Source organism: Panthera onca, chromosome B3, assembly GCF_046562875.1.
Source record: "Panthera onca isolate mPanOnc1 chromosome B3, mPanOnc1 haplotype 2, whole genome shotgun sequence".
Classification (NCBI taxonomy): Eukaryota; Metazoa; Chordata; class Mammalia; order Carnivora; family Felidae; genus Panthera; species Panthera onca.
In genome coordinates this window covers 21,586,437-21,657,805 of record NC_138344.1, presented here as the reverse complement: position 1 = coordinate 21,657,805, position 71,369 = coordinate 21,586,437, and the positions used below count along the sequence as shown (strand labels likewise).

The window sequence follows — 71,369 nt, the reverse complement described above, 5'->3', positions numbered from 1 at the left end:
AGTACTGTTTTATAAATCTAATACATTAAACTATAGAGACTCACATTCTCTGAGTATTCCAATATTGTATAAGAACTTAGATTTCTAGTTAAAAATCTCAAGTCTAAATTAATTACTCAATTATGGCTTTAAATTCTAATTAGAAAGTTGGTCTTATGAGTCTAATCGCCCAGATTATCTTAAACATGACGAATGCTGGAAAGACCAAAAGCATCTGTTTAAACAATGTTAAAATTGTGGGTTTCCTTCTCTTAGACATTTGGATTGACAATTCTACAGTTTTGTCATCCAAAATAATATCAGAGTTACCTTTCTAAGAAATGTCGGGCTGTGTTCTTGGCTGGCAGAACATTTACTGTTGGGAGAGGTCCTGCCTCGTGCCTGTCTGCCCGGCAGGCTGGGCCTGACCTACAATTGCTCTTCCAAACCCTTCTCAATTTAACAGAGAGCCAGTCTTCCCAGTCAAGTCTCTAGACACGAGTCACCTGTCATCTAATTCCTGTCTCTATTCATAGATGTTTGCAGTCCCCACACTCCTGACTTTACACTTTTCTCCAACTGGCCTATGTACTGCTTCATTCAGTTCTGGATTCTTTTCCAGGTCTTCCTATCTGTTAGGAGGCATTTAAATGGCATCTGGCTGACTGTCCCCCAGCCTGGTGACACCTGACTGCTGCTGCTCGATAATGTTGTCCTCTGTGTTCTGGCCGTCTTTCCCTAACCAGTCAAGTAGACTGTGCTGTTTGGTGGCCCCAGCCCACCCCAGACAGATGTCCAGTAGCACAGACAGGACGACAGGGTGTCCCAAACCCCTCCATGGATCTGGAGTACCAGTCTGTGTGAGGAGAAAGCCCCAGCCATGGGCGTCCCCTAGAACCAGCCTCCTAGCAACAACCCCACTCACCCACTCACCCAGCCTGGTATATTCAGAGATGGACAATAACAAGTGTGAGAACATGGAGGAATTGGAAATCTCATTCATACACTGCTGGTTGAAATGTGAAATGGTACAAGATGGAACACAGACTGGCAATTCCTCAAATGGTTAAACATAGGGTCACCACATGACCCAGCAATTCCACTCCTAGGTATAGACCCGAAAGAAATGGGCATATGCCCACATAAAAACTTGTGCATGAATGCTCAAAGAAGCATCATTCATGAGCGTCATAAAGTACAAACAACCCAAATGTCCATCAACTGATGAATGGATTAAAAAAAAGTGGTATATCCATTCAATGGATAGTTATTCAGCCATAAAAAGGAATGAAGTACAGGGGCACCTGGGTGGCTCAGTCAGGTAAGCGTCCAACTTCAGCTCATGTCATGATCTTGCAGTTCCTGGGTTCGAGCCCCGTGTTGGGCTCTGTGCTGACAGCTCAGAGTCTGGAGCCTTCTTCAGATTCTGTGTCTCCCTCTCTCTCTGCCCCTCTCCTACTTGCAGTCTGTCTCTCTCTGTCTCTCAAAAATGATTAAACGTTATTTATTTATTTATTTTTTAATTGGGGCGCCTAGGTGGCTCAGTCGGTTAAGTGCCTGAATTCATTCAGGTCATGATCTCATTGTTCATGAATTCAAGCCCCGTGTTGGGTTCTCTGCTGACAGCTCAAGACTGGAGCCTGCTTCATTTTCTGTCTCCCTCTCTCTCTGCCCCTCACCCACTCATGCTATGTCTCTCTCTCTCTCTCAAAAACAAATAAACATTAAAATTTTTTTTAATTAAAAAAAAAGGAATGAAGTACTGATATGCCCTATAATATGGATGAACCTTGAAAATATTATGATAAGTGAAAAGAAGCCAGACAAAAATGCCATATATTAAATGGTTCCAATTCACATGAAATAGTCAGAATAATAAATGACTGTGGGGGGGGGAAGGGGAATAGTGGGGGTGAGAGATAAAGGGTATGTTTTAAGGTGATGAAAATGTTCTAAAATTGTCTGTGGGGATGGTTGCACTTATCTCCAAATATACCAAAATCCATTGAATTGTATCCATGAAGTGGGTGAATTGTATGATATATGAATTATACCTCAATGAAACTGTTGTATCAAAAAATGTGTGCCCAGAGAAATCTTGTTTCCACTCCTACTCCCTCTGCCTGTATCCACAGGACTTCTTTTTGCAAAATAGGTGAAGTGTATATATATATACATATTTTTTTAATGTCCCCTACTTTCTTATAAAAGTAGTGGTGTCTTATGTGAACAATTTGGCACCTTACTTTTTTTTTTAATTTTTTTTTTTTTTTTTAACTTAACAGTGTATCCTAACGCCAGCTGTTTCCATGTCTCTCCGTCTTTTCGATGGGTACCCAGGACCTCCTGGTGGGGGGTGTCATGCACCACTAGGAACACCCATGCCTACCTGTCGCTTCATCTCTGTCCTGGTGGTTCACTGGGGGAAGCTCCTGAATCCAGGCACACTTGAGCGCTCTTTGGTGGCTATTGCGCACTGCCGTACCCTCCAGCTCCGTAGCTGGTCCCTGCCACCTCCAACTTCTCACCTGCAAACCGGCTGTTGTGGGAGTCAAGCAAGTTGATACTGGTCGAAGACGTAGAACAGTGTCTGGGACATAATGACCATGATTTAAGTGGGAACTCCTATTATCATTACCCTCACCTTCAAGGCCAAGCAAGCCAATGTCTGGCTGGGAAGATCCGCCTGCCACCTGGCCCAGTGCCTCCTCTTTGTGCTTTGAGGGCAGAGGCAGCCGACGCCTCACCGCAGAGTACAGTGGGGCTGAGTACAGTAAAAGGGGGAGACAAGTAAGGGCATGAGCAGGGGCCTTCAAATGGAAGAACAAAGGGTGGGACAGCCTAAGTGCATCCTACTTCGGTCAGAGTGATTCTGGGAGGGGCCGAGAGTGATGGGGCAGGTGTGCTCCCCTCATGAGGAGCATTTGTACAGAGGCCTGCACAGAGTGAGGAGCAAACCTTGCTATCTGGGTCAGAAATTTCAGAGGCCCCAGGCAGGGTTTACTTGCTGTATGCCAGACTCTGCAGGGAAGCCCGTGTGGTTCCAGCAGGGTAGGGGCTGGCAAGAAGGTAGAGGTGAGGCAAAGCTCTGGGAGAGGCACATGCCAAGTCAAGTAGGGTCTGGCTCTGTGTGAGTGGGAAGGGAAGCCACCTTCAGGTTCTCATCAGAAAAGGATCCACCCATCTGCCTCTAGAGTTGTAAGGCTCCTGGGGGGGTCTGGGTTGGACATAAGTTGCATGTAGCTTGTCAGTGGTGGCTGCTCTCTTAATCCAGGGAGGAGAAGACAGGGTCTGGAGCCAGAGTGGCCTCTGGGGAGGTGTGGTAAAGCCTTCAGAGAAGGATCTACTTTGATGATAGGGCCAACAGAATTTGCATCTGTCCATCTCCATATGCAGCAGGGCCTAGCTGAGCCCTGGGCATGTATCCAGAGTTGTTAGCACAAGCCTATGTCTGCTGCAGAGACCTCCCGGAAGCTTCCAGAGATAAGAGGGTAAGAGTGTCAATAGAGGAAATGCGTGTGGATCCCCAGATGGGGCTCTAGGCCCAGTTCCCCCATGTGACCCATGTCTGAGGTCCATCCAGAGCCCACATTGTTAAAATAACATGAACAGACTCTACTGAATTTCCAAAATGACACCTGTCCAAGCTACTCTGGTCCTCCCCAAGATATCCTTGGGGGTCCTCTGGACATTATGGCCCCAAGGGCTCCAGAACATGGAGGAAGGAGCCCCATGGGATGAAGCAGAGCAGCAGTGGCCCCAAAGGATAGGCATGAGGGAGCAGAAGAGTCACTGGGATGCGCCTGCAGACCTCTCTAGTAGGTGGAGGACAAAGGACATGTAATCGTGGACCAGAGAAACCTGGGGATTCTGGTCTGGTAGGGGAGGACCCTGGGGCCACTGTCCTCACAGATGGAGCATGGCAAGACCTTGAGAGGGCTCCAGGCTCAGCCCCTCGCTGTGGCCACAGCCAGGTATGTGGCCTGCGGAGCCTCAGTGTGCCTTCTGTAAATGAGGGTGGAGTCTCCACTCCCTGTCTCCGGGAGGATCATCATCAGCATTAAATGAACTCATGTGAGTAAAAGCACCTTAAAATTGCAAAGTGCATAGAAGTATGCAAGTTACGATTATCGTCACTGTTCCCTGAAACTATGGCATCCTCTTTCTATCACATAAGTAGTGTGTGTGTGTCCCAGAGTGGATTATATTCTCAGAACCAGAGGGTTGAAAGACATTTGGGGGTTAGAAATACAAACTGCAGCAGCAAGGGCAGCATCTAGGAGTCCTTGGGCCCGACCTTGGGCGGAAGCTGAACGCGGAAGCCGAAGGGCGCTTCCTGGGGGGCAAAGGGCAAAGCCAGAAATCCACCCCGCTCTGGTATGGAAGTGGGTAGATAGTGCGAGGGTGGACTGGGGCACTCCTGGGGACACGGGATGCAACGGGAGGATTCAGATGTAGGTGGAGACGCTGTGGGTGCCTGCATGAATGTCTGGTGTGGGAGGGCCCACGGGTGTGGCGGGAGCCTGAGACAACACGGAATGTCATCTCACATGGAACTAAGTGGAGCTGTGAAGGAAAGCAGAGCTTTGGGAGGGGTGAACCGTGACGAGCGGGGTCTGGTTTAGAGGGAGAGGCTGGATGTGAGCACCCAGCCTCGGTGAAGAAGCCCCCTGCCTCTAGCCCTGTTGTTACATGAGCTGACTCTTTGACAACTACCTGTCAGCCCACACAGGAATCCTGACCCTTCCTGGTTTCTACAGAAAACCCTCTCGCTGGGAGCAGTTGATGAATTTCAGGAATTTACTGGAGCCTTGGGAAGCAAGGCTGGCTTGCCTGGCCCCTCTCGCCTTCCTCCTTCCCACACCTCTTATCCCCTCTCCCTGAAAGTTTCGAGGAGCCCCTGAAGGCCTGGACGGTGCAGTGTCCCATAGCCTCAACCCACAGCCCCACCCACGGCCCCGCCCACAGCCCCGAAATCACCGCCCACCGTCCCGAAAGCCCCGCCCAAAGCTTCACACATAGCCCCGCCAACAGCACTAGGAGCTCCGCCCACAGTCCCCAAAGCCCTCACAGCCTCCACAGTCCTGCCCACAGCCCGGCCCACAATCCCCGCAGCCCTGCCCACAGACTCGCCCACAACTCCGCCCACAGTCCCCCACCTCCCCGCCTATAACTCCACCCTACAGTCTCCCAAACTCCCCCACAGTACCCCCTACAGACCCACCCCACAGTCTCCCACAGCCCTCCACCTGGTAGAGGAGGCTCAGGCGGTGAGAATCCCGCATCCTTTCCCGCTTTGGTAGCCTAGTTAAGAGTCAGGACAAGGTGCTTCCAGCCGAGGCGGCCTGGGCACTGGCTGAGGACAGGGATGCCAGGGAGGGCTGGAAAAGAACAGGAGTGTGGTCTGGGTCTTAGAGGATATGTGAGATTTGAGTAAAGAAGCCCATTCCAACTCAGCGAGCAGACCAGGAGGTAAGAGGGAAGATAAATGAGAGGATAATCCAGGACAGAAAAAGTGAAAGCAGAGACAAGAGATACAGAAGGCTGACTCTGTAAATCTACCTTCAACTACTATGAAACAAAAAAGGAGAGAACATGAAGTGAGGAAAATTTGCAACAAAATATCAGAAGAAAACATTTCCAGGTCTAAAGAGACACATGGGACAAAGAATGAAGGAAAAATGACCTGCCCTTAGAAATATCTGCATGAAAGCACAAAACAACAGGGAGGAAGAAAAGGTTGAAAGGTTGCAAAAAGGGTAAAAGTAAACGGTTTGCTGCAAAGGAGAATCACAGTGGTTCAGACTTCCCATCAGTAGCAATGGATGTAAGAAGACACTCGGGAAGTAATTTTGAACCTAGTTTTCTATACTTGACCAAATTACCACTCAGAGTATGAGACAGAATAAATATATCTTCACACCTCCAAGGATTCAAAAATACATATACACCTCACAAATATCCTTCCTTGGACAGTTACTTGAGGACATGCTGCAGAAAAGTGAGAAAGAAAACCAAAAAAAAAGACACGGCATCTGGAGTATAGAGTATAGAGTGACCCTCTCTGGGGCAGTAGAGGGAGTCCCAGGTAACAGCTGTGCAGAGTCAGGGAGCAAGCAGCCAGATTGGGGCAGGAGCAGGGGCCATGCTAGGGAGGAGGCCTTGGGAACAAAACAGTGGTAAAATTGACGCTATGGCAGAGGCACCTTATAGTTTGTTAATAAGAAGGAAGAAAGGTAATTAAAAACTACAGAAGAGGGGCACTTGGGTAGCTCAGTCAGTTAAGTGTCTGACTACAGCTCAGGTCATGATCTCACAGTTTTGCAGTTCGAGCCCCATATTGGGCTCTCTGCTGTCAGTACAGAGCCTGCTTAGGATCCTCTGTTCCCTTCTCTCTCTGCCCCTAACCCACTTGGCACTCTCTCTCTCTCTCTCTCTCGAAAATAAATAAGCATTTTTTAAAAAGCTACAGAGGGAAAAATGTATATAATGAAATTAAGTCTCAAATATAAAGCAAACTAAAAGAAGATATGATTTTAAGCTATTGATGGAATGAAGGAATGAAATGTGTTCACCCAACTTCCCTGGATGCTAAGAATATCCTTCTGTAGGCTCACAAAGAAGGAAATGTCCCCTAGTCCAGGGACTGGCTGTGCAGTGAGGGACATGTAACACGTAAATGCTCTCAGCCCTGGCAGGTAGAGGCTCCCACTGCTGTGCCACCTGAATCCACCTTTATTGTACAGTTTGCAGGAGTACATGATGGGGGGGGGGGCAGAGAGGGGCAAGAAGGGTGGATGGTAAGGGCCCTGGGACCCTCACCTTCCAGAAAGGGAAGTAGAGACATGGGCCAAAGGTAGGGTCACATCTATGAGAGAGAAACAGCATTTTGTAACGCTTCAAAGGGAACCTACAGAGTTCAAACATTCCTTGTCATGTAAGCACAGGGTGGATAGATGGAATTAATCAATCTTCTTTCATATCAGGAAGCCAGTCTATTTCGTCAAATGCTCATAAATCACAAAGCAGGAGGACAGACAAGCATTTCATTGAGGCATAGGGAATAACTAACAAGATATTTAAAAAGAGAAATGATTAAAAAAAAAAAAAAAAAGGGTTAGCCCTGGGGTGGTGGAATGTTCGGTGACTGGGGGCTGGGGGTGGGTGGGGAGCAGGAGGAGAGAGATTATTTTATCACTAGGTTTACTGGTATTTGTTTTTTTAACCTTGTATTGCTTTGATTAAAATTCGTAAATGTTAAAAGTGAAACCAATGACTGAATTACTTCCAAAGTCCTTGAACACCATGACTCAACACCCCATAAAGCAAAGTAAACATATTTTGCTGTTTTACTGGAAATTTCTCAATCAGTTTTGCAACCATCACCAAATGTATACAAAGCATGCCTTCCTTACTCTACTGTATACAAGAAAAAAAAAAAAAAAAAGCAGTTCCAAACATTTACTAAGGGTACAGTGCCAGCTGGGATGAGGAATAATGAGCCCCAACCTCCACCCCCAGATGGCGCCTCCAGGTACCACAGCAGGTAACCAGGACCCTACCCTGCACTCAGGGCCTGCATCCTTCCCTAGTCTCAGATCAATGAACACTTCTCTCCTTGCAGAAACTTCCCATCCAGGAGCTCACCTCCTCCCCACCCCCCAGCCCCCGCCCTGCCGCTTCCCTCTGACTGGAGCAGTTCTATTTTTATTTCTTGTGTTGTACAGCTTCTGTCCCAGCCAGCAGCCATGCTCCTGGTGCCAGGCTTTGCCCAGCTTGGGGGGTAGCCCAAAGCCATCTCAGCACACTTCAGGCTGCACATTGCAGGGATGGCCCTCAAGCCTGCCTGGACAAGCTCAGATGCGGGAACCAAATCCTTGGACCATATATAAAATCGTCAAACATTTTACATCTAGAGCAAATATGGAGAAAGAAAAAAAAACCCTTAACTCCCACCACCTAGCAGGTACAGGTGAAGCCCTCTGAGCCATCTGCCATGACTTCCCCAACATGTTCTGCACACTTGGCTTATGGGTATGGATGCACGAAGAACGCATGTCATTGCCCTGTGTTTCCAGCACTCACAAGCATGTCACTCTATGACAGTGCTTCATTTTTGCAGTTTGCTTTCTTTATGCAGCACTGCTTTTGGATAAGTTTGATGCACTTGCTTCTGCATTGTGCCTTTGCACAGTTGTGCAGACAGCCACTGGGCACATTCCTCCTTGCATGTATGCATGTTTAGGAGCCCTTGGGGTGTGTTTTGCTCTCCATAAGGTCACAGTCATGGACGCCAGTGGACATCTCCTGAGGGGTGGGAGGTGAGCTTCCCAGCTTACCTTTGACAAGCTCTTAGCTTCATAAAAGTGCTCTGGTAGTTTTTAATTACAAAAGTTATACCTGAGTGGGTGTGAAAACTTAAAAAAGAAATAAAAATAAGTAAAGAAAAATAATTTGTAATTTCTACTAAATATAAAACTGCTTGAGCTTTGTCTCTTACCAGTAATCTTTCTATGCATATATATATATACACACACTATATATATATACATATATATATTATTATATTTTTAAATAACAGATGAGAAAAATTTTTAAATAACAGGTGATTGTAGTTTACAAACTGTTTTTTTTTAATTTTTTTTAACGTTTATTTTTGAGACAGAGAGAGACACAGCATGAACGGGGGAGGGGCAGAGAGAGAGGGAAACACAGAATCGGAAGCAGGCTCCAGGCTCTGAGCCATCAGCCCAGAGCCCGACGCGGGGCTCGAACTCGCGGGGCTCGAACTCGCAGACCGCGAGATGGTGACCTGAGCTGAAGTCGGCCGCTTAACTGACTGAGCCACCCAGGCGCCCCACAAACTGTTTTATAACCTGCCTTTTTTTTACTTAATATATTGGATACTGGAGATAGTAGATGTCACATAGTTAAGTCAATCCCCTATTCATATTTATGCTATTTTAAACATTTTGGTATTTTTAACAGATAGTTTTCTTTTAAGTGTTTTATTATTTAATATTTGCTGCATTCACAAGTGTGAATGGAAGTGTAATGGAAGTGTGAGTTTTGACACCCCCCCCCCCCACCCGGCACCCACCCAGGCACAAGCCGGTCACCACTGACATTGACCCTGGGCACCTCACAGGGTCCTGTGCTCCCCACGGTAGAGGTACCCACTCTCCTCGATGTGGGCTTTGTGCTTCCATTATGCAAAAAGCTCAAGCACTAGCCGCAGCTGCTCTCCCCAAGGTGAAAGATTCACATAAGCGATTCCCTGGACCATGGTTGGGAGAGAGCTGCAGAACCCTGGATGGAGCCACCCTCCCTGCTCTGGGTGTCCTGCCCTTGCAGGCCTGCGATCAGTCTCAGCTAACCTTCCAGAATGGGCTTATAGTTAGAAAGGGCAGGAGACAGGCAAAAGACAGGGCATAGCTTACGTTCATCAGAGCCAGCATTCAGTAACCATTTTCCAAAAGCAATAATAAATCAATAAGCAGACCTCATGGGGTGCTCTGCATGCTGAGGACTCCTCTGAGGAGGAAGCCTATTGATTATGCAAATCATATTGATATTTATTGTTGATACTCACTCAGTGCTCCTGGGGAATTAATAAATAACTCACTGCCCTGCTGTGAGAATGGGAATAGAAAACACTATGACAGAGTGACAGGGACGGGGGCAGAGAAGCAGACTAAATCCCTGAGTGCAGCTTCCCCAGGCCTCACGCTGTCATGGAACCCGTTTGTCACTGAGGGTAATGACTGCAGGGCCATCTGTCTCCGGTGTGGGGAGCAGGTAGTCATGGCTGCATAGGAGCCTTTGTGGGAAAAGGGATCTGCTTGGCTGCGGGGGCCCTAACAAGAGGCCCGAGCCTCATAACTGCTGGTGACTTGGAGGTTGCAAGTGGGAGTGGAGGCCAGGCCGGAGGGAGCCTGGGCACAGGCGCAATTCCAGCTGACTTGGCGCCTGACATCTGGGGCCTCCATGCAAACTTCACAACAAACCTGTGTGGCCCCGGCCATGGCTGCTTCCCTGCTGAGGAAGGCAAGGCTTAGAGAAGGACCTCTCTAGGGCTGTTCAGGTGGCACGTTCAGAATTGAAAGCTGGGTCCAGCTGTGTCTGGTGCAGAGACTCAGCCTCGCTCTGAGTGAGATGGCTGCGAGAGGGACAATCACTTTTTTATTTTTATTTATTTACTTTTAAATGTTTATTATATTTTTGAGAGGGAAAGCATGAGCAAGTAGGGGCAGAGAGAGAGAGGGAGACAGAGAATCTGAAGCAGGATCCAGGCTCTAAGAGCACAGAGCCCAACGAAGGGCTCAAACTCACGAACCGTGAGATCATGGCCTGAGCCGAAGTCGGACGCTTAACCAACTGAGCCACCCAGACACCCCGCTTTTAAAAAAAGAACTCAAGTACAGTGACTAATATTTTCATTGTTGTTATTTCCACTTTTCAGAGCTGACAACTGAAGGAAAATACTGTGAAGGGCTACAAAATGCAAGTGGCAGAAGCCCAGTCCAATTTAATCTACTGTGTGACCACAGGGTTCTCCTGCCACGCGGGAGTTGATCAGGCCCAGCGTTTCTCGGCTGTAGCCTGAGTGGCACTGTGCTCTCCCTTGGCTCAGGGCGGGTGCAGCAAGGCTGTGAGGACCGGGGCAGGTGGGGAGATTATCCCAGACTTGCTAGATGGGCCTGATGTAGTCACAAAGGCCCTTATAAGAGGGAAGTTGGAGGTCAAAGAAGAGAGAAGTTGCTGTACTTTTGGCTTGGAAGATGGATGCAGGGGCCAGGAGTCAAGGCATCATTTCTTCAATCAAGAAAAGATGTTCCAGAGGGAACCAGTCTTGATGACACCTTGAGTTTAGTCTTATCAGATTCATTTCAGATTTCTGACATCCAGAGCTATGATGAGCAGAGCAGAGAATAGAAATGTTTTGCCTTAAGCAACTACGTTTGTAGTGATTTATTACAGCAGTAATAGGAAACTAACACAGGCTGTATGCTTCCAACACCATCTCCATCAAAACCTGCCTGTCCTGTGCACCACTGCTGTGGAGTCTCTGATCCGTGACGGTGGCAAAGTTAGTGTGGAGGTGGCCACCTTGCCAGGAGTAGCCAGGTGCCATCACTGGGCTAAACCATTTTCCTCTCATCAGACCTTAGAAGTGGTGCTAATGGCGGGAATTTTATAGTGAGATATGTGAGGTTTGATTAGAATGTACTGAGCCACCCAGGTCCTTGGAATCAGTTACACAGTCTAACGTGTTATTTGAAGCCCTCTGCAGTCAAGCCCAACCCACCAAACACCAGCCTGCACCCCCAACATGACTGACAAGGCCACAAAGAGATAGTTTAAGAGGATCATGCCCCAGTGGGTCCTCCTGAAAAATACTGCAGCCTTAGTTTTGCCTACTAAACAGGCTCCCATCCAGAATTCTTTTATGGCATTTGTGGCCAGTAGCATTTTAGCCTCTGCTTGAATACCTCCAGCAGTGGGGTGGTCACTGTTTGCAAGCCAGTGCCAAATGATGGTAAGTTCCTGTAGTTTGTGAGCCATGGCCAGCCTCTGCCCTCTGACAATGTCTCAACCAGATGCCAGCCTCTACCTTCTCAAAGACAGCACTGTCTGGTTACTCCCAGGCCCTGTGTCCCCCAGAGACCTGCTGCAGGTCAGCACCAACCAGCCATAGGCTGGATCGCCTCCAGATTTGATGTGGTAAGATGGGTCTATCTTATCTGGTATAGGCACACTTCATCTTGCTAGCTATGATCAGGGACTTGCTGTCCTTCTACTGGCTGCCAATGTCATTTTGAATCCTCACTCTGTTATCCAAGAACTTTACTACTACATTCCCATCCAGGTGCAAACCCTCCCTGACACTGCATACTTCACCTAACTGCCCCAAGTTTGACTTTGTAATTCAAGGTCCTGATAAAAAAGCAGAGGGTGTTGGGCAAGGAGTGTCTGGGGGCTGACCACTCTGTAACACCCAGTACCTGCTCAGTTCTGATATCCTATTATCACAGACCCTCCCCCCACACTGCTTATGTGCTGTTTATGCCACACGCAATACTGCATTGGTTTTTTTTTTAAGTTTATTTATTTTAAGAGGGGGGAGGGGCAGGCAGAGAGGGAGAGAGACAGAGAGAGACAGAAAGAGAAAGACAGAGAGAGAGAGTCCCAAGCAGGCTCTGTGCTGTCAGAACAGAGCCTGACGTGGGGCTCAATCTCAGGAACCATGAGATCATGATCTGAGTCGAATTCAAGGGTCAGTCACTCAACCTACTGAGGCACCCAGGTGCCCCTCATTGCATTGGTTTTTTAAACACCAGGAAAATCTATCGCTTGAACATTTTCTTCCTTCTATGCTACTGGGTGCCTCTCAAGGTCTCAGGACACCCCTAGGGCTTGAGATGGAGGCTTCCTGAATGCCAGGCCCCCATCTTCTGGAAAGGAACACCAGAAGGAACCCAAAACTTCTTGCAAACCTCAGCAGCGATGTCACAACTGATGGCTGCATTTGCCCCCACCCCGTTAATATTTATAAAGCATTTGGGCTCCTCTCAACACACACCTATTTATGGAAGTGAATCTATTCAGCTTGCCGCAATCAGGGAGTTCCTGAGCAAAAAGGAACAGTCTCTGAGAAGGAAGAACGATCACCTTCCTGGGAAAATCCTCCGACCAAGACTGGGCTCTGTCTCCATATTAAAAGTTTTTTGTTTGAAAACAAGCCCTGTTTTCCTAACAGGTGTCAGTCCCCTAACAGGGACTTCACAGCTCCTCCTCCTAATCTATGCTGCAGAAAAGATTTTATCAGGAAACACCTGCCAGTGTAGATGTTTTCCAGGTTTAGGAAAAATCACCTTTGATTGACTGCAGTGCTTTTTGTTATTACTATTTTCCATTTCGTGTTTTCATGTGTTCTCTCAACAGTAGGCGATCACGTAAGAATCAGGCACAGACCCGGATTCAGTCCTGGATGAGAACCTGGCTGGGGGCTGCGACGGCAGGGCTGCACCTGCACCTTCCCTCCATGCTCTTCGGGCACAGGTCTGGGGCCCATCTCTTCCTGCCAGCTACAGGCTTTATACTGCCTGCTATGGAAATGCCCTGATTTGGGTGGTAAGGGAGCAGCCAGGGGTGCTTAATTATCACAGAAGACTTGAATGAGCTCTGGTATCAACACATACCATGCCAGTCCCCAGCGCCCCAGACCTGGCACTTGTGGCAGTGTGCTTTGGGGTCCGTTCCCACAGCCAACCTCAGGGTCTTCTGTGGCTGCAAACAGGTCACTCTTTGGACCCTTGGGCAGGGGCAAGGGGAGCAGGCAGCCATCTGGCTGAGTGACAGTGTAGTCTGACAGACTTTCAGACCCTTGGAGGGCAACTGGAGTTGAGAAATGGGGCTGCTGCCCTGGGGAGCAGGTGTTTATGGGGGGGGGGGGGGTTCTAGGGACCAGCACTATGCCCTGCTCAGGGTCCTGTCATCAGTGCCTCCCTGGGGTCTACCTTTCTCCTTGATGCTCTGAAGGATGGAATTGTCAGGCTGAGCTTTTTGTGGGGGAGGGAGAAGAGTTGAGGGGTGGGAATGTGATAAGCTGAAATAGGCAGGGGATAGCCAGAGGGGCACCCACTTTCTGCAAAGCCTTCTATTCTATAAAAGGCCTACAAAGCTCAGGGTCGGTTACTGCCCCTCAGGCAATTACATATAGCTGCTGGAGTTGGTCCATTTTGGTCCCTCCCCTCCCCCACCCCGGGCCTCTCCAAGGAACCAGCTCTGGCAAATAAAATAATGAATCATAAATTTTATTTCAAAATGTAAACGTCACTAAACATGCATACACGTTAAAACAATAAAATTTACAATTTAGTTAATTTTTTTTTCTTTTTGCATAGGACATCATTACAATATAGAATCTATGCCATACAAAATACATACAAAGTTTTATCCGAGCAAGCCAAGGCCAGATTGGGAACTGTACAACTGTAATACTTCACTGTAGTGATCCAGGAAAGATGAAACGTGGCCTTCGGAAGCATGGTGTGGTGCTGGTTAAAAAGAAAAAAAAAAAAAAATGTTCCTACAGAAAAGGAAAATGTGTGCTCCATGGAAATGGTCTTGGACCCTTGGATTCTGCCTTGGGATTTTGGCAAACGATTCCAGAGAAACTCCATCAATGGCTTTGGATGGGGAAGGGGTCATTTGTGTGGGTCTGGGGTGGCTGACTCATGCACCCAACATATCCACACAAGTTATTCCTGGTTCTGTGGGAACCACAGCAAGCCCCAGGCCCCACAATGCATAGCTCGTGCTGACGCCGTTGAGCCCTTGGGATCCCCGGCACTAGGCACATGGACTCTCCGGGCTGAGACTAAAGAGCGAAGCCACCCACCCACCCATGGGCACCCTGACCAGGAATGGCCACCACACTGCTCCCCAAGTGGTGTCTGAGCCGCCCTGGGAAATGACCCTCTCACCCCACACAGAGGGCAGGCTGGGGAGGGATCCGGCCGGTACACCCAGCCCTTGTGCTCTGAGTGGGAAGGAAAATCTTTGACCAGACCTGTGGCTGTCTTGCAGGCATTCAGCTCACACATACTTGGGTTTCTAAGTGAGCGTGTACAGCATCCTGTCAATGTGTCACTGGGAAGCTTCCCTTGAGCCCTAGGAGAAAGCTGCTCCTGTGGTCCACTCCCCTCCCATCCTGTTCATCTTTAAATAAAAGTAGTAAGGTTTTAAAGCTGCATAAGAAGGGAGAGGCTGGGCAGGGCCAGCTGGACGCACTGCCAAGTCCAACATTGCTACAGGGGGTCAGTAGAAACCAAGAAACCAGGTATGGCCCCTCTACCCTCATGGATCCGGGGCTCACAGCTCCCACCACCGAATCCAATCTTCTAACCAGTGAGGGACAGGACAGTGGGTGGGGGAAGGGCCTCTCCCTAAATGACACTCAGGCATTTATCAGTAGTAAGCTGGATTGTACATCCAAATTCTGGTACAAAATTCTCTGGAATGTGTCTTGGACAAACTTTCGAAACCTAACCTTAGAATGAGGAATATCAGTCATAGAAGCAGGCTTTTCCCAGGGCAACCCTGCATTCAGAAAGTGTTAGCCCACACCCTCCATTTTAGCTTTGGAAAATATGGCCACCAGAATCGCATATGCAATCTTTGGATAGCAAAAAAGATGTGGGTGACCTACAAAGCATTTCTTACTGGTCTCAATGTGACCAATACATCAGACACTTTAAACCTTCCAGCACTGTGTTTTTGACTGAATGACTTTGTAAAAATGGGTTTAAAAAAAAAATCCATGATACCTGCCAGAAGTCAAAATCATCAGGTAGCCTGGTAAACAAGCCCAAATCAGGAGTCAGAAAACAAGGGGATGCTATTGCTCAGATCACACTTTCTTGTTAGGTGGCACTCCAGCTTGCTGAGGATGAAGTCCCCAAGGAGTGCTAGGATCCTGTGCTAGGATCCTGTGCAGTCCACCTTAGCACCTGCTTCTGGCAAGAAAGGAGGTTGGGTCTTCTGAAGACTGGGCTGGGCAGCAGAAGGCTCAAATGGAGACCCCAGTTCTGCCACACTCCTCTTGGGACCCTAGAAAGCCACCAGCCCTCTCTTCATGCCCCAAAAAGTGGGCTGGGGGCCACCTGTGGCCTGTCTGTCCCTATCTCTGAATCACCTTCCACTGGTCTGAGCGGAGAGCCAGGGCATGGTGAGATCTGGGGACCCCACTGCCACTGATGTTTGCACCTGGAGGCTGCACCGTGGCGAATCCTGCACCTGCCCGGTTGCATGGCCTCAGAATAAAGGGTGGTGGGGGGGTGTCCTGCACCTCAAAGTGCCATAAGTGGGGGTGTAGTGGGATGCAGGTAGGGCACCTCCAGGACTATATTCCCATCAAGGGCATCACTGCCTGTTCCTACATAGCACCCTACAGAAGAGGACCCAGGGCCCTTTGTGGAAACTGCTGTGTTCATGTTTCTTTCTGGATGGCTGTAGGATTCAGTGGGCATATGGGGAGCCAACAACTGGTCCCCTAACATGGCTGATGCAAAGAGGGGCTTTCTTATTTGGGATGTGAGCTAAACACCAGCCTGCTGATGGTTGGGTCCAGGGTCCCTTTTAGGACTTTTTGGAGGGGAACTCTTCCTTTGTTCAGGCATCCTTCATCTTGAGACCTCTGCCCCCTTGGCCTTTGAGAACAAGTCTGCTACAAAATAAAGGTCTGAGTTTTCACTATTATTTCTAGGAGTCCTATGGGTTCCTCAATCACACTGAAGCTGGGCAAGCATGGCCATAAACCAGAAAAATGAAAGACCCTGAAACAGACCCAGGCTGGGAAGACATTCTACATTTCAGAAGAAAATGCAGGTTGTTTCAAGAGGGTCCACACCTTTCAGCAGAGGCCCAGGGGGGCCAGCTTTCCAAGGTCCACCGCCCCCTTCCACAAGCACTCATTTCATGATGAGATGCCAGTGAGAGCCCATTTAAACCTCACCAAGGTTCATGGATTTTTCCCACCCTTCAAGTGAGATGAATTTTAGCCCCAGATGAGTTGGCATGGTCCGACTGGAGCCCCAGGCCTAGTGCCCAGGGGTGTCAGGCGGGAATTCTCTCCAGGTGCCCTAAGTCAGCAGAGCAGTGCCCCATCTCCCAGGTCAGGCCCCTAGAGGAAGGACCGCACCCTGCCATTAGACCAGCACTGCTTTGGGAACGAAGACACACTCATTTGCCAAAAATAGCCAATGCCTGCATATTTCTGTTTTAAGGCAATGTTACCCTTCCATCTATCCGACGGAACAGCCCTGGGTCATTTAGAGGAAAAATTAAATTAAGTGCTCTCTTTGGAAACAGCAAACACCCGCTTTCCCTCCCCCACCCCCCACCCCACCTCTAAAACAAACCAGCTCTTCTTTTATTCCAAGATGACTGGGTTTAGAGTCCTTACTCCCCTTCTTATGTGCAGACAGAAGTGGGGTTAGAAACCCTCCTTCTGAGATGCCAGTAGGCAGATCACAAGGAGACTCCTGGCTCCTCCAGAGGACAGCATTTTGGCCTCCCAGAGACCCACAGCCTCCTCTCTCTGCCTTCGGGGACCCGTGGACGGTGAGCACACCAAAGGACTTTGGAATAAAATTCCTGAACCTGGAATGTGAGTTCCTGAGACATGAAATGTATTCAGAGTGTGGCTTTCTCTGCCTCACACGGAAACAACTTTGGGAGGGGCCCCTGAGGGCCTTCCGGGCCTCACTTTGGAACTGGGCAGGAGGATTTTTCACACTGAGCACTCAGGGCGCTCTTCTGTCCAGGTCTCTACAGGATATTCCACCCTCTCTCCCAGACCAAATGCAAGCAGGCAGCCCGAGTAGGGCCCGGCAGCCAGGGCAGTGAGCTCTGCACCCGATCCCCTGGCCCTGCCTGGCTTCCACCCACAGCAAGAACAACGCTACTGCCCAACCTGGTACCTAACATGCTACTTGGAAGCCACCACCATGCCACCCGTCAATCCCAGATGACACACAGTGGAGTTAGAAAGGGGCACCCAAGTGCTATCAACAGCAGACTGCCACCCTTGTGGTCACTATGGACAGAAGGTGCTGGCCCAAAGCAACGGCCACAGGCTGTGAGCACCAGCCAGGCCTGGGTGTCTACGGCTTCTCTGTGCTGCACCCCATGCCGTGACAGGGTGAGGGTGGAAGCAGGGTGGCCACAACCAAGGCACTCTGGGCCCAGGAAGCCCATCTACAGCCCTCTGAGGTCCCAAGGGTCATTCCTCCTCACCAAAATGAGCAGAGGTCTCTGCAAGATACCCCAAGTCCACCCCAAACCCACCCCCCACCCCAACACACACATACACACACACACATACACACACACGCACTGTCCTGGGGGCTTGTATTTACAGGCCCCAAATCTCAGGAGGAAGGAAAGGGTGGTGCCTGGGCAGCACTCAGGTGGAACCTCCAAATGTCTGCAGAGGAGCAGCACGCTGGAGCCCAGCCTGACTGCCTCACCAGGGCTCAAGGTTGGGGCTCCATGAGAAACTGCTCAGCTCTCTGCTCCTCCTCCCCTGGCAGGAGAACGCTGGCGATGGAGCCCCCACAGCCCTAATGTGCCACAGGCAGGGTGTGGGCTGAGGCCTCCCAGGCAGAAGGGGAGAAACGGAAGGGAAAGGGAGAAGTCCAGGGGGTGCAAAGCTCATGGAGAAGCTGGAGGTTTGCTAATTCTGAGCTGGGAACACGGTGGGTCAGAGCAAAGTATTTCCCACAAGTTTCTGTCTGGTGTTCCCTGGGGAGCAAACAGAATGCACGTTCTCTGACAGCATTTCCCATAACATCTGCTTCACCACTCCCGTAAAGTTCCAAGTCACAATGTTCCGGTCTCTTGCTACAGAACTGTCTCTGTGAAGCACTGAGTGATGCTGCATGCACGACCACACACACGGGGCCTCTGGCAAGGTGGCCCAACAACCTTCCCCATTGTTTCCAACAAAGGTGTCTTGATAGCAGGACGGGTCCAGGAGAACACAGGAACTGGAGGCACCAGAGACACTTTCAGACATCTTTGAAAACACCAGGATTCCTAGCCTCTATTTTCCAGTCAGAGAACATGATAAAAGTGAGAGGTCCCCATGTACCTTCTGCAGGACACAAACTAGCCGGTGTCCCTGTGCAGGGCATGCGCCTCAGGCAGGCCAAGGGTGGGGCAGGTGTGGTCCGGGCCCTGTCGCATTGGACTTCGGATGGTGCAGTGGTCTGACTGGCTGGGGCTTGCACCTCTGCTCCCAGTGCTGAGAGGCCCAGAGAGAGGCTCCTGGAGGCAGGGACAGGGAGACTGGCAGGGCCCCGCAGAGGGGAGGCGCCTCTGTGGTCTCCCCAGATGGAGTGCTTCTTTCACCCAGCACAGCTTAAGGCATCCCTCTGAATCATTTATGTCCTGAGCCCGGCCGGGCTTCTGGGGCAGAGGCTGGCGGCTGCGTGGAGACTTGGGGCCCCCTGCTGAGGAATCTGGCCTGGAAGCAAATGTCAGTGACCACATCCGCTCAGAAATGACTGACGGACTAACCCAAGGGCCAGACACTGAGCTCCACCTGCATTGCTCAGTCTTTGTCCCCAGTGTGTTCCCGAACCTAACAGAAAACTCCAGAGTGCAAATCTATGTACAGAATAAGGCGGCAGGAAGGGGGTGTTCTCACTGACCTCGTGGAACATGTCCATCCCTGAGAAAGGGGGGGAGGGGTTCAACACCACTGAATCTCACCTTTGTGGGTATGTTTATTGTGCAATTTGTGGATGGTGTTTTTTGAAAATTTTTTGTTTCGTTTTTTTACAAATTCACTTTGACACCTGAGGTGAAGAAAATTGTCTGTTGTGTTGTTGTTTTGACTCCAGAAAGTTCTTTCTTTCTCATTACAAAAGGAAAAGACACGGCATCACAAAAGGAAGGGCGAGCATATCTGCTCATGGCTGTAGTTGGGGCGGAGGGTCCTCGCCGGCCAGGGGTGGGCGGGGCCCACGGAGGGGTGGGCGGGGCTGTGCTGCGTCGGGCTGCGGCCGCACTCAGGGCGAGCTGGCCGGGCTGATGGTGGGGCTGCTGGCATCGGAGCGGCTGTAGTCGCTGAGGGAGCCGGTCCGTGAGCCCCCGCTGCGCCGCTGCAGCATGCCCGGGTGGAAGTTGGCATGGCGGCGTGCGTGCTTCGTCAGGTGGTCGCTGCGCATGAAGCGCTTCTCGCAGATGGGACAGCTGAACTTCTTCTCGCCTGTGTGCGTGCGGTAGTGCCGGGCCAGCTCGTCGGAGCGCGCGAACTTCTTGTTGCAGTCCTGCCAGCTGCAGGCGAAGGGTCTTTCACCTGCGGGGCGACAGGGCAGCGCATCAGTCACCGGTCCTGGCCCTGCCCTCCACGCAGCCTGCTCTTCCCCATCCCTAGCCGCGTCCCCTCCCTCTCCACCGGCCTGTAACCAACCCATCAGGGCAAACATGTGCCATGCCTGTGCCCTCCAGCCAGTACCCAAGGAAGGCAGCAGGCATCTCCCAGGATGAAATGGCAGCTTCTCAGTAACTGTGATAGCAGGGCCCAAGGCCCCTGGCGGTGGCAGTCCCAAGCACACGGCAGAGCATGACCCCCAACAACCTGTGCAGGCACCCCTGGCCCTGGCCCAAGGGCAGATCAGGCCCATCTTCAGGCTCTGAGATTGGGAATCCGGAGCAAAGGGTCTAGGGCCCAGGGAGGACTTGCAGGCCTACCAGGGAGGGTCCAGCTGCCTCACACTGGCCTGAAGGGAGCCACACTCCAGAGCCCCACACCCCTGCAGGGCCAAGAGACAATTCCCAACCTGAGTGCTCTACTACTATTCTGATCCTCAGTTTCCTCATCAATAACATAAGGAGCCCAGACGAGGTAATTTGCTTCTCATGTTGCTCTTTCAACCTCCAGTGTGGCCAATAGGTAACAGCCAGCAGAACAAGAGGCTGCAACAGGCTCTTGCAGACCCAAACACAGTGACAGACAAGGGTGGCTACCCAGAACACTCCCTGAGAGGGAGGTAACAAAGGTAGACTTCAATGAGGACCTCACCCCTCCCATCCCTCAGAGCAAGGAACAGGCCATCATTTACCCAGGCAAACTCTGAACCACAAAAAAATGGTATCAACTGCTCAGGGAGAATCAGCAGGGGCTCCTGGCACCCCAGAATGCAGCCCTTATGGCACTGGGGGTGGCCACACCGCCACCCTTTCCATTCTCCGCCCCCCACCCCCAGGCCCTAAAGCCTTCAGCCAGTCCTTGAAGCTGGTGCACCTGTGCCCAGCAGAGGAAATCCATGCCACCCACCCTAAATGAGCCCATCAACCTTATAAACACTCAAGGATGGCCAGATGGCCAAGGAAAACCAGCAAGATGAAAGGGAAAAGGCCAAGAGCAACAAAACAAAGCTGACTCCAGAGGAAAAAGAGTGAAGCCAAGGGACAGAAGAGAATGTCAACCTAAAACTTTGAATTAGTATTCTGAGAAAATTTTCAGACAAAATTTCATGCATAAAGTGAACATGATACCATCAAAAGGAAGTTCAGAGGACAAAAAATAGTGTTTAGAAATTGAGAGTATTATTGCCCAAACAAAAATTTCATAGAACAGATGGAAATATACTGAAGGAAATAACCCATAAAAAATGGAACAACATCAAAAAAGCTCTGAAAATATGTGAATGTTGCAGTGTTCTCTGCCTCCTAGTAATGCTGAAACTAAGAGCTCTGTGTGGCTGTATATGTTGTTACATGTTACATGTACATGTTGCACATGTGATTTTACAGGGGCTTTGGGGGGGAGCAGGAAAGGGGGTGTGTGGGAGGAGAATTCAAAATCAAGAGAGCAAACCATCATATCCCAAAACTATCTGATAGTTACAAATGATAGTTCAGAGTTACAGGGAATCAATCCTGGGGGTGCAATATATTTAAATAATTTCTGTTCGTTAGAAAAAAGAAAAGAAAAAATGGAGGAGAGTAAATTACCAAAGAAACAAGAAAACAGTATCTGTCAGAATCAAACAAGACAGGAGAGTAACATGGAAAGGGCTGGCAGAGAGGTGGGCAGGGTAGTAAGTAAAGGCTCCTGCTGCAAGAATTTCTGCAATGCTGAGAATTTCTGCAAAGTCAGAACACTGGGTAAAATGAAGAGATCACAAAACTTATTAGAAAGAGGTGAGAACAAACACCAAGTCAACCATGAGGGAATACCAAACTTCTTGTAAATCACACTGGATGCTCGATGAAAAAGAAACAGGGTCTTCCAAGTTTACCTCTCAAACTCCAGCAAAAATGGGAAAAGAAAAAATGAGAAGCCAGAGAAATTAGTGAAAAATGAAGGGGCATCTCAGGATAAGAGTGAGGCAGAGACCTGGTGGCCACAGAGGCAGGATTCACAGGGGGATAGTTTCAAGAAGAAGGTGAATTCCATGCATCAGAGTATGATCAAGAGGCTGAATAAACTTCAGGACACAGTGAAGGCACATACTATTCTTTGGTTAAAAGAAAAAAGAGAGGCAGTTACAAACTCCAGGAAGAATAGAAGACATGCAAGAAAACTGGGATCTAAATTTGAAGCAATCTAAAGTGCTACAAGATATAAGCCAAACACTGTTCTACGGGCTTTTTGTATGTTATATTTATCTTTCACAACAACCCCATGAGGCAGCAGGAGGGAATGAAATCCCACCACAGGCCCTGGCATATGGAAGCAATCTTTACACAGTTATGGTCATGTGAACCCTAGAACTAGTTGTCAGTATTTAGAATCAATGTTATAGACAAAGCCCATACAACTGACTCATGGCCCCCAGTAGAGAATGTGGATTTAAGAGAAAGGTAGGAACACACACATGCACAAAGGAAATGCCTAAATGAGGTTAAAGTTATAAGGATAATCAACAACAAAAAAATATATAATATATTCATCAATTCAGGAGGAGGTGAGGGGAGGGGTAGAAATGAGGTAAATCCTTCAATTTCATGGCAGGGAGATAACGCATCATATATAAATCTGATACATCAAAGAACAGTAAAAAAAATATATATATATATATATATGTATGTATGTATGTATGTATATATCATATAATTCATTTATGGCGGTAACTACCAAGACAACTAAAATCAGAGCAGTGTTGGTCTCTAGAAAGTGATGCCTCACTGGGAACAGGATTTTTTGTTGTTGTAAGCTCTTCTGTGTTATGTGTCTTTTTAGAATTGAATACATTGTTAATTGGTTCTGGAGGAAAAAAAATCTCGTCAACGAAAAAAGTTTGAGAAATGCTACATGCTAAGTCCAGTCTAGGAACTTCACAATGCACATTGGTCATTAGATGTTTGGAAAGGTCCAGCATTAAACACAACAGTTTCATTTTCCTGTGACTAGGTGCTGAGTTCAAGAGCTTGGTGTGCCACGTCTGACAGATGAGGCCTAGATCTGTTCTCACAGTATACTGATGTGTGTGGCCTCAGATAAGTACCTCATTGCCTATGGTGGGGTAAAGAGTGCTCCCCGAAAAAGATGTCCCAGTCCTAATCCCTTGAACTTGTGATCTTATCTGGAAAAAGCGTCTTTGTAGATACAATTAAGGTAAGGGTCTTGAAATGAGATCACAAGTGTCCTTTAGAAAAGAAGAGAAGAGAGGGCCAAACGATGACAGAGGAAGAGACTGGAGTGATGTATCTATAAGCCAAGAAACTCCAAAGACTGTAGGGCAGCCCCCAGAATTTAGGAGAGAAGCATGAAATGGATTCCATTCCCCCACCCCACCCCCAGAGCCTTCAGAAGGAAAAGAGGTGGGCAAGGTAGTGAGCTGCAAACACCTTGATCTTAGACTTCTGCCCTCCAAAACAGTGAGAGAGTGAATTTCTGTTATTTTAAGCCACCCAATTTATGGTAATTTGTTATGGTAGCCACAGGAAATGAATATACTACCACATCCTTATAGTGGGGTACACATGGTGATCCCATGGGCTCACACACATGACCAGACCTTGGCACTGTGCCTGACACATGCCAAATGCTACCTATGAAATGTTAGCTATTATTATTGCTCTCATCCGCTATTTTTTACACCTGTGTCTTTTCAAATTTAGGCCCATGGTGGCAGTAGGGGAAGACCAACCCAAATTCAGACTCACCCTTGCTTTCTAATAAACCCTGGGCCCTCATTGGGAGCTTGTCCTTTTCAAGGTCCTTATGTTTGCAGCTCTGGGAAGCATCTGAGGGGTATAATTATAGTTGGGCTACAATGATGTGCGGGCCACACAGAACTGTAGCATCCAATAGGATGGGATGTTGGTACCAGGTAGCCTGGAGTGGCAGAAGGCAAGGAAAGTCCAGCATCACCCCTAGGCCAGCACACAGCTCTTGGTCCATCTGGGTGACAGCAGCTCAGCACTTTTATTGAACACAGACTCTCTGTCTGGCCCTGGGGACAGGGTCATTATGCAGAGTCCCCCCGATTCCATCCTTTATACCTCTGTCAGCCCATTCCAGGAGGGTAGACAGCAATAAACAGATGAATAAAACACTCAGAAGTTATGATTCATGCTGGCAAGGATCAGCAACAGGGTCTGGGTGGGCCCGCCTCTACATGGTGACATTCAAGCAGCACCCAGGAGGCTAATGAGGAGCAGCCAGAAGAATCGAGAACAGCTGGGGGAAAGGCAGCCTGGACAGGGGGACAGAGTCACCCACAGTAGCGCTCATACTTGTAGTGAGGGACCGAAAGAGTATTTGTTCATGTGGGTTATATCCATTGATATTTATCATATTAGAAATTAAAACTGAAAAAAGATTTAAACTCAAGCACATGTGCATTCCTGTAGCTGTCAGGGGGATGTCATCACACATCACGTACCTTCTGGAATATTTCATTGTATTCTTTTGAGAGAATAAGGGACAAATATTATTATTATTTTGAAAATAGTTTTGAACTCATGGTCTCCTGGAAGTATCTCAGGTACCTACAGGTGTCCCTGGGCCTCACTTTGAAAACTGCTCTTTTAAGGACTGACTCCAAGGTGGTGTGGCTAGGTGGAGTGAGTATATAGGGATCGTACACAGAGTGGAGTGGGGCCCAGCAGGGAGCTGGCCACCCAGACTAAATGAACCCTAGCTTCCCTCCTGCTGGGCTCAATTCTGAATCTGCCTCCTCTTGGGCATGTGATAGGAGGACACAATATTACCACAGGGCCACCACAAGGAGAATGCTCAGTCTAGCTCAGAAGTGACACTGGCCCTCTCAGGATAGGAAACCTGATCAGAGATTCCAGAACCCTGAAGGGAGATCAGCCCTTCTGCAGCATCCTGCCTGATGCCTAAGACTGGGATGGGCCCACTCCAGTCCCCCTGCCCTCACTTTCCAAAGGCAGGGCTGCAGGAGGCCAGGGTTGGGGATGTGGGACAGAATGGTGAGAGGGACTTGGGAGGGGGAGGCAGAGTGAGAGCAAGGGGGTAGAGGTCAGGTCTTGTGGGGTACAGGGTGCACAGGGAGGGAGTGAAGGAAGCTGGGTGGGGAAAGGCTGGGTCACTGTGGGAGGGGGCTTGGGAGGGGCCAGGATGCAAGTGGCAGGACTTCGAGACGGGATAACTGGTCGGTACAGGGCGGGGTACTGTTGGTGCACCGTGAGCAGGGCAGCTGGGCAGCAGGGGCGCCTGGGCCAAGGGCTCACGGGGCGCAGGGCGGGGGTTACATAAATGTTCCTTGGCGCTGCGATGAGGCTGTGAGAGCGATTGCCTCATCTTATCAGGGAACACTGTGTCCCATATGCTCCTCTTGCCCAAGCCACAGGCCTGGGCTGGGACAGTGTGTTCCTCCCAGAAGCTGCAAGAAGCCAGGCTAAGAGGACAGGGGCTTTCCTCCTGCCCAAGCCCCCAACTGAGCGCCCAGCCCAGGGCCCTGCCCCCTGCCCCCTTCCTGGCAGCTGCACCTGCACGTGCAGCTTGGGAAGTGTGCATGTTTCAGCTCACGCCCTGAGCCACTGAGAGACTCCCTCCTGCTCTGACCCCTGTCCAAAGGGCATGCTACCAATTTTCTCAATTGCGCCAACCAGTTTGGGCCAGACTGCCAGCTCCCACAGATGATTGGGTCCCTCCTGGCTCCAACAGCACCTGCACATGGCAGTTTTTGGTCTGTGAGCCCCTTGTGGGCAGTCCTGGGGGTCCTTTTGCGTTGCAAAAAAAAAAAAGACCCGGAGCCAGAACAATGTCTGTAAACTAGTGCCTCTTCTGCCGGTGGCAGTAAGTGATCTCCCCAGTTGGCCCCTTGGCCTCCCGCTGGCTCTTCTCAGCTCAGGCTGGCTGTGCCAACCAAGGCTCTGGGAGGCCTCGCTGAGCTCCCCTCTGTGGAAGAAAGAAGGGAGGGGATGCATCTCTGAATAGGGGGCCCCCGGGGAAAAGGGCAGATGGATCCATTGACTTAACAGGGGTACCTAAGATCACATGAAGAGACCTCAGTGAGCACAAGGAATCCCCACAGATGTGTGTCTGGGGAGCGTGGTGAGGGGTGGGGCTGGTCAGAGAGAGGCTTCCACAGAGATACACCTTTTCCCAGGCTCCCAGGCCGCAGCACCCAGGTCCTGAAAAGAATGGGCTGTCACTCATCAATACATAGCTCTGTTCAGTGGCCCCTGGTATGGGGCCACCTCCAGCTCCCCACATCAAGACTGACATGTTTTTCATACCAGCGAGTCCCTCCTGCTCACCCTCCCATGCTGGGGCAGGTTGGGAGATAGCCAACCATTGGGGCCAATCAGCTGTCAGCCTGCAAGGAAACCCAGGCCAACGGGCAGCCTTGGGGTCAGCAGAAAGGCCTGTCCCCATTATGGAAAGCAGACTTTCCTTTCTTTAGAAGGCCACTGGCTATTTCATTGATCACTGAAAACGCCCATGGTTTATAGACCCACGTGGAGCTGACATGCAGATGCCCTCTCCTGGGAAGCTCCAGCTAGAAGCGCTTACCCCCATGGTACAAGTGGAGGAGGTGAGGCCCCACTCAGTGGGGACCCCTCTTGTCCTAGGACTCTGCCTGTAGCCAGAGAGGTGCTTTCTGCATGGAAGTAGCCCTGCACCCACCCCACCCCTGCACCCCTACTCATTTGTCGATGGCTTCAGGGGTTGCCATCTTGCCTGTTTCTTCTCACAGTTACTGTGAGGGTTAAGTGGGAGCACATACATGCTCATAGGAGATACACCACTATCATCGGTTGTGGGGGGGCGGGGTGCTCCTGGGCTACTGAGCCCCTTGGACAGGGAGCTCTCATGAGCAAGTCAGTGGCAAGTGACCGTGGTGGGAACCACTGGTTGCACGTTCGAGCCCCATACCACTTTGTGTTCATCTTTGCTGGAACAGCCGCAGCCCTGGCCCTGGCCCTGCCCCAGGGCACTCTGGTCTCATGCTGCCATTACCGGCGCACAGGTGTTGCTGATCACATGCTGCCTTACACTCCTGCACAAGCAGAGCTGGCAGGATGAGAGGGGGAGGTGGCACCTGGCTGTGTGCAGCAACACACTACCTTGGGGGCACAGTTCAGACAAAATCTGCCTTCCTACAAAAGATGTAAGTGTATTTTTGAAGTAGGCATTTTGGGTGTTGCTTTGTTTTATTTTGGAATAGGAGAACTAGATCCTAAAATTCATACAGAAAAACAAATAGAAGCAGCTAGGAAAACTTTGAAAAAAAGAATACTGTGAGGGTACCAGACTGCCAGATATTCAACATACTGCCACAGAAGCTGATAACTGACTGGTGGGGAGGAGAGGAAATGCCAGAACTAGACCCCAAAACACCAAAACAGTGGGAAACACACTTAGCACAAATTATCATCTCAGATGGGTAGAGGAGAGAGGGTCCAAAAAACGTGTAAGGACAACTAAGTACTTTCTGGAAAGAAAGTAAGGACCATGCTAGGATAGAAGTTCTTTCTATGAATCAAAGCCCAGTAACTATAAATGAAAAGATTGATAAATCTGACTATAAAAGCCAGACATGGACAAAGTCACCATAAGCAAAGGCAAAAGATAAATGACAATCTGAGAAAAAAAAAAATATTTGCAGCTCATATCACAAAGGCCTAACCTCCAATACAGAATGAGAACACAGAAATTAAAAGACAAACCAACACTCAATAGAAATATGGGCAAAGCCCATAAGACAGTTGATAAAAAGAAAACACAAATGACTCTCAAATATCTGAAAAGATGCTCAACTTCACCTGTCAGAGAGCAAATGCCAACAAAACCGCACTGAAATCCTACTTTTTATCTGTCAGGTAGCAAAGCCACAGGAATACGCACTCTCACATTTCGCCAGTGGAAATACAAAGTGCCCCAACCCCTCTGGAGGGCAACGTGGTGATGCTGATCCCAATTACAAATGTGTGCAACCTTCGACCCCACAAAACAACTTTTGGGAAACTATTCTACAGATACACCTGCACACCTACAAAATGGGATATGGGCCTGGTCATTCAATGCAGAAAAAGCCTCAAAACAACTCCTGTCCTCCAGCTGGGGCCTGTGAAATACGTTATGGAAACCCCATGTGACGGAATACTATGAAAAAGAAATGGAATGGACTCTTTCTGAACTGATGGGGAGAGATCTCTAAAGTGGTACTGTTGAGGAAGGAAAGCAAGGTTCTGAGCAGAAGGAACAGTGTGTGTAGACATGTGCTTTTGCTTGTAGAAAGGTCCTCTGGGAGGATACAGACTACCTGGGGACAGAGGGGTGAGGAGAGGGTGCCTTGAAAACTGCTTAAATCTCCTGGATTTCAAAACACGCAAATGTATTTACCTATTCACAAAGTTAAAAACAAGAATCCACAGCAAACTAGGAAATGCTAGCCACAAATAACGCAAATTTTATTTTATTTTTTTAAATGTTTTATTTATTGTTAAGAGAGAGCATGAGCAAGGAAAGGGCAGAGAGAGAAGGAGAGAGAGAATCCCAAGCAGACTCCACACCGTCAACCAGTGTAGAGCCCGACATGGGGCTCAAACACCCAAACTGAGAGATCGTGACCTGAGCTGAATGAAGTTAGACGCTCAACGGACTAAGCCACCCAGGTGCCTCAATAATGCAAATTTTAAAACAGGAGCTGACAGAACAACCCTGTGAGTTCCTGGCCAGACCCATTCACACCACATGTGGCCGTGCATACTCTCCTCAGCACATTCTGAATACAATCCCCAGAATTCCCCTTAAAATAGATTCCCCTTAGAATGGGGGAGGGGGCAGGGGAGCTCCTTGGAATATGAGAAATTCAAAAATAGCAGTGAAGTCCAATCTACCTTTCTGGAAGGTGCTCCTGGGGACGGACCTCCAGGATTCAAGCCCCTGGGTCACTCTGCAAATTGTTTTGTTGGAGGGTGCTCCCTGATCAGTAGTTTGACAGACCCAGTGTGACTTAAAAGGCAAGGGAGAAGAATCTGACAGCAGCAGACCCAGAGCTGTTAACTTGCATGTGTTAAAGGTCCCTTCAGCCTCCTATATACCATGTTCCTGTCATAATTATCACTGGGTCCGCCCTCACAGGACTGGCGAGAACCAGCCTTGGTGGCTAAGCCAGGCTCTGGCTGCTGGAGAGGTGCTGCCAGGTGAGTTCGTCCAGCTGTCAGGACACAGACCACAAGTTCAAGGCAGGAGACTCGGTCCCTTCTGCCAGGGACTGGTAAGGAGGTGGGAACTAGGGAACGGGTGCAGGCTTCTGGGAAGGGTTTTTCTCTTGGACCAAAAGAAAGGAAAAGGAAGGAAGGAAGGGAGGGAAGAAAGACAGAGGGCCGGGCACGGATGGGGTGGGGGAAACGGGCACAGTACAGAAAAGCCTCTGGCAGGCTGTGCTGGGCTGTGACGTCTGGGGTGGCACCAGTCATTGACAGCCACATGGGGAAGTCCGCAGAGACTCAGAGAGAAGCCAAACTGCTCCCAGACACAGACAAGCCTTCAGCCAACTTGAGGCTGCCTGCCCGCACTACCCCCTCCCCAAAGAAACAAAAGTCTTCAAGGTCAGCCAGGGCCCCTGGGAGAGGGCATGGAGCAGAGCAAACGACCCCCTTCCTGCTGCCATCTGCCAACATGCACAACCAGCTGCCTGCTCTGTACCCCAGGGCCCCATGCCCACACCCAGGGCTCTCTAGGCAACCAAGGGAGGGGCCCTTCTCTGTAGAGCCTTTGGCAACCATTCTGTCCACTTCCTCTTCCTGTATCTCTCCCCTCCCCCAGCCTTCATTTCCTCACTCTGGTCCTCTCCTTTTTGCCCCCTCAGGTGGGTCTTGACAGCAGGGCCCCAGCCTGGCCACAGCTGCCCCAATGGTGGGTACAACGCACAGCACACACACCTGCAAACATGGAGCTTCACAGGGAGGCAGCCTTTACTTCCAGCATGCACAAGCTCATTGACTCTACCCTGAGGGACAGGAGTTGTGTCAAGATCTTAGATATGAAGACTAAAAGTGGACAGTCAAAACGACCTCACCAAGGCCACACACCCAGAAAGCCTGGCACTCCCAATCCAGATTTCACTCAGAAGGAGGACATTCTTACAGCCTCTCCCCACCATGGAATAGGAAATGTTCTGACAAGCTGACCTCGGCCATTAGCATCCTGGGGGTTGAGAGCCCAAAAGGGACCATCAAGGCCAAGGGCCCATCTCACAGATGAAGGCACTGTGGCGCAGCACACACAATGTAAGGTACCACCCTCGTCACCCTGGGGAGAAGCTTCCCAGTGGCACCCCCAGCCCAGTTGAGTTGCACTGGGCCACTCTGCCTGCAGGGGACCTTGGCAGGCAGTCACCAGTCCCTCTGCAGCACGTAGCCACACCTAACATGTGGACGAGCTGGGCAGTTCCTTTTCAAGAGGCCCTGCCTGCCTGCCTGCCTGCCTGTCTGAGAAGGTCTGAGCACCCTGAGGCAGCACGTGGCCCCTGGGGAGCACGTGCTCTTCCTCCAAACCCAGCACCTACACTGGCCTGCTCCAGGTACTCAGAGCAGAGGGCCATTTCCTTCACGAAAAAAAAAAAAAAAGTCACAAGTTTCAAACAGAACATAGCAAAACAATGTATTTGTCAGAGTTGGTTTCATAAAGCAAATAAATCGAAATAAAAACAAGTAAGTCATTTTTCTATAGTTCTAAAATGCTTTTGGTTTTTGAGGGAGCTGATGCAGCGGGGAAAAAAAAAAACATCCAGTCACTGACCTACCTTTTCTAGAACAGCTGAAGTCCTGAGGAACAGCTCTAGACACTCTGGGAGGAGCCTCTCCTTCAGTAGCCCAGGTCACCGGACCCAGCAGAGCCTCAGCCACTTGGACAATTTATACCCAGTGTGTTTTAAGAACACTCTTTTGTTCAAAAGAACCACTTGCAGAGAACAGGATACTGGAACAGTAAGCCAGAGGCCTTGCTCCTCAGTAAATCTGAGTTCCACTGCCAGAGAGGAGGTGGTCACCCACTGCCCTCACCACCCGGCCCTCTCCCTACCTGGAAAAACCCATGCTGTGGTGTAGAAAGAAGAGCATTTCCAGGGCCTTTTGAGGCTCAGGGCACTAAGGCCAGCCGCTTCCCTGTCACAGGGCCTGCCCACCGCTTCTCTAAGCCTGTCTCTTCCTCCTCACATCCTGCCTAGTGCTCAACCCTGATCCTATGTCCTTCCCCAGCCTAGCGTGGAACAGGTCACTAAGGGAGCTGACCCTGAGGACACCAGCCAGGGAGAAAAGCTGACACCACTCTGCTTCCCAGCCCCCACAGTCCCCCAGAGTGACCCTTCTTCAACAGCTCTGCATGGGGACACTATGATCCAAAGGCTACCCGAGTCAGCCTGAGGCCAAGGGAGGGCCAGTGAAAGCTGGGGCAAGCTGCCCACCCCTGAGGTAGGGTGTGGGGGACTGGGTGCTCTGTGGTGTTACCCCTCATGTGTCAAGGTTAGGTAGGCAGACAAAGGAAGGGTTGGCATGGAGGCCACCTTCCTGTCCCTCTCTAGAGTCTCATAAGCCACAGACAGGGACCCACTTATATGTAGTCTCATTCCAACCAAGAAAACAGACCCTCTGTCCCAATGCCTGTAGGAAATGAACATGCCTCAGAGCCAGAGCTGCAGGAAGGAAACACAGCCGTTATCTTGGGAAGACAGGATTCATGCGTGACTGTTCGTTCTGCATTCCTACACTTTTCAACTGAGCTGCTGTTTGCTGTCAGAAAGAGTGCAGTATGTTATCTCACAAAGTCGGACATAAACACATCATAATACATGTGTATTTATGGATATAGACTACAAACTTCTATTGTGAAATAATAATAGCTCACCCAAAGCCCAGCTCGCTAACTGGGCCTGCTACCATAGAACCCAGCACCTCTGGCCTCTGGTGAGGGAGTAGCACTAATTTACACGCACAGGTGCACATGCCCGGAAAGGTCAAAAGACCACATGCCAGAAATTTCATAAAGGTGTTTTCCCCCCTTTTGCTAAGGGTTACAAAACACATTTGAAAATTTCCGTTCCCAAGGTCTCACGTAGAACAGCAATAATAAAATACTAATGATTTCTGCCAGCAGGCAGGCAGAAGCCACCCCAGACAAGGGCTCTAGAGGTCCCCCACCACCTTCACACACACACACACACACACACACACACACACACACACACACACACACACATTCTCCTGAAGAGACATACAGAGAGAGATCAGCTCCCACCGCTAAACACTTCCAGATCCTGGACTGCAATAGTCTGCCAGATGATCAAACGTGATGCGTGGACTCATGTGACATGACCCCAAAGAACAGACATGTCCATTTCTTTCCCCTCTATTCTGATGGCCACATCACTAACTGTCTCCAAGGGAACCCAGGAGCACCTTCCCTGAGCTGAACAGGGAGCATTTGAGCATGCTCTCAAAGGGAGCATTCTCCTGCTTCGGAGGCCAGAGTGCTGTCACCAGCCCTGTTCTGGGAGTATGTGATCTACTACTGCACACCAAGCCCTTACAGCTGCTGACAGCCCAGGAATGACATTTCAGTTGGTCTTTTCAGAGATTTTTCTCAAACTACAAGGACATGAATCTGGAATCCACAATTAAAGATTCAGGTTTATTTACTTGATAAAAATGTTCATTTGAGGCTGACCAAAAGTAAAGGAAGCTCATATTCAGAATATATAAAGAACTCTTAAATCTCAACAATAAGCAAACATCTGATTTTAAAAATGAACAAAAGATCTGAACTCAACCAAACAAGATACACAGATGGCAAACAGCTATGTGAAAAGGTGCTCAATATCATCATTAAGGAATGCAAAGTAAAACAATGAGGCAGCACCATACATTTATGAGAATGGCTAAATTCCCCAAAACCAACAACACTAACAGCTGGTGGAGCAAACTGGAACTCTCATTCATTGCTGGCAAGAATATGGTGCAATCATTTTATAAGATAGTTGACAGTTTCCTATAAAGTTAAATAGAGACTCACTCTACAACCCAGCAACCCCAACCCTAGGCATCTAGCAAGTGAGTTGAAAAGCCATCCACAAATGTTTATAGTAGATTTATTCATAGTCAGTGAAAACTACAAATAAGCACTTTCTACAGGTAAATGGATAAACAAATTGTGGTATATCCATACAATGGAATACTATTCAATGATGACAAGGAAGTAGCTATTGATTCACAAACACAAAAATGGTTGAATTTATGCAAAATTAAATGCATTTTGCGAAGTCAAAGAAGCTAGACCCAAAAGTCTATATACTTTGTATGACTCCATTCATATGACATTCTGCCAAAGGCAAAACTGTACGGACAAAAAACACAACAGGGGTTGTCAGAGTTGGGGAATCAGGAAATGGCTGACCTCAAAGGAGAATTTTTAGGGTGATGGAACTGTCCTGCCTGGTCCTGGAGTGGTGGATACAAGACTGCATTTGTTAAAACCCAGAGTACTGCATATCGCAGTTTACATTTTAACGTATGCAAACTTTGAGCATATAAAGGAGGTTGGGGGATCCCAGGACAGAATACACACTGTGACAACAGATTCCAACCACATTACAAATGTATGACATGGCCTCTCAGAGGGGGGTGGGGAAAAGCAGCTGACCTAAGTCACTTAGGAAAACAGTGTTTTGACTGGAAACCGAAAGATTCACAGACAAAAGCAACTGTACCTAGCGCTGCTCTAACTTCTCACGACAGAAACAATTATGAAACTGCTTCACTCGAATGCTGGCACTTACAAACAGGTGACCACACGGTGAATGGTGGGAGCCAGTGTCTCACTGTTGGAGACAAAGGTTACAGATCAGTAGGGGGAGGTGGGAATGAGTCCTTCCTGAGGGACTGGCCCAGAGACTGAGACATCAGTGTGATGTGTGCTTAGCTCACGTGCACAAAGAGGGCCAGATAGAGAAATTATTAAAGGTATGTGTGTATAAATGGGCTGGGACACAGACATGTTTTCTGGCTCCATCCACTGGGAGAGGCTAGAAGCAGTAACACCCCAAGAGCAGAAAGCACACCCAGGTCTTGGTTTCTAAATACCATTTCCAATAACAGAAGTCAAGGCTCCTTAGAGAAATGGCTGATTCTAGGACTAGAGCCAGAAAAATACAAGATGAACCTGACTTATCTTATTAATGCCAGAAAGTAAGGAAGTGAACAAAAAACAAAAATGATGGGGATGTGTTGAAGGGACACAGGAGCCAACCTGATAGAGTTCCTGGCCAACGCTGGACCAATTGAGCAACAAAATAAGTATCAGTGGATATCATTCTCCCACTGATACGACGTGATGAGAAGGGCACTTCACCTCTAGTATTTTTCCCCAAAAGCCACAAACCCAGTGTAATCATGAGAAAAACATCAGACAAATGCAAACCAAGGTACAACCTACAGAATATCTGGCCACAACCCCTCAAAACTATGAAGGTCATGGAAAACAATGAAAGTCTATGAAACACCATGAGGAACCTGAGAAGGCATGACAACTATAGTTCAGGTAATAAATCAGAGAAAACCCATTTCACTCAATTGTCGTGATCACTATAGCAGTGACCATGTAGCTCATTTCTAAGTAATAAGTCAATACTTCTTAGCCAGTACAAATGGCTGATACGGCCTCACTTGTTGGGGAACAAAGTAAATGCTGAAGAAAGTACATGATTTCTGAGGTTCTTCAAATGCTTTGGGAGCACTGGCTCATGCAGTGGTCACCTTTGCCAGCTGGACACTTCTCTGACCAATGCTTGCCCACCTTGAGGACAAATGCACAGGAGTCGCCCAGCAACTGCAACAGTGACAGCAAAGTGCCAGCTGGTCCAGCACCCGTTCTCTGTGTCTTCTTTCCCCAGAGAACATGACTTCAGTTTGTAGCAACAATGCACCAGGTAAAAATGGTTCCTTTCCGACTCCCTTGCAGTTAGGATTGGCTTTGTAAACTGACTGTAGCCAAATGAGCTCTGGATAAGCCACTGGATAAGCCTCGTCCTGATAAAGAGGACCATGTGCCTGCCACCATTCTTCCTGCCTGGAGAATGTTCCAAGGTTGTAGAGGCAGCAGCTGTCATGATAACACGGGTAGAAAGCACAGCCTAATTCACACATCAACAATGACTGAAGAGAAAGAGGTGATGAGCCTCGGTCTCTGATGGCATCCTGGAGCTCCCACACTGGCCCTGGATATCTACTTTGGGATCTGTAACCAGAGAAAAAGAAACCTAAAGCTATCAACCTTAGGTTTAGACCTTCTTCTTTCCCTGGGCAACTGTCTTCCTGTGAGCTGCTTTCAGTTGCTTCAAGATTATTGCTCATTGTAGCTCTGGCTGTAATTCCAGGATAACACTGTTGGATAATAACCAAAGGGGGACACTGGCAACTGGAGGGACTGGACAATTTGGCCCATGCAGAGGTAGGAGGTGGGAAGGGATTCTCCTGCTGATGAGGGAGGTCCTCATCTTTCCCTCTCGTCTCTCCCTGGACCTCCCTGCACTGGCCCACATGCCAAACAGGAGCTCTGGATAAAGATAGCAGATCACTACCTTCCCATCCCCAGATCCCTCTAAAATGAAAGGAAAGGCATTTTAAAGGACTAAGTGAAAGGAAAAGGAGAAAACAATAGTAATTTGGAGGCTGGAAATCCGAGAGATGGCAGAGAAAGCAAAGAAGCATGTGACCCTGTACAATGTGACCTCCCACAGGCTCAGGAGTCCCCAGCAGTGGGGGGACACTGGGGCTGAAAAAGGAGGCACCTGAATGTTAAAGAAGCAATAGACACATCACAGCCTTTTGTCTACTTCATACACAGCTGCCTGCCTTACCTGTACCTGTCGAAGAACAATTTACTATCTCAGTGGGTCAGGAGAGGTGGGGGATCTGGACTGGAGACCACAGAGATGGCTCAGGGCAGGGCAGCCTCCTGAGTGGGGGCCTGAGGAACAGCTCACCTACTCCATGCTGCCACTCCCAGACCTCTCCCCACCCAGCCCTCTGAGCCCTGCAACCAGGACGACATCCCCAGGCAGGGATGGAAAGTCACCAAGCCCATCTGTGCACCAGGCCCAGCCTCTGGGCAGTGTCTCCAGACACCAAGGATCATCAGACAGAGAAGAGCCTCTGACCCGGAAAGCTGGGTGAGAGATCCAAATCAGCAAGCAGAAAAAGGCAACACAGAGGATGCAGAAGCCAACTCCAGAGCTGTCAGTCATCCTCAGAGGTAAGAAGCATCCAGGAAGCAAGGACAGGATAGGATCCTCCTTATAAAAGGAGATCCAAAAACCTGAGTCTGAAAGTAAAGACACAACAGGGGAATATGGCAGAGGTCACGGTTGGAAAAGAACAGAGAGTTTCACAGAACACAGAGCGAAAGACAAGTAAAATGGATGATAGGAGGAAAAGGTAAGATAAGGGAAGGATCAGCCAACCGTTCCAGCTCCAGATAAAAGGAGGCCAGAGAGCCCAGAGAGCACAGAAGGTAGGCTGTCATCTGGAGTACGAGCAAGAATGAGTCCCAGGGCCCGCTGGGGGACAGAGCCTTGGACCCAGCACTTCTGCCGCAACTTATTAGTCTAGGAGCAAAACACTTCCAGACATGGAAGTCTCCACAACATGGCCTCCTCTCCCTTCACCAGAAGGCACAGGCATGGGTTCAAGGAAACAGGGCCTCAAACAGCAATGGACAGTCTGGGAAGCTGTTAAAGGTCTGGAGAGGAGACCTCCACATCAGCGAGAGCCACATGGCCACAGGGCATGGGGACAAGCCAAGGATGACAGCACTCAGAAAACCAAGCAAAAGGAGCAACTATTAATTCTATGGAAAAGAAACATATGACACTAGGGTCACTGTCAACTAGCATTCAGTTAGTCCGGGTCATCTGTAAACACTGAATGCTGACCTAATGCAAAATACCCCACTCTTCTGGGGGCGGGCAGGGTGACAGGGACCTCACTTCTCATCTGCCACCATGGGAAGTCAACACATGATGTTCAAAGCTGAAGCACAGAGCAGAGCCCCCATGGACATGCAGGGGAGAGTTAGGGCAGTAAACACCGCAAGAGGCAACTGAAGAAGCCAACAGGGAACTCTGCTGGGAGAGGGAACAGGAGAACAGGGCACAGCCAGGTCCCTCCCTGTGCATCACAATAAAATGAGCTGGGTGATTTGGTCCTTAGGCTACATGTGTTACTTGGTGCATTACTCTAATATTTTTTAAAATTTTTAATGTTTTTATTTATTTTGAGAGAGAGACTGAGAGAGAGAGAGAGAGAGAGAATGAGCAGAGGAGGGGCAGAGAGAGAGGGAGACACAGAATCCAAAGCAGGCTCCAGGCTCCGTCCGAGCTGTCAGCACAGAGCCTGACATGGGACTCAAACTCATGAACTGCGAGATCATAACCTGAGCCGAAGTTGGGACACCTAACCGACTGAGCTACCCAAATATTTTTTTTTTTTTTTTTTTAATTTTTTTTTTCAATGTTTTTTATTTATTTTTGGGACAGAGAGAGACAGAGCATGAAAGGGGGAGGGGCAGAGAGAGAGGGAGACACAGAATCGGAAACAGGCTCCAGGCTCTGAGCCATCAGCCCAGAGCCCGACGCGGGGCTCGAACTCACGGACCGCGAGATCGTGACCTGGCTGAAGTCGGAGGCTTAACCGACTGCGCCACCCAGGCGCCCCCCAAATATTTTTTTTAAATGATTTACAAAATGGGACAGATCTAACGTTTGTGGCAGCCAAGCATTTCTGTGGAGAACCACTAGGCTATCCCTGTCACCCCTTCAGAAGCTGTGGGATGGTGTGGGCCCTGCCGGCACCCAAGGGGCATGGGTCTAACACCTGCTTTGCTCCTCCCTATCCCCTCGCACCAGAGGAAAGCCCTTCCTAGGTAGCTGGGCCTCCTCCTTCTGTACCTGTGTTACCCTAGTAGCACTTTTGTTCTTCTTTGTTGCTGTTGCTTTCAATTTTGATAAAAACCTGTGTCCAAAACGGTTCGGCACTGGGTACCTTCTGCCTGCAATGAAGCACCCACATGAGGGGTGTGGCCCACACCACTTCCCGAGACTAACCAGTGGTCTGGGGTGACTTCAGGCTGTGGCTTTCTTTATTTCATGTTTAATTAGTGTTATTCTAGCATTAGACACATTGGACTTGATTTTAAAATGTGCAACTGAAATATTAATGGATAAAATGGTATGGTGTCTGGGATTTCCTTGAAAACAGTGGAAAGAAAAGGATGGAGGGGCTACTAGGGCTGTGGGCATTTGTTACATGCTCCTTTCAATCGGGGTGTCCGCCTGACACTCTCCCTACTGTACAGATGTGGGGTGCAACCACTTGCCTTAGGCCTCGCCAAGAGGCCACTCTGCTCCCTGGATTTCATCCTGGCTCTGGCTCTCCCTAGGCTGCTCTCTGCCCGCCCTCCCGTGGGCAGGTTGACGCCCTGCAGGCCTGGCCAGTGCCCTGGACTCACCACTGTAATTGGTCCACACAGGCCCTGTGTTCGCTCCCACGGCTGGGAGAGCATAGTGCACTGGGGCGGGGACTGGGCCTGGCCAGGGCCCTCCAGGCTGATGCTGTCTCCTGGGCCCCACTGTGGCCAAGCTCCACATCTGACCCGAGACTGTGCATGTCCACTTGTTCCTGGAGTCTGGGAGCTCTGGGGAGTGCCTGACTCTTAGCGGTCTGTATGCTACGCATGGCTACAGGGATGTTTTTTTCCAAGAAGCAGCCTGGTTTCTGTTTAAAAGGAGAAACATTCAGATAAGAGTCCTTCTTCTTTTCTGCATGTCAATGCCTGTGGGTGCTGGGTTCTTGGTGAGAAAGGGGCCGGGGGAAGGGGAGTCCTGCCATCGAGGGCTCCCCCCAGACCCACCCACCAGGGGAAGGCCGGCTGCATGGAACTGCCCCATGCGCCCTGCCAGATCACTGTGGGAACTCTGGCCACAAACACCACAGCCCCCCTTCCCAGCAGCTATTCTTGGTTTGTGTCTCCCTTTGGTGGGGGGAGGATAAGGGTGGAAATGATCAGAAGCTAAAATTAGCAAACGGCAAACAATTGAGGCCAGGAATCTGAGGTCAGCTGAGGATAACGGTTTGTTTTTTGCGGCCCTGAGGTGGTTTGAGCAATAAAGGGAATTGAAAATGAAAACAAATCTGGAAGCAGCCCAACCCCTGCCGGGACCAAGGCAGACACCGGGTCAGCTGCGGGTAGACCAGGCCAGATGGCAGGGACTTTGCTCAGCCCAGGACCCTTCCAGGGCTCCCCTCCTCCCACAGGACTTCCTGCTATTTCCCTGTGAGCTGGTCTACAGCCAGAACACCTACGGCTGTGAGTTACAGAAGGTTCGGAAGGGTTCCCAGGCACTAGTCTGGTTCTGAATTCCACTCCTGGGAGGGCCAGCATGAGCAGTTGTAAAACCCCCAGCAACTGTGCCGTGTAACCAAGGCCACCAGCCCCTGCTCTGGTCCTATGGGCACTTGCCTTTTAACACAACCCAGTAAACTGCCTAGATCACGGTGCAGGCAATCAAGCCCAAGGAGGGTCTGTGACATGCCAGGTCACACCGCCACCAAACAGTGGAGCCACCCTGAGCCCAGTTCCTTGCCCAGTGCCCCTGCCCCACTTTCTGCAACCCTTCCTCCTCTGGAAGGCCCACCTACACACTTAGGGGCCCCTAACCCTGACACAACATAGCCCAACAGAGCCCCTGACCACAGCAAGGCATGGCTGTGAGGCCAGGGCCCTGGGCCCCAAGTCCAAGGGATGCAGCAGTTTTGACTCCTGGCTGTCCCAAGGTAAGCCAGCTGCACGATGACCACAGACAGACAAGGGGAGGACGGCCCAGCCTCAACACCACTCCATGGTCAGGGGCCACCTTCCCCCAGAACTCCCAAGTAGCCAGACTGGAGGTGCCACTGCCCAGTGGTCTTGGGATTCTATCTTGATGCTCGCAGCTTGGGACCTGGAAACAATGTCCTCCCTTAACTCCTAGGATACTCAGCTTGGCCATGTGATGCACAGGACTTAATACAGCCTTTGACTAAAGCACACAGGAGCCTGGAGACACAGAGCCCTGGCCCTGAGGATGGGGCTCCTGTCTGCAGGACAGAGCAGGTGCCCAGAGGCTCTTCCACGGGGCTGGCCCAGGACCAGGGGCTGGAGCCACACCAAGTGGCACCACTGTACACGTGTGCTAATCTCAACAGTCACCAAAGCTGCCAACAGACCTGTTCCCCAGCCACACCTAGGCCAGGCAGGACTCACATGGCTTGGGTCTGACCAGGCCTTCCTCACTGGTGGGCTCAGAATAACATTCTACCGTGGGGACTGCCCTGAGCTGCATTTATATCTCCAGCAAGCTCTGACCAGAGCCCAGCTGGCCACCATCCTGGCCACCAGGTCTATGCACTGAGCAGGGCTGACGCTGGGAACCAGGGGAGCTTGGGAGGCAGCATCTCGAAGTCCAAGGCTGCCTTTTCCTGTCCTTGTCCCTCAGGGCACATGGAGGGCCCCAGGTGGACCCCAGAGCTAAGAGGAGTGATGGAAACCCCTGGGCGTGGCTGGAGCCCTAAAGATGAGAAATGCTCCCAACAGCCACCTTCCCAGGTTGGATGATGCTGTAGGAAAAACTCACCCTTCCCTGGTTAGATCTCAAGGCCCCTGGTGTCTAAGGCTACCTATACCACATACCCTACAGCCGTGAGGGTCTGGAGGTGGGGTACACAACAGGACAGTTTAAGGGCAAAGAGTGGGTCTGGGGCTTTTGTTTTGTGAACTCTACACAACACAGACCTTGGTTCACCGCAAAACCCATTTGGATATCTCATAATGCCCTCCCTGCTGCGGTGCCAGACTGGGTGCTCGCCTGTGCGGCTGTGGGGGAGGGGCTCGTTCTCCCTTTCTAGAAGGCAATTTGCCCCTGACTGCACATTCCGTTACTTGCTCCCAGGAGTCCATGCTGTGAAAATAATGAACCTGAGCCCACTGTGGATGGCTGTCAGTCATGAAATATTCCAGACGAGCAAGTCACTGGACATGTCACAGCCACCCAACCTTAGGGCCTGTTTAGGACACTGGAGATGACCAATGAGGGTTCATGTGGCAAGCGCAGGTAGAAGAGCCAGTCATCAACTCAGGGATGTGATCGCAATGGAATGTTACCATGGGAAAAGTACGGATCATAAGAGGACTTCCATCAGACAATCCCGAGTCTTTTTTTTTTTTAAGAGAGAGAAGGCACAAGTGAGCGAGGGGCAGAGAGAGACAGAGAGAGAGAGAGAGAAGCAGTGCTCACCAGGGGCTCATGTTTTTGCCTGAAGTGGGGCTCGTGCTCACCAGAAGCGGGACTCAGAGCTCACCCTGTGTGGGACTCGAACTCACCAACTGTGAGATCATGACCTGAGTCAAAGTCAGATGCTTAACAACTGAGCCACCCAATCCAGAGTCTTATACTAAAGACTCAGGAGCCCCAATCCTGAGTCTTATACTAAAAACATACAGAGGCAAAAATGTTGACTGTGGTGACTCATGGGCGGGTGTGATTAAAGTTATCGATACTCCTTTTTGTTAATCTCTGTCTTAATACTTTTCTGTTTCCAAAATCCTTTTTCACGAACACGCTCAATTTTTATAATCGGAAATGAAAATGAACACACTGCACTGAAATCAGTCCCTCAGCAAGCCAACTTCTTATGAGAAACAGGAACACACATCTGACCCCCTCCCAGAGCACCAAAACCCAGTGCATGCTATGGGTGGAGCATGCATTTTCTGACTGTTGACTAGACCCAACTCAGAAGCTGCCACGGGTTCAGGGATGGTGGATTTGGGTCATCTGGAAAGGCAAGTCATTCCTGGAGATGCTGTGGGATTCTCCACTTGGATGTCCACCAATATCCTCCCATCCAGTGTCCTGACTCTCACCCTTACCCCCATGTTCTCACAGAAAGACCATGACAAGGTAGCTATAGCCCCCAAAGCACCCTGGGCCCTGGGTGTCGGCCTGGCCATGAGGCCTCCTCTGAAGCCCGCCTAGAGGGCTGTACCTAGACCAAGGTTACCCTGTGGATCCTTTCATGTCAGACCAAAGGCTGCCTTACACGCCAAACCGCACTTTCTAAACACTGTGTGGGTGAAACAGGTGCAGAGCACCAAGCACTGGGCCTCATTTCTTTTACCCCACATCCTGGGGGACACAGTTCCCTACACCTCAAGTTTAAGCATCTGATGAAAACAGAACCTAAGGGGAGCATCCCTGCCTGGAACCTCATACACTTCACCCTGAGATCTGTAATGAGATGAAGTTCCCAGCCATCCCCCTGTGGCCCTGGCAGAGGAGCCCAGGGCAGGTTCTGGCCTGGCTCCACCACCTCTTCTCCCCTCCCCAAGCCAGGATCCCTGGGCCCAGGAAGCCCACTTCCCCACTGTGACTTGGGCAGACTCTTCCCCTTCCAAGCTTCCAATTTGCATACTGGCTTGAAAACAGAGACCACAAGCCACACCACCCTCCATGTTCTGGGAGGTCAGGGGAATTCTCTGTAGGGCTTCACTTGGTGAAGAGCCACATCACCCACAGAAATGTTCACATATTCTGTAAGAGCTTCTTGAAGGACTTGGAAATTTCAGCAACTCTCGGAGTACTCCTGGTTCAGCCAAGGACACATGGCTGATCACTTGTTCTACCATCTAGCTTCCTGTGGAATTCCAGGGACAACCGAACTCATCTGTTTTTTGTTAATTCGTGCCCAACTTTGCACTGGCAGGAGGGTACTGGAAGTTGTGACCCCCCTCCCCCCACGCCCTGGGGAGCCCTCCAGCCCCTGGAGAAAGAGGCCTGAAGGCACTTCAAACACCCAAGGATCCCTGCCCCTGACTCCTGACACCCATCTTTCTGGCCCACACTCAGCCCCCAGGGGCCTGGCGGCCACCCATTTCCTCCTCACCACCAGCATGTTCACATAGCGAGAGGCCTGTGGAAGTATCAGAGGTGAGGCAGGTGAGCAGAGGCTGGACACCACCGATGCCTGGTCAGGGCCTGGAGACTCAGGTCCAGAATCAGGCACAGCAAGGGGCAAGTGCACTTTCAATCCCTGGTCCCCCTGACTGTTCACCATTCAGCCCACACAACAGCCACTACCCCCCACTGCAGCCCAGCAGGACACATGCTTTCCAAATGGGCCAGGCCAGTGGGTGGCCCACCTGCTGTTGGCCTATCCCCAGTCGGACCATTCCCAGCTCTGGGAAAACAATGCCAAAGCCAGGACCTGCCCAAGTAAGGAAAGCAATGGGCAGCATTTCCATGGACCCTAGGAATCCCCCAAATGGAATTACAGTCACAGACCATAACTCTCCAAACTCAAGCATCAAAAAGCCCCTTCAAGTGGGGGCAATGAGCCCACAGGGAATACAGCATCCTGCCCCACACACATCTGCACTCCTTGGTTCCCGAGTCAATATCGGGCCTCCACAAATGGCCCTGGATGATGCCAGAACCAATATCAGTGGCTGAGGCTGTACACCAGAGCCCAAGGCACAGGGGCCTGGCATGCAGTCTAAGCCCCGGGCTCCCAGAAACGAAGCTGGCCACGTCTGGTGCAGGCAGGCTGTGCACCGCCCTCACGGTCAGCCATGTTGTGGGTGCCAGGAGGGGCTTCCTGGGGCTGAGTGTCTGTGAACTACAGGTTCACTGGAGGTCAGAACAGGGCCGAGCAATGGTGGTCTCAGGTAGGTAAACCCGTGTGTGCTGCTTAATCTTTTCTTTGAGCTCTTCTATATTTTCTGAATTGTTGCAGTTCATGTATCGCTTTCAATAAAGATGTATGTGCATGTGTGTGCCATGCATGATATTTTTCTTCCCAGAAAGCACTCAGGCTGGGCTGACACACCCCAACCCTTGGGTTCCACTGTCACTTCTGCACAAAGTCAAATTCAAGAGAGTAGCAGGAGCCTCCCACCACCCTGGCCTGCTTCTGCTGCATGCTCTTCCTTTTCTACACTTGACTGCTCCTGTGGGCATCCTGACAAGAGCTAAGCAGCGTGTCCCACATGCCAGTCCTGTGTGTTTTCCACTTTCCTCCACCAATAGGAAAGCCTGGGGTCAGTCCTGCCTTCGGAGATAGATGACAGGTGCCCAGAATGAGCAGGAAGAAGCTGCCAAAGTTGAGGCAGATCCTCCAGGGCTGGTCAAGAAGGCAAGGTGGGAAATAATCACACAGGAGACACCAGACATGACGTTTGGAAACCCACCTTTCTTCCTCACGTGCGGGCCATCCTCAGGGAAGGCGGGGCAGATGTTGGCCTGAGGAATGTTCAGTCTGGGAGAAGCCAACAAAATTCCTGAATGTTCCACCAAAACCGCCCACAGAGGGGACATGCACGCAGCCACAGAGCACAGAAGCCAGGGGACATGGAAGGGCAGGACAGGCCAGACACCGTGACACCCACTTCCTTCTTCTCCCCTTGGTTTCCCAATCATGTGGCCTTCCTATCTCATCTCCCCTCTTCTGGTGCTTCCCCCACCCAACCCAGACCCCAGGGGTAAAGGGCCGCCCCAGGAAGTCTCTCCCTACCATCTCTCAGGAGCAGCACAATCCTCTCTATCTCCATGCCTCGGGGCTGGTCTCTCATTGCCAAGCAATGCCTCTCCCTGCGGACGGGTCCCCAGACCTCCCACAGACTTGCCCTTTGCTATCCAGCCTCTGTCATGCTCCCCATGGTCTACCTCCACGCCACCCCCTCAACTACACAAGCCTCACTCAGAGCTTGGAAAAGACCAGCCCCCTCCCCCCCCCCCCCCCCCCCCCGCAAGCATGAGGGACGCTCCCAGTCAGTCCAGCTTGGTCTCAGAGAAACTAGTCACCTGGTGGCCCTGGACTCCCAGGCAATTCCAAGACCCTGCTACAGAAGCCTTCTCCTCAGACTTGGTGCTGCCGGCACAGCTCTGGGGTGGGGGTGAGGGGGTCCAAACCCCAACTCCTCGCCTAACCAATCTAGTTTCTCAAGCCTGCAAATCCTCCTACCTACTGAGCTTGGCGCCCCGACCCAGACCTGACCCCACCACAGACCCAGCTGAAGACCAGTGGCCAGGTGACCTGAGATTCCTACCCAGAGCCCCTCCTGTGCTTGACACCCCCTTTCCCCTACTGTCCACCCAAATCACCATTCCAGTTTGACCTCCCTGACTTCAGCGGCCTGGCTGCTGATCCCCAACTTTAACTGAATTCAGGAGGGTGGTGAGGAGTGGAGGACAAGGGTGGGCCAGGCCTAACTGCCTGGCATTTCCCTGTCTAGAAACTGAATGGTTTTGAGGCACAGGTGGTGTTTTCATTTCTTCTTCCAGTTGAAGATGATGCCTTTGCAAGAGAAAAAAAGGTACGGAAGTGAACCACTGTGACAAAGCAGGTCATTGCGTCATGGGAGGCCTGCCCCAGAGCAGAGGCTGTGGTTGTGGGGGGAGGCAGCAGGAGTCTTTGAGCCCCTGGCATGGGAGCCCCCGGGGACCCTGAGAGGCCAGGGGACCAGGTAGGATAGGCGGAGAAGGAAGAGAAAGGAAAGGTGGCAGTGGGTCACCAGCAGGACAGGGGTGCAGGGGTACCAAGCACAGGGCCCGTGGGAGACGAGACAGGGCCACACTGTGACTGGGGGATGGCCAGAACAGGGCCAGGTGTGCAGCCTTCCCTCTGCCATGAGGGATGGCCCAAGCCGGCACAGTGAGGGGCCCACAGCTCTGCTCCTGAGTCGGCGAGCGGTGGGGGAGAGAAATCTCCAAGTTTCAGAGAAACGAAGAGGGAGTTTTCTGGAACCACAGATGGGTGATCCTGGATGATCTTCCCAGAAACAACAGAGTCGAGATCATCAACCTGGTGTCCTGTGCAGAACAGGCTTGGATTCCCACGGGGACAGGCTGGAGATTCATGAGGGGCACTGGGCAGTAGGTGCATGTGCCAGGACTGGGGCTCATGCTGGGTGCACATGGGTACTCAGGTGTCATATCCCCTCTGCACGCAAGCTCCATTTGAACTCTGGGGAGGTCACGAGAAATGTCTGCCCTCTGATACTCTTCCTTTAGAACCAGGATCACAGCATGTTTATCAGAACGTCATTATTGTCAGTAGCTGAGAACTTTATCCATGGGGCGGCAGAAGTGATAAGCTGGTAGGAGTGCAGGGGTGAGGGGCCACAGGAGCCAAGGAGGTCGGCCCATTATAAATGGGTGGGGAGAACAGGATTTCAGTGGTTAAAAACATTTGAAGACTTTCCACCAGGTTGGCTGAGCAGACACCCTGGTCAGAAGTGGGCACTGGCTCAGCACTGCTGTGGTCCATCCTGTGACAGAGAGGTTACCACCTACCCCCAGCTGTGGAGACAGCACACTGGCACCGCTGGACACAGCAGCCTCGGGCTGTGGGAGACCTAGCATGGCATCACCGCGATGACGCCCCCGGGCACAGTACACCCATCCGGGGACATCGGGGTGCTGCTCCAAGCACTAGAGAAAGGCAGCCACAAGAGCAGTTCACCTCTCTGGCTCTCCTCACACTCGCTGAAGTGCTTTCTTTCACTTCTGGCTTGTCCACTCATCACACACTGCTAGACACACAATGGTCACTTGGGCCTGGATCTGCCCCCAAACCCACTGCTTTCTGAAAGGCATCTGAAGGAGGGAAAGGCCTGGCTGAGTGGGATGGGTGGGAGTGTCCAAGGTGAAGGAAGGGCTACAGCAAGGGATGCAGACACCCACACCCCACCCCACCCCGTGCTCCTGCCCACAGCAGCATGTGGGGATGAGGTCACACGGCGCTGGACTCAGACACCAAGTCTTCAAGGGGCAGAAGCACCAGCCAGAGCCAGGACCCTTGTGGCATTCAGGGAATGAGTGACAAAACCCCATGCCTTATGTCCCCCACCCTGACACTGTCTGCTGACACCCCACAAATGCAGCTTTACACACCAGTCCAGTGTGTGTCAATGGCGGGGTCAACCCCACCCCCACACCTGCCAGACCGTTGCCTTGACCCCTGGCCACTTTCTCTCTCCCATCTTGAGAGCCCAGTGCTTCTGAGCCAGGCTGCAGGGTGGGTTGAGACTCCCCTGCCCACCATCTTGTGACCTTACGTGCCTCTGTCCGCCACACCCTGCCCCATGCTCTGACCAGGGTCTCATCACTACCTCTGCCTGCTGGACCCCATAGAGTCCCAACCCAATCACCCTTGATTAAAGCCTGGGCAGCCAGAGTGACACCCTCTGAAAAGCAACAGGACACTGACCACAGACCCCAGAAGAACCTGCCCAGACCATAAGGGCCCAACTCCCTGGCCCAGCCCCAAGGGTTAGCCTGCACCTGTGGCCTTGGGGGCTGACTTCCATTCATCTTGCTTCCTTCCGCCAAGTCACTTAGGTACAGAAGCAGGACCCTATGCTAGCCTCGGGACAACACAGCCAACCCCACTGGGACTGTCTTCAGGGTACGTGCAGGGTGCCCAGGACTGCTCAGTGACAGAAGGCTCCACAGCCAAAAATCCCTCCAGCGCCAGACAGCAATCCTCCCCAACTCGGTCCTACACTGGAATCCATGGGATTTGGTCGAAAGAAAGATTCTACTGCTTTTAGGAGAAAAAAACAAAAACCTGTAAACTCAAGGACCAGAACTCATTCCCCACATTCTTGGGACAAATCCTGTTGACCACCATGTTTGGCCCTGGGATAGGGCATGGAATGACAGCCCAGTCCTCCAGGAGCTCTCCCTTCTCACTGGTGGGAACAGTACCTTCAGGCCAGGCTCCTGAGAAGGGGGTGACCCCTCATTGCACTGTGGGTCCAGCCCATGACAGGCCACCCCACAAGGCAAAGGTCACCAGCTAGGGTACTAAGGAAGCATGTCTGGTGAGTGCCTAGGGGGCTGCTGGTTCCTGGCCTTGATCTCAACACCCCCAATCCCCTCCCTGGAACCCCTGTGAATTGGATGCTTGGAAAATTCTGAGCCACAGCCCATTTCAAGTGTCAACATCCTGAAAACTCAGGTGAAGGGAGTGATGAAGACATACTCAGGAGACTCCTCTGCTGACATCAGCCCTGCTGCAAGGGAGGGAGGCCAGGTGGGAGACTAGGTGCAGGCTGCTGTCAGGATAGACCTGGGGTGCCCCCATCTTCAGGGGCAGGGCTGGGAGAATAAGTCCTGCCCCTGCAGTTGGAGTGACAGGCTCTGGACTTTGAAGGCACAAGGCACTAATCTGAGGTAGTTGGGGAAGTGTTGCTGAGTATTTGCCCAAAGGAGTTGGGGAGCATCTTTGTTTGCTCAGCCTGGAACAAAATACCACCAACGGGGTAGCTTACAAACAGCAGAAATATATTTCTCACAATGCTGGAGAACAGGAAGTCCAAGATCAAGGCTCCAGCATGGTCGAGTTCTGATGGGGGCCCTCTTTCTGGTTCATAGCTGGTGTCTTCCCACTGTGTCCTCAAAAGGAAAAAAGGGCAAGGGAGCTCTGGGGAGCCTCTTTTATAAGGGCACTAATCTGTTCATGAGGGCTCATGACCTAATCACCTCCCAAAAGCCCCACCTCCAAATATCAACACATTGGGCATTAGAATTTCAACATAAGAATCTGGGGTGGGTGGTGGGGTGGACACAAACATTTGAATAAAAGCAGGGAGCATCCCCCAAGGTCAACGTCATCTCAGAGAGCCAGTTATTTGTGCCACGAGTATTTGCTGGGCAGGCGTGGGCCTTTCACTTGAATCCGTGTGACCTGCCTCGTTGGGAGGAGACTGTTACGCAAAACTCAGCCACAGGAAAAGGAGGTGCAGAGGGGGCAGTGACAAGATACTCCCTCAACAAAGATACATTAAAGCAGGATGACCACGTGGAGTACCCCGGGGCTGGGCAGGAGCCGCAGAGGGGTGACTCTGCCCTCCAGAAAAACTGAGATGGCAGACACCTCTGGCCTTCCCAAGCTGATTCAGAAACAGATGACACCAGTTCTGTGCCTGAGAGCCCAAGACGCCCTGGGGTTTTCTGCCTTGGGCCTTTGCATGACTATCTTCCATGGAGTCACGGCAGTCCAGAGTCAGAACCTCCAAAACCCAGAGAGCACACTGAGCACCCAGGGCTGGCCAGCTCTCAACAACGGGCAGTATAAGCAGGAAAATTTCCCAGGCCATTTCCACGTTGTTGAAAACTGTACCCTAACATATGAAATCCAGTTTACACCACTGTAGCCCAGGATGCGGCTAGCACAGGTGGGCCCATGCCCTGTGAGGGCTCTTGAGCACCCAGGCCAGCTACTGGATGAAATGCCTCCCCACGCTGGGCCCCACAGGAGGCTGGACACCCCTCCAGCCCCCTTGCCTTCTCCACACAGGTGAGCACCCTGCAGGCAATCTCCCCACTCACCCGGGGTGCTGACTGGGAAAGCACAGGTTGCAGAGGCCAGGTCAGCCACCTCTACTGGAGACTGCACCTGTCCAGGCTGCTGCACAGACAGCCCTGGCTTCTGCTCCCCCACCCCTATGAGAAGGACAGGGGACATGCCTATCTCTACACGTTGAAGGGCATCCAAACGTGGCCACCACAGACCCGGCCGCTGCTTCTCCCAGGTGGCATTGAGCAGACAGCTACAGCAGCTGCACCTGAACCAGAAGGGTCAGCTCAGGGGTCTCACAACAGCCCACTCACTCAGAGCCAAAAAGGGAGGAGGCCCACTTGGCCACTCCAGCAGGAGACAGAAACAACACAGGTCCCTGGTGGCCTCTCCTGTCTGAGCAGAGGGGCCGGGTGGGGTCCACAGGAGGAAAGGGAACCCCTCCCCCGACCCAATGTTCACAAATATCCTCTGGAACAAGGAGATGCCAGGAGAGAGCAAGGAAGGCCACGTTAGTGCCCAGGTGTCATCTCAGACTAGATGCCCTCAGCCCTTACATTCATTCAAAATAGTCACCTCAGACCACACAGGAAGCATCTTGATGCCAAACACATTCACACGAAGATGAAAAGCAAGCAGGAAAAGGGTATGAAACTGTGGTTCGACAGCTGAAAAGCCAGCCTCAAGAACGCTTTCATGCTTCCCTTTAGGAAACAATTCTCATATCTGTGAACATAGAATTGCTGCCCCAAAAAAGAAAAAAAAAATAGAGGGGAAAAGAAATCCACAGATGGCCCAAAGCTCATGAAAGCAATTACTCCTGCAAACAAGAAGCAGAATGAGTGCTGAAACCAGAGAAGCCCAGGAAGTTACAAAAATAGCAAATATGAGTCCTGAGTGGGATTCCCTGGCTGCGCGCGTCCGCGTCTAAGCGGCTCTAGCAGCAGAACCAGGCGCTCTCCACTTGAAGGAGCCACTGGGAGTGTTGGGTGAAGCAAGTTTCACAGCAAGCAGGATTTCTGCTGCCCTCGGACTCAAGAGCTAGGCTGTGGGTATGAACTCAGTCATCGTGCTTCTGGAAGTCTCCCGCAGAGCACACCTGGACACAGAAAGTCCTTCCATTTAGGTGGAGTCACTGGGCAGGGCTGGCACAGTGTCTGTCACCACGAGGCTGTCTGACGCCATGGCAGGGAGATGCTGCTAGGCCTGAGTCCACCTCAGGCTGTTGGGCACACCCAGAACTGCTCTGGTGACCAGTGACGGGGTCTTCCACCTCAAGGTTCCCGTTCAGCTGCTTCTGCTCTTTAAAAAGCGTCAGGCCAGGTACAGCTGGCTGGGGCCTGGGAGGGCTCCATTACGGTTACCCAGTAACAAATGAGGCTCACCTGAGAGGGGGCCGTCCTAGCCTGAGCACAGCTCCCCAGGAAGCAGGTCTCCATAGCAACAAGATCCTCAAGGAACCTGCCTTTCTGTGGCAGGCTCCTGCTTCATCCTCCCACAACTCAAGATGGGCATTTTATGGACTGGGGCGTGGCTGGGGCCACAAGGCCGGTGAGGGTCACCCCACATGCGGTGCCAGAGGGTGGGGACGTGAGCTGGCACCTGTTTCAAAAAAGTAGTTCTAAATTGTCTGTTGTTGTTTGTTCTGTTCTTTTTTTTTTCCTTTTTCAAAAGAGAAGGCAGCAAAAATGTTCATTCGGGTGCCCAAGAGCATCACTGTAGTGGGTGAAATTCTGCTCCTGCAGGTTAAACACACAGACACACACCACACAGACACATACAAACCCTACCCCCACTCAACACAGATGCATACACCACACATTCATACGCCACACAGTCTACTCGCACACACACTCCTCCTCTCCTCTGAGGTCAGCATGCCCCAACCTGCTTTACAGATAAGAACCCTGGCCAGCTCAATCTGTTCTCACTCCAAAGCCTGGAGTCCTCATCAACATTCCATTTAGTCCCTCTGTTTAAATGACAAAGCATAATCAGGCAAAAAGGACTTTCTCTGATAAAAACACTGAGAGGCTCCCTCAGGAGCTGACTGTAACACCGGGCACACAAACTTGCCCGCTGCTGGGAGGAGAGGGCAGTGGGGTGGGGCCCAAAGTCCAAAGGCCAAATTGTTAGGACTGACAAAGGGCACACAGACGCACCGGATTTCTGACAAAACTCCCAAATGGATTAGGGCTTTGAACTTTCAACACTCTTCAATGCCATTTCAACACCTTTGTGTTTTTTCTTCAATGTCATAAAAAATGTAAATTCTTCACCAAGAAAAAAAAAATCTAATTCTAGGTACATCCTTGAAAAAGGTCTCGTACAAAGGGAGAAAGGATGACAAGGCTTCTCAGTGACCAGGTAGGGAGGCTGCCCAGCAACTGACAGAAAAATCTGGAAAAGCTGAAAGGCACAGTGCATGAACAGGTAACACCAGAGACTCACCACAAATAAATGCAACAAATACAGACATTTCCTTCAGTTTGGGGTTGGTGGACTTCAACCCCACCCCCCACCCCCCACCCCCAGTGATGGCAACAGTCCCGCTGCAGGGAAATGCTTTCGACACAGGTACACACAGGGTGTTGGCCATGAGGCCACAGGGCAGCCCGGCCCAACCCAGCAAGAATTCAGCCTATGTGGAGAGAAGGGGACCCAGGGGCCCTGCGTGCCCAGGATGAAGAAGGGACTCTGGATGCAGGCCTAGGTGTTAACTGCAGAGCAGTTCGAAGGACACACCACCAGCCAGGGCCACCTGGATCACCTCTACCAATGATAAAACGAAGGAAGTCAACTTTCAGCCTTCCGATGTACTCACTGGGCTCCTCCTCGATGGGGCAGGTGACTGTACTGGGTAATAGACAGGGGGATGGAGCAGAGAGGCCCAAGGAAGCCCCAGGTAAAGGGCAAGGCCTGCACAAGAACCTGGGGCTGAGCTTCACCAGCACCTCCCAGGGCCCTGCGTGGCCTGGCACTCCCTCAGACAGCCAGCAGGGTGGCAGGAGGCCACCCAATCTGGCACATCCAGCCCAAGCTACGCACATATGGGCAGTTACTGTTTAACAGCAAACGCGCTGAAGCGTCACCTTGTACCAAGATGTAAAACTAGTTCACACCTTGGCCTCCCAGGAGAATCTGGCATCGGGTGAAAAGAACACTGCTTAGGCTCAGAAAGACTTACAGGTCTCTCAGAGGACTTCTGGAAGCTCCAGTTATGGGGATCTGAACACCCCAAGATAAGAGAGGCATCGCCCCCAAATTTTCCATGGAACATAATCAACCTCAAAACCAGTACAATCTTGGTGTGGTGTTTACATAAGTGCGCCCAGGGCCTGGACCCTCGCCAGCTGGCGTGGCTGTCGGCAGTGGGGGCCCTTTGTGCCACCCCCACCCTGCCTCGCCAGGGCCTTGCCATAGTCTAAAAGAAAAAGTCAATGAATCACTGGAAGAAATGTTCTTCCTATGAAGAGAATATAAATGTTTATTAAGAAATTATAGGAACCAGGTCAGTCATTTTGGTATCTTAGTCACTCCAGCTAATTAAAGAAAAAAATCAAAACAGAACGCCATCCCAGAAACTTGAGACAATGAGAACTTCTCTTGCCACAAGCACTTTGAGCCCCAGCTCCGCCAGTTGCCAAGGTGACCCACTGTTTACCTCTCATTGTGTAGGAGGCTGACAGCCCACCAGGCTACCTCCCAGGGAAGAGCTGCCAGGGCATCCCCAGAGGGTGCAAGGAGGAAGCCACAGCCGCCCCACAGGGTCTCCCAGGCTGAGCCTGGGCTACAGCACAAAGGAGAGGTATCTTCACTGGTTCTCCTCAAGTTCCTGGGGCCCTACTCCCCCAGTACACCCTCCTGCCTTAGTCCTGTGGGCTGGAAACCCCTGACGGCAAGTTAAAAATGTGCTTAGTCCTGGGGTGCAAGGAGGGAGAGGAGAGGAGAGGGGGAAGGGGAGGGGGAGGAAAAAGAGGAGGAAGGGAAAGGAGGAGGGGGAGAAAACGGAGAGGAGAGGGAAGGGGGTAAGCAGAAGAGGGTGGAAGGAGGGGGGAAGGGAAGGGAGGAAAGGAGCAAGAGAAGGGGGAGGTGGGCGGGGAACAGTAGGAAAGGGGAGAAAGGAGGAGAGGAGGGGAAGCAAGGAGCAGGAGGTGGTGGTGGAGTATGAGAAGTGAGGGCACACCAGGTTGCACACTCGGCTGGGTAGGCAAAGAGCTTCCATGCACCTGGCCTCATCCAGTCCCCCATACCAGACTGTCTGCCCCAGTGAAAAAGGTCAAGGGCAGAATGGCCTGAGAAGGAGAACTCCACCAGGGACCTGGACTGCACACCCTCCAGCTTGGCTCCTGGGTCCCCACCCTATCCAGCACATACTACTCCCTCCTTCTCTGCTCTTGCAAGGCCCTGGCTTTGAGGTGATACAGCCCCACTGGGGGTCATGAAGAACAAACCATCCCTGCTGCAGCCTGTGCCACCTGGCCAGATGCCTTGTGACTGGCTTACTTCCAAAGGAACAATCTCCTGAGCTTTGGGGGCAGCTAACAGTGCATGCACGCACGCGCGCGCACACACGCGCGCACACACACACACACACACACACACACACACACACGCACACACACATAAATATCTGTCTTCTGAGGCCACGGTGCAGTACTGAATGTGGGACAGGAGGGCCTGAGTGTGGGAAGGAGTCTCAGCTCAGATTCAAGGAGACCAGTGAGATCAGGGAAAGGGAAATGAAAGTGGAAGTTTTTCAAAGGCTAAAGTTAGTACACTTCAGAATGAGGCAACCCATCCAAAGCAAAATGCTAACATGTAACACCCACCAACCATCAAGGAAGAACAGCTTCAAATCAGAACCTAGAAGAAGCCGAGGCTGGATTTCCTTTGAGACCCAAAGACCTAACAGCAACTCAAGACAATGACCTTTGTGCTCACCACCAGGACAGCATAAGGCCTCCGATGGCAGACCCTAGCCCCACCCCAACAGAGAGGGCATGGCATAAAATTCTGATATTACATCTCCTCAGGATAAAAGACAGCAACCTGCAAAGCCCCTGGACCTTCCCCTTCACCCTAGAGGCCTATGGCCAATCAGCAAAGTAATTTTAGAAAGCAGGACATGCCATGCAAGCAGCCAAAAAGATGCACTCCGGAAAAGACTAGGAAACCTTGGGAAACTGCCCTTAACACACAGGGCTGCAAGCAGGAGTCCCTTCTGGGTCCCCACAGGCTGCTATGAGGGACCGCCTCCTCCACCACACCATTCAGAGACAAAAATGGCAACTGATGAATAAGCACAAGGAAATCCAGAATGTGAAGCCACTGGAAGGAGCAGGCAAGATCTCCATGATGGGATGGAGAGGACCACTGCATGGTGTCTCCAGGGCCCAGGTCCCCACCTACCCCACCACCCGCCATTCAGTATTCCCGGACCATGGAGGGGTGTGGGGAAAGACATGGGGACCACAATGAACAGTGGACAAACCAGATGTGGCCAGTCGAGGGAATGAGGCCAACAGGCAGTAAGGCAGGGAAGCAGACGGCAGAATGTAAACTAAGACAACAGACTGCTAAGTAGCCAGATTGTCCATCACTTGTTAGAAGGGCAACTATGTAATTAAAAAAAATAAATTAACATTTATTATTTCTCCTTCAATGAAAATACATTTGAGTTTGTTACCGGTAAGATGTCTGAGGTACACCCATGGTGCCAACCCCCAGTTCTCAGACCCTTCCCTTAATCCCAGACATGGTCTTGAACAACTAGCCCAGCCAATGACCCAGGTCAAACATCACTCTGTGCCAAGGACACACCTGGGCGCCTAGGCCCCTACTTCTCTCCCCTAAAGGGCTGAGCTCTAAGGCTCAAGTATGCCTCTTCTGTTTCCTCTCTTTCCCAACACTTCCTTGCAAAAACCTCTATTCTTGATCTGCCATTAACTAACTTCTACCTCTAGCCCCAAACCAAATTCCCTTTATCCTTTGTGTGTGTGTGTGAGCAAGCATTTATACCATAAAAGAGAGTTAAAGACAAGTGAAAAAGTCAGAGAGGAAGTGTACAGGGTCCTACACATACTCAAGGAGAATGACATCAGTCCTACTAACACAAGAGTGTCAGAAGGCCCCAATTTAGGCCCTTGACCACCAGCCAAGCTGTCTAGCCATCGCCTTGCTGATACCCCTCCACGTCGATGTGGTGGTCCTGGGTAGGGAGCAGGAAGCCCCCTGAGCTCCTCTAAGCCCACTTCATCCTCCTCCCATTCCCAAGCTTCCTTCCAACTGGCCCCATGTTTGCAGGAGACAGCCATATGCCAGAACTCCACCTTCAGAAGCTCCTGGGACAGGAGCCCAACAAAGACACTGAACCATGTGCTCTCTGGTGAGTGATTTTTAATTTGGGCCCCTATTTCTTGCAAAGCTCTTCCATGATGTTCCCTGGGCTCTAGCTCCAAGGAGATGAGCTTGTACCCTGTGCTCAGGGGACCATGGGTCACCCACCCATGCAGGAAGGCCACACCCCTGTGGCAGCAGCACAGGGACATTTAATCTGAGGCATCAATCCTCAGTGCTTTTCCAAACAGGTCACCTTGGGACAGACTGGCCAATCGCCACGGAGTGTGGCCAAGTTCCTGGTTAGCAAGTATTTTTGTGTGATGAACTTCAAAAAAGAAGAACAATAAACAGACGCCCCCACCCCCAACACACACACCCCAAAATAAAAACCTGTACCCTCTGTTCTGTTTGTCCAGGATGATGTTAGTTAAAACTATGGACTGGTCAAGGCTGCTCCCCTGACCATGCACATGATGTCCAACAGCAAACGGGATAATGTCCAGGCCCTGGGGCAGAAGGGGAACAGGAGCTGAATGGAAGGCACACCAGTGCCAGGGCACACTAAAAGGGGCAAGGGGGATGGCAGGGCAGATGACCAACCTCTTTACCACAGCCTAGTTTCAGCTGAGGGGACTCCATGCCTCCAAGAAGGCTGACTGGCACAGGGCTGATCCACAGATGTTGGAAGACAGGATTGAGATCAAACTGAGTAAATGAACCAGAATCACAGGTCCCATGTAAACACGTTCCAGGCTTGGATGCAACATCAAACCAGACAGCACATTTACGTGTGTGTAAGTGTAGCCAAATGACAGAGCTTTTGGTTGGGTGAAGATTTCTCTGTCTTACATCAAGTGCCTAGTGTCAAGTCACTGTCAAAAGAGTAAAAAATTAGCATTTGAGTCTCCATTATATTGACCTAGAGCAGGGGAAGGCCTTCCAGGCTCAGGGTCCCCCCCAGGGGCCATGGCAGCCAAACCCCCACCACCCCCATCCTAGTCCCATCACAGCAGTCACTTCTCAACTGCCAAGCTGGAGACAACACTTCAAAGTTTATTTCCATTTTGATGGGAAGTTGACTTCTCAAGAAAATGACCCCACTTGGCGCTATGAAAGGGAAGTAAAACAGGCTTGGGTGTGTGAACTTAGATCAATATTTATTTTCTTCTGGAAAGCATGTAGACACCCACCAAGACCCTAAGGGTATCACTGGCTGCAGGCCGACGCCCCCCCCACCCCCAGGCCTGGGGGATGGGTCACCTGTGGCCACAGAGCCAGGGTGAGCTAACTAAAAAAAAGGCTGTAAGTACCATCTGGAAAGACTTTCATTCAAAATAAAATCAGGGCGTGTTGTTTGTTTGGGAAGGGAGCTCCTAAGACTAGGCTGAGCTGTCCTTTGACTATAAAAGGACTTCCAACAGCAGGACCCAGAAATGCCAGCACTTGTCCAGTCAATGGACTGTCCAGTCAGAAGATGAAACAGAAACCTACCAGGTGGACCAGACAGAAGGGGGCTGAACAGAGATGGGCAGACACTGCACCTGCACCAACACAGCACCTGGCTGTACATGCAGGACCAGCAGCACCCTAACCCTCCAAAAACCCAGTCTTGGAGTGTCACCCTACCTACCAGTTACTTATTATCAGGAGGAGAGTGTCCCTTTATAGTGAAGAGACCTGGCAGATGCCACTTTAACCATGTATGTGATCCAGCAATCAGACAACCTGACCACACGAGCCTCCACTGTGGTGCGTGCAAGTGCCCAACATTATATGACCTGTGTCATATTTCCCACCAAAAACTGTTTATGCTAAATCTAATCAGGGGGAAGCAATCTGACAAATCCAGACTGTGGGATGTTCCACAAGACAACTAATCTGGATCCCTAAAATGCCAATACAACAAAAGGCCAAGACTGTCCCAGACTAAAGGAAACTAAAAAGACAGGCCAACCATACACAATGTGTGATGAACTGGATTCCAGACCCTACATGGGACATCTTGGCGATCATTAGGAGAAGTGAATATGGACTGTATGTTACATAATATGTACTATTTAAAGAGAGAGGAGAGATAGGCAAGGGAGAAAATACAGTAGAGAAAGGGGAAAAAAGGATAAAAATAAAAGGGTGACAAATATTTAACTGAGGAGTCTAGAGGAACGTATGAGCGTTCACTGTATTACTCCCTTAACATTTCACAATAAGAATTTGTGAAGGAAGCAGTGTGCTTGGGACAGGAAGACTTCTAAATACCAGGAGGCACCTGCCCTCCCCTGGAACACAGGTCCAGGCAGGAAGAGCAGCCAGGCACAGCGGGCAGACCCAAACTCAGAAGTGTGGCTGCCCAGGCACAAACCTCAGCTCCCCCTTCATTTGCTGTGTGACTGTGGGCATATTTCTTAATCCATCTGGGCCTTGGCATCATTATTTGAGAACTAGTAATAACAACAGTACCTATTTCATAGGGTCCTGTGAAGATTAAAAAGCGTATGAGGAATGAATGCAAACAGAACAATGCCTGTCCCTAGCAAGCAGCCTGCTATTAGATACAACAGAGAGCTGAGTGTATCATCCCTGAAGTTTTCATTTCAAAAATGAGTTTAACTACTTTCTTAAAGCATAAACCAGACACACTTTAATAGTGCCCTGATATGTCAAGACCGCTGTTACAAATGTCAGTTATTATAGAATGCAGGCCTAGGGGACTACTGAGGAGGACTACAGGCCCCTCCACAAACAGCACCACATTCGTTCCAGCACAGTGTGGCTGGGTTGGGTTTCTTGAGTTATAGATTTAGATACACGTGCATACACACACATACACATATTAATAACTTGTTGGCTTATTTCCTTCCTTGGTTGTAGCTGCTATCTTATCTCCCCTTTCCCCTTTTAACTTGCTACATCTAGGAACCTAACGACCAACTCAATTCAGAATAAGGTCAAAGCAAACAGGCCCTTACAGTGTCGGGGCTGTCATGAGCTCATTTCAGTGAGCAGACTTCACAGTGCCAACTCTGAAGGGGCGGGGCTGTCTTCCAGATTTGAAGCCTTGCACATGGTACCTCTGGTTAAGTCAAGGGTGGTCCTGTCAGATTGCTCACACAGGAAGGGCTCCAGCCCTCTTTTAGCCAGGAGAGGGACAGTTTCAAAAGGCATCACATCAGTCCCTCCCCCAGGGCCAACAAGCCAGGAGGCACTTCAGGGTGCGAGGGCACAGCTGACTGCTGCAGGGGTTGAGCCCTTACCCAGGCTAGGCTGCAGGGTAAGCCAAGTAAAGATGGCAGGAGAGGGGCACCTGGGTGGCTCAGCAGGTTAAGCGTCCGACTTTGGCTCAGGTCATGATCTCGCAGTTTGTGAGTTCGAACCCCACATCAGGGTCTCTGCTGTCAGCACAGAGCCTGTTTTGGATCCTCTGTCTCCCTCTCTCTCTCTCTGCCCCTCCCCCCTCAGTTCTCGTTCTCTTTCTCTCTCTCTCTCTCTCTCTCTCTCTCTCAAAATAAGTAAATAAAATTAAAAAAAAAAAAAAAAAAAGATGGCAGCAGGAGAGCTGGTCATGAGCCATGAGAGAATAATGGTGGTTTTAGGGTTGTTTTAAATGTTCTCAATATGATGATCTCACATGTGCAAAAGAAGAACTGGAAGAAGTAAAAAAAAAAAAAAAAAAAAGTCAGCAACACAGCAGGAACTTCAGTACTGGGGAGACCAAGACCTCCATCTATTTCCTTTAAAAACATAATGTGCTATTTCCTTTAAAAACATAACATGTCTTTTAAGTTAACATGGTAACTCCACAATGCATGTAAATGCTGTCTACACTACTATCAATAACACTGCCAGGTCTCAATCCTACAGAAATGCCAGCTCCTCTGCACCAACACACATACTGGATTCTACTGCCACAGGCATGAAACGATAAAAAATGAGAAGGCAACATAACTATCCTTTCAAGATAAAGGCTAAACAAGTTGTGGTACAGTCACGCAGCCACACCTGGGAATACCACGCAGCCCAGATAAAGAACAAAGGTGCCTTGTTAAATAAGCACACCAAAAAAAAGCCTGTGGTAGAATATATTTGCTAGGATCCTACATGTATAGTTTTCAGATGTCTGTGTGGATGCACACACATGCATACATGCAAATCCACTAAAAGGGTCTGTAAAGGGAAACACCAACAGGAGGTGATAGTGGTTAGCCAGAGGAAGAGAAGGCTGGCACATTCTGCCTACACACTTCTGCATTGTTTGAAGTTTCACAACTGGCCCACTGGCAGCCTGGGACTGTGAGGGAGACGGGACGGGACCCACCAGCGTGGATGTGTCCCGAACAAAGTGCTGGCCATCTGCCAGCATGGCTTTGCCCTGGGTGAAGGAGATCCCTGCCACTCACTCCCTGACAGGCTGCCTGTCCAAGGCAGCTGCACCAGGAAGCACCTTCGAGGGGTACATGGGAGGAATGTGGTTAGAAACCAGGCTCTATAGCCAGAGTTTGTGTTGGGGGAGGGGACCTAAATACCCTGAATACCCTGCCCCAATAATCTCACTCACGATCAAATCCCTTGTTCGGTGGCTAAACTTCAAACTAACCCCACCCAAATTATTACAGGAAATGGCTAAGAATGCAATCTTAACTCTACCTCCACCCGCAAAAAGAGGGCCAGGTGACCAGGCATGTCTCTCTCTGGATGTCTGCAGGAGGGAGGGGCTGTACACAACACAGTGCCCCCCTTTCCAGCAAGGCCCCCAGAGCTGCTGAAATGGGCCCAGCTCATGCAGCATGCAATTGGATTTTTAGCTCCCAGTGCTGCAGGGAAAACAGGGCACAGAGACATTCTGAAAACGATTCTTTGCAGGAACAAATAGGTAGGAATGTATTCAAGGCATCTCTGCCAAGAAAGACTGAGTGGCCATTACTGCTGGGGACCCGCCAAGCCCCACCACTCCAGACAACAAGCAGGAATCTCCTGGCTGGCTCAGGTGGAGATCTGCCCTCAGAAGGCCAGAGGCCTTTCCTTCTCAAAGTTCTTGAATGTTCACATCAAAGCCCTTCAGCCTCCAAGAAAACATGTTCCTGGTCTTGCTACTCCCCAAGGCAAGACTAAGCAAATTCCCAGATCTGGGCTGGAAATTCTGATTAGCTAAATAATAAGTGCCTTAGGGGAAAAAAAAAAAAAAAAGCAGCTTGGGTTGCAAAAATGTGAGTGTCTTTGTTTGATCACGTGTTTGCTTAACATCAACAATTACCTAAATGTGACAGGGTAATCAGTCCTCAGGACACTGCCATACAACTAAGCAGTCCAGGCAGCTCTGGGAGATCGAAGCAGTCAGGGAAGTCCAGGTCTCCCCAGAGTCAAGGCTGAGGCTTGTACTTCCCAAAGGTTCTCAAACACACAGCCTCATTTCCCACAGACCTTCCAAGTGGTCAGGCGAGACATGACCAAGCTGCAGGGAGGTCTGTGGACCCGTCCTTGGTCACAGAGCTAGACAGAGCAAGTTGTGAACTGCCTTCTTGGCTAAAATGATTTTGATATTCACCCTCTGCCATGAAATTGCTGCAGGTGGGTTGGTTGGGGGGTGGGGGGTTGCTCCTAGTGGAGTAGAGGGCCTGGCATGACCTGAACCATTGTCGGCAGAGACCCCCCAGAAAGCTGCTGGAAGCACACAAACCAAACCACAGCTATCTCAGAACCGGGGGCTGCTGCTCAGGTCTTCCCAGGGTAGCCTGTCCCCTTGGTCACCCACTGTGGCCTGTGGGCTACCCTTGTCTCCTCTACGAACACCAGTTAATTATGTTCTGCACACTTGGGGGCAGGCTGGAAATGGGCTCCCTAGTCATGCCCTCCACCAGAAGCTGAACCAGACTCCCTCCAGAGGTGAGTTCTTGGTTCATAATCAGATTCACCTGGGGCACCACTTAAACTGTAGTGTTTGGCTGAAGGTCAGTATTTGGGACCTGGAAATCTACATCTCCTCCAGAGGTAGGGCCTCATGTTTCTGCACACAGGGAGGGCAAGCCCCGTTCCCTGCTCTTAGACACAGCACACTACAGTCAGAGTGTTGGTTCCATCCTCTTCTGCTTGCTTCGGGTTTCAGAGCACCCCAGAGAGGCTGGGTTCCACCCCACTGAGGGAGACCCGAGTTCTCATTGCCTCGGAGCAATCATCTAGCCAAGGGGCCCACTCAGGAACACTACAGCCTGGATCAGGGGGCAAGCAAACCCAGACGCTATCCTCCAGCTAAGGCCCCCATCCAAGCCTGCCCGGTCCGTGACAGCGAGCCCCGGCCCTCAACCAGCCCCTCCACAATTCTCGAACCCGACCAGCCGAGTGGAAAGCCACCGTGAAACAGGACGCAGAGAGTCTCCTATCCTTAAATTACCTGCCCAGTACTGGCCTCGCCCCCGCAAGGAGGTCCTCGAGCCACGCCCCATGCACTGCCCCCGCCCCCGTAATCTGGGTGCTACAGGATCCGAACGTAGTTTGGCCCCTCCTCCACGGCCACACCCACCCTGGCAGTAAGGTTCCCAGTCTGAACCAACACCCCTACACTAACCCCACCCCCTATCTCGGTCCACACACCCTAAATTCCGACTAAGAATGAGTAGAATGGCCCCGCCTTCACCCTCGACCCCACCACCGGCCGAGCTATCCCTTGCGGCCACAGCAAGGGACCAAAACCGCGGGGGCAGCTTCTGAGGTAAAGGTTTGTCTGAGATCCGCTGGCCTTGACACCTGCAGACCTGGAGACAGCTCAGTTCCAAATTTACCAGGAGACGGGGGTCTTTCAGCTGCAGGGTCTTCAGGACTGCAGTTTTTAGCTAGCTTCCGAACTATTGTACAAATGTGAAGTCTAAACCTTTGGTAACAAGGTAACAGTATATTTATACGGGTTTTTTAACCTGCTCCAAATGCGAAAGAATTAAGTGTACCAGAAGACTTAACGTGAGCCCAGAGGAAATACACAATTCTTTAAGCCAAACTGAAAGAGAAAGGTTACCATCCCTTAAAACATTGTTCCCACCTTTGTGTTTAAAAAAAGAAAAACAACTACGAGGTCCCTGGTCCGCTGAGGCCGCCCGTCCCGGTGCTGGTGCCGCCCGCACGCATCCGGCACCCGGCAGGTGAGCAGGGCCGGGAAAAGGGAGGCGCACAAGGCCGGCAGTGAACAGGGCTCTCCTTTCTGGAGAAAGCGCCCCCAGGCCGAAGAGCCCCCTCGGGTCGGGCGCGCCCCCGCCGGCCGGATGGGCGGGGCTCCCACAAAGAGCCTCCGGCGGGGAACCAGGGCCGCCACCCGCGTCGGCCGCCGCTGGCTCTGGTTTGGACAAATTAAACCTTAGAGCGCTGGAAAAATTACAGGAAGAGGAGAGTGAAGAATGTGCCGAGTGGCTGGAGGGAGCCCTGTCCCCGCGTGAACTTCGCCCGCCGCTCGCCCGGGCCGGGCCGGGCGGGTCCCTCCCATCCCGAGCGCGCGCCCGGCCGGCGAGGGAGGGGCCGGTAGGGGAGGGGCCGGGCGAGGGCACCCCGCCTCCCCCGAGGCCCCGGGGCGCCCCCACCGCCTGTCTCCCAGAGCAGCACGCGCGGCCCCCACCCAGCTCGCCCGCACCTGCTCGCGCCGCCCCTCGGCCTCGGCGGGGTCTACGCCCGCAGCCTAGATGACGACATCCGCCCCCGCGGCCCCGCCCGAGAGTGCCCGGGGAGGGGGCGTGCCCGGCGGGGGCGCGGTCGCCGGGCGGGCGCCGGCTCCCAGCTCACGGACCCGCCTCGCTCGGCGCGCGGGGCCGGCCGCGGGACCGTGTGGCGGGGGGGAAGGGGCGAGGCCCCGACCGTTCCCGGCCCCACTGCCCCTCGCGCCCGGCCGGCGGCTCCGGGGGCGTGGCCCGGTAGCTTGCGCTGTCCCCGTCCGCGCGCTCTGGGCGCCCGGGCGGCCCTACTGACCTGTGTGAGTTCTCAGGTGCGCCTTGAGGTGCGAGGATTTCCCGTAAACTTTCTCGCAGCCCGCGTAGTGGCACTTGTGCTTTCTCTGCGGGGATTCGTGGTCGGCGCGACTTCGGCCCCGCCGGCCCCTTTGTCTGAGGCCGGGTTCGCCGCTCCCCGTGGGCCCTGGCTCCCGCTCGGGCTCCAGCCCCGCCTCGAGCTCGGCCTCGGGCTCGCTCCACGCGGGGCTGAGGGGCGCGGCCGCCGCACCTTCGCCGCCGGGGCAGGCGGGCTCGGGGGCGGGTGGCGGCGCAGGCGGCAGGCGGCAGGGGGTCCTCGCCTTCCGGGCCGCGGCGCCCTCTCTGCGCTCCGCCGGGGCGGGCGCCGGCGCTTGCTGGTTGAGGTCCGCCAGGATCCGCGCCACCACGAAGAGCGAGGCGCTGTCTTTGCCGTCGCGGCGCTCCTCGACGCGGGGCAGCGTGGCGGCGACAGCGGCGGCCGCGCCTTCGGGTCCGGGCTCCGGCCCTTCCCGCGGCCCGTGCACAACCGCGCGGCTCGACATGGACACGAGGCACTCGGCGGCGAAGTGGTCCACATAGGCGGCGGCTGCCATGCTGCGGTCTCCGGCCGGCGGGCCGGCGGCACTGCTGGTCGCTGCGAGTCGTCAGCGGCGCATCCGCACCCACGGCCTCCGGAGAGCGGGCGGGGGGCGGGGGCGCGGCGCGCCCTCTCCGCGGGCTGGGCTAGGCGCGCAGCCGCCTCTGCCGTCACCCGCGCGGCTCCGCGTCCGCGAGGCGCCCGCCCGGCCGGGCACCAAAGAGTGAGCGCATGGGGGGCGCGGGCCCGTGGGGTCCCCGCGCGGCGTCAGAGGCGGCCTGTCCTAAGGATGCCGAGCAGCGACGTTAGTGACTGTCTCGCCAAGTCGCGGCCGCAGCCTCGCCGCGCATTGTGGCAGGCGGGACAGCCGCCGTGCGCGCCGCGGCTCGGTGTGGGCGGCCCGGCCCCGGGGGTGGGCGGGGCCGGGGCCACATCTGGACCCGACGTCAGCCCCCAGCCACATCCTGGCGGCGCAGGTTACAGGCGGCGGCGGCCGCGGGGAACTGCGCGCGCGGAGGGGGCGGGGATCCCAGAGCGCGCACCGTAAGGATAGAGCGGTCGCGCGCCCGCGCCTGGGGAGGGGGCGTGGCCTAGGGCAGGGGCGGACGCCGTTGGTTCGTAGGTAGGCGGCCGGACCAATCCGGGCCGCAAGAAGGACCGGCCCGGCCTCGGGGCCTGCCCTCGCCAATGGGCGTGCCCTCTTGGCCGGCGGGAGGAGGAGCGGAAATTTGAGCCGGGAGCTGGGCACGCTGACGCAGGACGTCCGAGGGCGGCAGGCCGGGGCGTGGCTGCGCGGGGGCAGCTCTCCACCCCCCCACCCCCAAGCAGCCGGGAGCCCGCGGGGGCATTTTCCTGCCAGGGCTTCTGTATCGTGGCGGCCTGGAACCCCGTTGTGAAAGTGAGCCCTCGGCAGGGCGTCCCTTTGTCCCTCCATTCCTGCCTGTGAGGGGCACCAGGGATGGGTGCGCCTCGGCGAGGCTCGCCTCCGCTTCTCTTCCAGAGCGACGTTTGCACGGCGGGGAGGCGTGTCCGCTCAGGCTGGGCGCGAGGCAGCAGGCCTGGCCTGGGGGCGGAAAAACTTCGTGCACCCCGCCGCAAGAGGGTTCCTGGGTGGCCGCGTCTCGAGACCCATGCCGTTCGCCCCCTCCGTGCTCTTTCTCTCCTGAGCTCCGGGCAATGGTGCGGCCAGGCTGGGAGCGAGGTCACGGGTGGGGCGGGGCCTCTACCGCTGGAAGGATCGGCTGCTCCCCAAACTGGTCCCGGGCGGCTAGGGACCCGGAGGGGACCGCGCTGCCGGTGAGCCTAGGTCAGCCGGAGCCGAACTGGCCCCAGGCTGGTGGTTAAGCTGGCAACGTGGGTGACGTGCCCACCGCGTCCTGTGCTTGCAGGAGTGAACTACGTGCTGGTGCAGCCAGCGCCGCTGTTCAGGGAACGCGGGGCCCCTTCCTTCTCCCCGCCCCAGGCCTGCAGCCAACTTCTCTAGGCTGCCCCTCTCCCACCGCGGTGGAGAAGGCTTCAAACGCCACCAGCTGCGAGGACCCCGCCCACCACGCCCCACCCACCCACTGTCTGGGCCTCCCGAAGGAAATACTCTACTGCGCCCAGTCCGCGCGCACTCCTTGCCCTGGCCCTGCCAACTTGCCCTTGACTTTCACAGTCGCCCCCACTCTCCAACCCTCGGCCCCGCCGTTCTTATACAGGCCTAGGCCATCACTGGAGAAGTCAGTACATAACTTCCTACTGCCGCAGAATGGAGCGCAGCCACCGCTGCTCCGTACCCTTCAGGCAGCCCCTGAACCACAAGACACCCCCCCCCCCCAACCACAACACCGAGGCCTGGGACTGCAGTCCCTGGGTGGTTTGCCTTAAAGGACGTTCGCACGTGTCAGCTGACAGCGAGGGAAGCCTGCTGGATGAAGGCAGCCCAGGCACTCAAACCCTGTGGACCTGAGAAGAGTGGTGGGTGGGGCAAGGTCATCCTGCGCACAAATTAAGACCAGCCATTTCTCACCAAATTAATTTGGGGCCTGGATAGAAAAAACTTCTTTCCAGGTAATGAAGAAAGAACAGACATTCTCTGTTTCATGTTATGGTGAACCGTAAACTGGCCTGGACGACTGAGCACCCTGGGTGTCTGTAACTGAAACCCTACACTTCCCTCTCACTGATAATTTGGTGCGTCCTGGGAAGACTATGGGACAGAGGGGGGGTGAGGGGGGAAGGAGGCGTATGCTGGGATGGGCTCTGGAAAGGCATCCGGGTCAAGTCCCTCTAAGAGGGGCTCTTCTTGGCAGGAAGTAATCATTTTGCCAGGCAGATTGTGTTGATGACATTTAAGAGATTTGTGTTCTGACCAAATAATGATTCAGAATGTTCCTCTAATCCCACCACATGTCACAATCAGTCACTTCGTTAAGGATGGAGCTGGCCCTACACCGACTTGCCGGTACCCATCCCCTCTCAGCCAGGGGAATTCTGCCCAGTTTTTGAGGTACCACATCTCTCTGGTTTCTCCATGACCCCTGCTGATACATCCCAGCCTGCACACACTCTGGAGGTCCTCCCACAAGTATGCACTGTTCTAGACATTGGGCCACAGCCATGGACAAGACACCTGCCCTGGGTGAGGTGAAGCCAGCCTGGGTCAGAGGTCTTCTGCACTGACACACAGCCCACCCCCATCCACAGCCTAAAGCAGTCCCTAGGGCTCTCCAGGAGTGCTGAGTGCAGCCTTCCTAAGGGTTTCCCCTTGTGCCCTGTGGCATTCTGGATGCAAAACTCAGGGCTTTGGCTGGCTTCTCAGGCATTTGATCCTTGTTCACTGAAAGCCTCAGGCCCTGCAGCCTTTACCGTGTAGAAATATCTTCCAGTATCCAGAGATACATTTCTTTTCCTCAGAGCTAGGAGTCCATGTTTCTCTTGCTAAATAGGATTTTGTCAGACATAGCTCATGTATAGATGAGGATGGGTGGGGATCAAGTGTCAGAAGAAAGTAACAGAATATTCAAAAGCAGAGTAGGGAAGATCAGATGAGAACAAGTAGATGGAGACATGTCTGGGGAGTAAAGAGGTTAAAGACTGAAAAGGTGGCTGGGTTTTCTGGTAAAGGTGGTGGACTGACTCTTACCTTCTAGAGCCCCCTGAAACAACAGCAGGTTTGTTTGTTGTAAGACAGAAATTGGCAAGGACGGGGAGAGGAAGGGAGGATGTAACGACGACACAATTTTTGAAGCTGAAATACTTAGCAGACCAGAGTACATGAAATCCCAAAACGATAGCCAGGAAAGAAAGCCAAGAACAAACTGGAATCTCCAGAAGTTTCACGAATGGGTGGCAGTAGGCACCTCTGGACATGAGTGTGAATGAGGGGCTAAAATAAGAATAAGGCTGAAAGCCTTATTAAGAAGACTTGAGTTGCCCAGATCCCCTCCCTAATTCTGTGCGGCCTACGCCGTCCTGGAAAATTATTATCTAAAGAAGGTAAAAGGGAGCATCTTGGTTGGGAGACACCAGGCACAACTGACAGCTTAGGAACAGGGAGATTAAATGAGTACATAGATACTGGATACTGAGACCAACCTCTGTCCCCCTTTGGGATTGCAGATTACAGGAGCCAGGAGACAAAGGGTCTTTTCTGGGGCATCAGATCAGGCCAAGGGGAACACCTAAACTTCCTGACATCTGTGGTTGTCCAGCCAAGCCAGATCGCCCAAAGGAAAGGCCACTGTTAATGAGCCCCACACATGTGTACAGAGTTTCTAATCAGTCTTTTACAGACTGCCAAAGCTGACCTGGCATCTCAGGAAAGCCTTGTGTCATAAAATCTAAAGCCCCAGTGGATTTTTTTTTAAACAACTTGGAAGAAACAGAGACGTACACATCAACATAAGTACCAATAATGTCATCAGAGAAATTAAGATATTGCAACCCATGAAGGCAGGACACATATAAAGAAACATTCAGAGAACAAACAAGCAAAAACAGTTCTTGGAAATTGAAAATAAGATATCAGAAAGGAAAAAGAAAAAAAAAAACCCTCAAGAGAGGGAATGGAAGGCATAGGTGAGGAAATCCCTGTAAAAGTAGAACAAAAAAGAACCCCAAAAATTGGAAATAGAGAAAAAAGAAGACCATACAGAAAGTCCATTGATCAAATCATAGGAACCATGAAAGAATGACCAGAGAAAAAATACAGGGAGTGGGCGGAGTCATCAAGGAATTAATCCAAGAAAAGTCTCCACTACTGAAGAATGTGTGTTGAAAGAGCCCTCAGGGAGCCCAGCACATTGGGAAAAAATAGCCCTACCCCAAAGCAGATCTCTGTTCAAGTTCAGAATAATGGGGACAGAAAGTGTCCTGACAATAGAAGCAGGTCACTTAGAGACTGTCAGGAGTCAGAATGGCTGTGGGATTCTCCATAACAAGTAGAAGTTAGAAGGCAAGGGGCAAAGCCTTGGGAAATCTAAAGTAAAATTATCTTCACGCAGACAAAGTACAAACCAGATGTTTTGAGATGCATGATATCTCACAAAATTTACCTTCCATGCATCCTGTGTCATTGTAGGAAGCTACCAGCAATAACGATTCTTCCAAAATGAAGACTTCAGCCAATAAAGAGGGAGGAATGCAGTCCAGGAAGCAGGCAATCCCCACAGGAGGGAAGGAGAGGCACAGGGGGCCACTAGGCCAAGCTGGAGCAGGTCAGAAGCTCTGGGGACACCTCTTCACAAGGTAAAATAGAATCCCTATAGCAGTCAGGAGAGGCTGGGCCATGCTGCAGTGCAAACAACCTCCAAATCTCCAAGGTTTATTTCTGGCCATGCTTCGAGTCTATAGTGAAGCACCCAGGGACAGGTAGGTTGATGAAGCAGTCCGTCTAGAACATGCTGGTCATCATGGCAGACCAAGACCCACGGTGAGAACCCTGACCCAGACATGTCACTCATGCCTTCTTTCCCACACACAAAATCTACTCTCTCCCACCCCAAGTGGGCCTGACCCACTTTCATGAGCCTTTTAAATTTGAATCTAGAGGCCAGGGACAGGGAAATCCAAAACCAAAAGATGACAGGGTTTCGAGGTGAGGGAGACTCTGCAGTCTCCCTGGAACATAGTCCAGTTCCATAAGAGGCTCAGTGGTTTCCTCATGTGTGTGGTTCATGTGGCTGGCTCTTCTTAGTCTAGAAACCTATGATCTGAAGACCAGTTGTCTGTGCCCTCCACACCCACCCCAACGCTCCTCAAATACACAATCCCAACACACAGTGGTAGAAATGGACAGGATAACACAACAAACTCCCTGATTCATAAAGCAGAGGAGTGGAGGAGTCCCAGTAGATGGTGTCCTTAGCAATTCTAAAATCCAGCTAGGCAGATGTTTTCCCCTGCTCAGGAGTGAGGATATTCCTGGAATTATCCCAGTCCTGCTGTCTGGGAGGGACTGGCCAGTCACTATTCCTCGGAGTCTTGTTTCACCCTTAGGGGTTTTCTTCGTTATCATCTTCCTCCTCTGCACTGGTGGGGGGGGCGGGCATTGGAAATACACCTTCCTTGGGGGCTGGGCAATTCCCAGCCCACTTCCATCTGTAGAAGGTTGGAGATTAAGGGTAATTATAAATTCCAGCCACAAGCTCTATCAGTCCTTGTACGTGGTTTCTTTGGCACTACTAGTTTCTCTCAAAAATATAGTTAGCTTCTCTTCTTTTTATTCTTAAATTACTATATTTTCAGAATATTTTCAACAGAACACTGATGTAAACATGGGGAAGACAAGAAATATAGTCTATGTGTGTCATTTAAAAATAGAACAGATGTGAGAGGCATTTTAGATATGATTTCTTAAGATACATAGGCTCTAGAGCAAACAGTTAAGTTTTTACCATTTTAATCCATATAAGAACGCAACGAAATTCAAGTTTCAATGTTGATGGCTACATGTCTCTTTGGTAAAAATATTATAACCAAGGAAGAATTTTGAAATATTCTGCAATGACAATAAAAAGGTAACTATAGATGGTGTATTTATACAGCATATGAGATGCATATTTAAAGGTTTTTTTAATGTTTATTTATTTTTGAGAGAGAGACAGAACATGATCAGAGGAGGGAGACACAGAATCCAAAGCAGACTCTGAGCTGTCAGCACAGAGCCCAACACAGGGCTCAAATTCAGGCACCACAAGATCATGACCTGAGCTAAAGTTGGATGCTTAACCAACTGAGCCACCCAGGTGCCCCTATAGGTCTTTTAATGCCTTAAGACTTGAGAACACTAAAGATACAGAGGGATATTATCAACTTGCAAAGTCATAGGTCTGGAAATGTTATTTCTCCATGGTTTCACTAATGTGTATGAATATTTTAATTTTTATTTCTCCCTGTTGTGTCCTCCTTATCTGTGGTGTGTCTCATGACTGTTGTGGACATTCTCCTGTGGTAGCTTTCCTCTGCTATTTAGATACCCCTAGTCAACACTTGGGTACACTGAATGGCCTGGCAGCTGGGGCTCCACAGCTGAGGCATTGAGACCCACATCAAAAGGCTGAACTTCACAGGTGCCTGGGTGGTTCAGTTGGTTAAGCATCCAACTTTAGCTCATGTCATGGTTTCACAGTTCATGAGTTCAAGCCCTGTGTCTGGCTCTGTGCTGATAGCTCAGAGCCTGGATTCTGCTTTGGATTCTGTGTCTTCCTCTCTCTCATTTTAAATATCACTAACTGATTCAATTAAATGTGGTTAACTTCTTACCTAATCTATTTGATTCCAGTTAGCTTCATTGTTGAGAGCTGCTTTCATGGTGGTTTTTAATACATGCTTTTCTCTCTCAACTTAATTGCAGGTTCTTTGAGCTTCTTGATCTTTGATGGTAGAATGACACCCTTGTCTCTTTTCACTAGTTCTTCCAAGTTATCCCAGGTGACAATTTAACAAATATTCTACCATTGGATACATGATGGTCAACCCTTAAGCCAATGCTACAAATATTATTTTTTGTTGCAGCAGCACCCCATGTTTGGTTAACCTTCTCTATCAGTCAGGAGCAGCTAAGTTATGCTATGGTAACAAATTATGCCAAAAGTTCCATCACTTGAAATACCAAAAGGTTAGTTTTCAATATATCAAAGGTTGGCTGGGGAACT

General features: G+C 51.3%; 1 protein-coding gene and 1 long non-coding RNA gene across 2 annotated transcripts in view; one reads left to right on the top strand and one right to left on the bottom strand.

The window, feature by feature from the left end:
• The window catches only part of LOC132668811 (uncharacterized), a 14,082-nt gene extending 12,406 nt beyond the window's left edge, over window positions 1–1,676 (top strand). The window contains exon 3 of the long non-coding RNA XR_013556394.2: window positions 1–1,676. This exon is cut by the window's left edge and continues 3,155 nt beyond it. This is a non-coding gene — a long non-coding RNA (uncharacterized LOC132668811).
• A 12,104-nt stretch (window positions 1,677–13,780) lies between these two features.
• KLF13 (KLF transcription factor 13) lies at window positions 13,781–64,763 on the bottom strand. The gene is made up of 2 exons (XM_060617885.3): window positions 63,655–64,763; window positions 13,781–19,849 (listed from the first exon to the last, which is right to left on the bottom strand). The coding sequence occupies exons 1-2, from the start codon at window positions 64,244–64,246 to the stop codon at window positions 19,560–19,562; spliced, it is 882 nt and encodes a 293-aa protein (XP_060473868.2). The 5' UTR covers window positions 64,247–64,763; the 3' UTR covers window positions 13,781–19,559.
• Window positions 64,764–71,369: the final 6,606 nt, after the last annotated feature.

Bases quoted from the DNA above. Each gene is read 5' to 3' on its own strand.
- KLF13 (XM_060617885.3), bottom strand. From the start codon at position 64,246: ATGGCAGCCGCCGCCTATGTGGACCACTTCGCCGCCGAGTGCCTCGTG. The intron at 19,850-63,654 runs GTCAGTAGGGCC...GTCGCCCCGCAG, and splicing joins GCACCTGAGAACTCACACAG to GTGAAAGACCCTTCGCCTGC.